The 66,046-nt window shown below is 34.0% G+C and overlaps 3 protein-coding genes across 6 annotated transcripts; 1 reads left to right on the forward strand and 2 right to left on the reverse strand.

The window, feature by feature from the left end:
- The first annotated feature begins 1,612 nt into the window (after nucleotides 1-1,612).
- On the forward strand, nucleotides 1,613-56,532 carry LOC130648961 (WD repeat-containing protein 7-like). 4 transcript variants are annotated; one of them, XM_057455112.1, is made up of 28 exons: nucleotides 1,613-1,836; nucleotides 4,406-4,515; nucleotides 8,532-8,610; nucleotides 18,030-18,125; nucleotides 22,570-22,648; nucleotides 24,339-24,412; nucleotides 25,369-25,485; nucleotides 25,575-25,685; nucleotides 26,047-26,081; nucleotides 26,211-26,307; nucleotides 26,457-26,539; nucleotides 26,656-26,744; nucleotides 34,024-34,086; nucleotides 36,444-36,520; nucleotides 36,630-36,786; nucleotides 36,862-37,082; nucleotides 41,445-41,640; nucleotides 41,724-41,984; nucleotides 42,135-42,613; nucleotides 42,715-42,877; nucleotides 43,000-43,184; nucleotides 43,359-43,521; nucleotides 43,662-43,847; nucleotides 43,970-44,313; nucleotides 44,380-44,589; nucleotides 45,292-45,374; nucleotides 55,924-56,128; nucleotides 56,228-56,532. In XM_057455112.1, the coding sequence occupies exons 1-28, from the start codon at nucleotides 1,666-1,668 to the stop codon at nucleotides 56,399-56,401; spliced, it is 4,308 nt and encodes a 1,435-aa protein (XP_057311095.1). In that variant the 5' UTR covers nucleotides 1,613-1,665; the 3' UTR covers nucleotides 56,402-56,532. The 4 variants fall into 4 exon arrangements, with proteins under 4 accessions (XP_057311095.1, XP_057311096.1, XP_057311097.1 ...); XM_057455113.1 differs by having other exon boundaries at nucleotides 1,686-1,825; XM_057455114.1 differs by lacking the exons at nucleotides 1,613-1,836; nucleotides 4,406-4,515; nucleotides 8,532-8,610; nucleotides 18,030-18,125 and adding an exon at nucleotides 20,242-20,801.
- LOC130648966 (uncharacterized) lies at nucleotides 51,247-52,539 on the reverse strand. Its single transcript, XM_057455122.1, has one exon. The coding sequence runs from the start codon at nucleotides 52,537-52,539 to the stop codon at nucleotides 51,253-51,255; it is 1,287 nt and encodes a 428-aa protein (XP_057311105.1). The 3' UTR covers nucleotides 51,247-51,252.
- Nucleotides 54,210-54,811, reverse strand: LOC130648971 (DNA ligase 1-like). The gene has a single exon (XM_057455132.1). It carries the CDS (start codon nucleotides 54,641-54,643, stop codon nucleotides 54,212-54,214), a length of 432 nt encoding a protein of 143 aa, XP_057311115.1. The 5' UTR covers nucleotides 54,644-54,811; the 3' UTR covers nucleotides 54,210-54,211.
- Nucleotides 56,533-66,046: the final 9,514 nt, after the last annotated feature.

Raw genomic sequence — 66,046 nt, forward strand, 5'->3', positions numbered from 1 at the left:
TGAGCCGCATCCCACCCCTCTTTCGCCGTTAATCCTGGACCTCTTAGAGTATATAACCATGAATAATTTTCTTGATGTTCCGCTTTCACCAAATACCAGACTTACTTACCGCGGTGGACTAAAATCTTATAGAATGTTTTGTAATCAATTTCGGTTTCCGATGTTCCTGCTAGTTGAATTAAGACTCCAATTGTATGTCACCTTTATGTCAGCTCGTGTTGAATACTCTACAATCAAAGTGTACTTCTGTGGTATACAGTACCAAAGCTTGGTTTCTGGCTTCAGAGATAAAAAATTCAGACATGGGTATACTATTTTATGTGTTGAGGGGAATACGGCAAACAGAAAATACCATTACACAACAGAGAGCACCCATCACACCATCCCACTTACAGGAAATGTTAACATATATTTATAAATCCAGATTTACACCTTCTGATAAAGCTATGTGGAAATGCCTAGTTTGTTCGCTTATTTTGGCCTTTTAAGAGTATCAGAGTATGTTTGCCCATCAAAAACAACATTTGATTCAAAAATTCACCTATCTCCATCTGATTTCAGCCTCTATTCATGTAATGGTACCCTTACCATGACAATTAGAAGCTCCAAGACTGACCCCTTTCGGAAAACATTTAAAATTCATTTTGGTTGAATTGGCGGTAGCATGTGCCCAGTGGCAGCGTTCTCCCAGTATCTTGTGTACAGGGGTACCCATACTAGTCCCTGGTTTGTCTTGTGCTTTTTTAAAAATTAGTGTTACAGACAGCCTTGACCTTAATACACATAGTTTTAGAATTGGTGGGGCGTTGGCAGCAACGTCCTGTGGTATACCAGATTCCGCAATTAAGATTATAGGAAGATGGTCCAGTGATTGTTACCGTCGATATATACATCTCCCATACAGAGTTCTTAAGAATTGGTGTTCAAACATGGCTAACCTAAAAGACGTGCCCAAGTTGTGTGATATATGTTTTGTATAAAAATTATAACAATTAACATTGTGTAGTTGTGTTGCTCTTTATGTGTATATTGTTGTTGATTATATGGAAACTTAGTTTTTCTAAAGATACTTAGATTTTGCCTGTGCCAATTTGGGGACAATTTCGGGATGTCGGGCTTCCTAAGTCAGCCAAAAATTTGGACAGATACACGTATGTGGCCTGTTGATTATATCATTACTTGATATTATTACTGTATGCTATTATTTATTTATAATATTATTATTATTTATTTGAAGAATAGAAGAGAATAATGAGATATGAGGAAGTAATGCCGTGGGAGACATTCACAATTGCAGTACAGCCAAGATGTACATGTCATTGTGAGTGTGTCATACCATTAAAGTGCATTATGACGAAGAGAATAATGAGATATGCCGTGGTAGACATTCAAAGTGCCTATGCTGGGGTTAGTACTGTTTTTGCATCTGCACATGTATCTGTCCTGCCTGTTATTGTTTAATCTTATTGCCTGGCATCCCAATCCATGCCCCAAATATACAATTGCGCTCCAATGCGAAGGATGTTGTATAAATTTATTTTATAAGACAATGTTCTCTACATTATGATGTGTGTTTACTGAGGAACCGGGAAAATTAATATATTGAATTCATTATTTTGTCATTACAACTTTATATCCTACTTTAACGTTTCAGTATAATGTACAATGAGCAACTCAACTAGTATTGTTCCACTGGTATTGTGGGGGAAGAAGCCTCCAGCGCATACAATATCTGTAATTACATGTACTTTTGACCAAAAGACAATTGTTACTGGCACTGTGCAAGGACAAATTGGTTTATGGGATTTACGACACAAAAGTGAAGGTGGATTGAAAGTATGAATTTGTTGTAGTTAGGTGTATTTAAGGTTACTGTAAAGGAAACAATTTATTTTTAGGTTTTTTGCAACAAAATCATGACATATAGAAAAAAAAAATTGTTTTTCGAAAGACATATTTTATATTCTATGAAAATATTTGAAGCATATCTTTTTTTTGAAAAAACTCACACCTTAGACAAAATATGTGCAAAATGAATTGAGCTTATTTTTAGTGAAAGTTATGCATGATATGAAACTCCCATATAAAAATATGCATAAATATATTTTTTAGATAGTTTACTTTCGCCATCGATATGTATATATAAATGTTGTCGTATAAAAAATTATAGAAAAAAAATAAAGTTAAGGGAATATGCATATGAGATCTAAAATAGTGAAAATTTTAAGCCAGCTGATGTACATAATTGTCTTAGCAATAACGTAATCATCTGTTTAAAAAATAGCAAACAAAATCATTTAACAAATCGACATATGAAAATCTGTGTATTTAAAAGGTTATGTGCTATGCTATTGGAAATCTGAATATTAAATTGAAATAATGTAAAAATATAGTTATAAAAGTAACCCTTTCCGTTCTTCGAGAAAGCGTGAAAGAAGTAACACTCAAAATTTAGCTTTGCCTACTAAAAAAAGATTATCTGGTATGTGTAAAGGGTCGTGGTTTGATGTTGTTGGTGAAAATACACATTCGATGAAGTCATCAGCAAGTCGGTATAAAATCTATGAATAGGAAGAACATAATTGTAACCCTGACTTCTGTCTTAATAATTCTGAACGCATGCACGCACATTCAGCATAAAGACAAAGTTCGCACTTCTATCATTTTTCTGCACACTCAGTTTACACATTTTCTTGACACCTACCTGAATGAAATCGTGCAAAAACGAGAAGTCTGCGACCACGCGTTCGGAAAAAGCAGCAATTTTAAAACGTACGGTGAAAAGAAAATGGTGTGTGTTTATTTAATTATATTTTCTTTTTGTAAAATCAACATCTCACAAAAATAATGTTATCAAGTATGTCTTCCATTAAGGTGTGAGTAAGGAAAAAGTGATGTTTTAAAATAGCTTCTAATAAAATTACGTGAAAGTTGTAATTGTTGTTTAATATTTTCTGAAAGTTTATAAAGTTGCCTAAAAGATAATATGAAAATCATTGGAAATGAAATAAAATTTGAGACGTTAAAAGACGCCAAAAAAATTACATCTCCTTTACTAATGCATTTCCATTTACAAAACTTTTAGTTTTTCATGATTGATGTTCACTGTTTTGTAATCACAACACATTGATCTAAAAACGATCTGAAAACTATAGTGTAATTATTTTCCGTTTTGAAGATATTTTCCATTAACTTTTTTTATCGAATTACAAACCATAATTCGCTTAAAAATACTTCATAACTCGAGATCTGTTCACAGTTACGAATTAAATTTAAAATCGTTTTTAGATATAACATGTCTTTAAAAGCTGCTCACCCTCCACCTTGTAGCTTTTATAGTTTTGTAAATGAATATGAAAAGGCTAGCAGTACTAACACAAAAAATGAACATGCGAAAAAAAGCTTGAAAGGTTTTTAAAAATATCATCACTTTCGTATAGTTAAATGGTCGCTACAGGTGTTTTTAACAACTTCTGTACAACATATTCACAAGAAAGATGGCAAAGTAAAAATAAACAAAAAAGGAAAAGGAAAAAATGTTACAAAATCTGATTGAATAGAGATTAAAGAAAATGATATGATAACATTAATGTCTGAGTCGTATTCGCTATCGCTGGATAAAACATCCATTATTTTCTTTCGACTTACACTTTTGTTCAATTTGCTTATTATTTTTTATTTTCAATCTTCGCTTGTTAAAACACTTTCTTCTAATTTTTTTCCTCTTTTTTGAAGGGGCAGAAGCTTTATGACGATAAGTAGACATTTTTTAATATTTTATGTAGCTTGATGTTGTTAGTGTTGCTTGCTTGTAAAAAAAACTTTTTCCCAAAAAAGCATTAATGAAAGTGAAAAAAGTGATTTTAATTGATCGGATAAAAACAATCATTAAAAAAAAGCGATACAAGAAATTCAATGGTATCGTTTTTTACAACGTTGGTTGTGATTACGTTATTGTTACAAAATATTCTCATATCACAGTTTATTCCCAAAGTGAGAAACATAAACATTTACACCTATATTTGATCTTTTTAGCACGTTCTGCTGGAAGACAAATGATTAGGATTGTGTTTTTGGAAAAAAAAGTCGCATTTCTATCCTATTTTATAAAAAAATAATTTCACCATTAAAAAGTTCACTTTTAATATTGTTATTTAATATTGATAAATTATAAGGGTTTTTCTGAGAATACTCATCAAGTGAGTTTTTTTCCTTTACAGTATCCTTAAAGCCTCAGACTTTTATATCCTTTAAATTAAAATTATAGCCTTGTTAACATGATCTTTACAAATGTAGCAAAATTTGGTCAGGTGAAAGTTAGTGAAACTTTTCACAAATTATGCATCACAAAGTAAATACACACAAATTTAAATAACACAAATATTAATAAGCATACTTTTTATAGGTAATCCCAAGAAATTTGCTTTTTGCTCATGGCTGTAAAGTGATGTCTGTGGCTTGTGCACTCGATGTTTCCTTGGAAAGGCCAAATGTTATTAGCCTTGCTGAAAATGGGTATGATCCAATTTTTGCTTATGTGTCAGGGTTCGAATTATGATATAAAAAATACTTTGCACATGTTATATTTGTACTAGTTCAGTGTCTCCCGAGTGCAGCCCATGGTAGGCACACAAGGGGAAATTTGCGATTTCAGGAGTTCAGGTTGGCGATTTCCAGCATATTTAAACACTGTAATGGTATGACATATTTGTATGATTTTATAGTTTATTTTCCATTTTTCTTCTCACCAGCAATGGATTTATAACCAAAACAAAGTTCCTGAACCTGCAATCACCACACACAAAGTGCTCGATGATCACATTGTCTGGACATTTTATTTTTGTTTTCAGTTCTTATTGTGCATGCTTACTTTTTTACGGTGGACAAGTTACGAACTTCTTTTCCAGCTCCTCTGTTTCAACAAAAAAAATAACAATAAGAGAAGTAGCAATAAGTTGTGAGGAACTAAATGTCGGGGGAAAAATGAACCAAAAAGTCATCAAATAATTTTCTTTGTTAAAAGGTGAAATATGTGACATTTTCGATGAAATCCTTATTCCCGCCCCAACAAAAAGTCATCAACATGTGTGGCCATTATTTCTGATAATTGTTGACTATGATGCCAGTAAAATATTGCAGGATCACTCCTGCTCACCGAGACATTAAGATTTATGAGCTCTTCTTTTGCACGCAAATACCAACAGCGAGAAGCATCCACCAACCCATAAATGCATTTCTTAAGCTTCCACAAAGAATTTCAATTATCAGCTTCTTTTGGAGGTTTCAGGTAAACGGTTCTTTCAATTTCCTTTCCTTGTAAAAATGAAGATTTGATATCAATAGAATTGCATCTCCAATTATTGTAAGCAATGAGGCTGAGTGTCAAATGCAAACTTTCCTTCGACCAAGTTGGGAAGTCTTTTAAAATGTCATTTTCTCTCTCCTCAAAGCCCTGTGCAACTAATCTGCCTTTCATCTTTTTCTTCCCATTCAGAATTTTCTCAGTCACGACCCATCTCAAAGACAACGCCTTTTGTCCATGGTTTTCAACATTTTCATAAACCTTGTTCTTTTTTCATTTTTCCAATTCGTCAAATTTTAGCATCCAAGATGTCTGAATCTGCAAATTTTACATGTGTAAGAAGTACCTCTTTTGTGTTTATTGGCTGCCAACTTTAAATTTCCTCCCAATCAACACATGAAAATGAATTACTATCTACATCTCGTATATTCTAATAGGATTTTTATTTTCCAGTTGATTTACCACCTCTTGATATAATTTCCATATCTTTAACTGTATCACAGTCCTTGAACTTACACTTTGCAAATGACTTAGCTTTGGGTTTAACAGAACCATCAAACCACTTTTGGTCTTGTGTGTCACTGTTTGTTACATCTAAGGAAAGTCGCCTTATGCTACTGGTTAGATTATTTATGCCATTAATTTCATCTGATGCAACTTGTCTCTCCTTTCTAATGGCATCCCTTCTTTCTGGTTCATCACTTTCGAAGTTTTGCAAATCAATATCAGAATTTTTAGTACTGTCATCACTATCCCCATCACCTACTATTTCTTCATTCACAGGATTATCGGTGTCGGTTAAAGATATTATTGGTTTACTTCTGCAACTTTTTATGGGAGTAGCATCTATCAGAGAAAAACCTGTGTCTCTTTGGACATGACAAGGGTCACACAGACATACGAACTGCCATGTTTTATTAAAACCTGTTTGCCATCTTGTCCTATGACACTACCTGGGCCTTTCCAGGCATTGCTTGTGTTTCTTTTATAAAATACGTTGTCCCCAGTTTCAAATCTATCATCACCTGACGTTCTTGTTTGATGCCTTAATGCTCTTCTAACCTTTTCCGCTGATTCACTTATGAACGCCTTCCGTGCAGCGTTCATAGCATTTAGATTTGTTGCAACAATCTCACTGGAAGTCTTTCCTTCTAAAGCTGGTAACTTCGCATTATCACAGTTCGGAAGATTTGGGTTGAATCCAAAAACAAGTTGGTTCGGACTGTAGCCATTGACATTTTTCAGGGAATTTTTGCCGCTCACATGTCCAAATCGACTGTGACTTTATCTTCCATCATCTTGCTAACATTATAACCAAGAATAGCATTATGTCTTTCCACCAAACCGTTGCTCCAAGGGCTTTCTGCAGCAGTTGTGCATATTCTGATGTTGGCATTTTCACACATCAATACAAAATCCTCATTTGCAAATTCTCCGCCATTATTGACAAGAAATTTTTCAGCAGAACCAAATATGGAAATCCATATTTGAAAGATTCGTTTAATTATTATTTCTTCTTTCCTTTTTGTTTTGATGACGCACGAAGTACTGTAGCGAGTAAAATGGTCAAGTATATGCAAGAACCAAACCTTTGGCGAATCTAACAATTCTTTCAGATCTAATGCTACTGTTTCATTGAATCGTCTTGCCATTGGAAAACCTACAGTTGGGGTTGGCTTTGGCTTTTTGAATTTCAAACAAATTCGGCAGGAATTCTCAAGCTCATCAAGATGATAAAAGATCTCAGCATCATTAATATTTGCATCTATCGGCAACTGTTTTAGTCTTGAACTATTAGGATGACTAAACTGTCGATGAAGTTTGACTTCTTTGAACTTTCCAACTCTTCCTATTGGAATACAGTAATGACCACAAGAACTGAAAGAAACTGGTATATCTGTGTTAGAGATAATTATTTTATCATTGGCAAAGTCTATTCTAGTGTTTGCCTTTTTCATAGCTTCCTTGATTAGCAATAGGGGTAATAGTATCTGCACCACATCTGTGGATAACATCACGCTTCGTCCAGCAATTATCGTAGGTAAAGTGACATTTTAACAGATGTCACTGAATATTGTTGCACTTTTTCTTTCAATCACAAACTTTAACTCTTCATCGTTCAATATGTTCAGATAACATTGCAACCATTCTTTGCCACAAACTGTTTTGGTACACCCAGAGTCAAGTATCGCCATGCTTAAAGTTTCTCCAACAAGATTTGTCAAGCATTCTTCAATAAGGGTTACCTGAACTTCATCTGGTGCTTGTTTTGTTTTGTTTTCCTGTCCCTGACGTGTATCTGAGCATAACTTTGCCCAGTAAAAAACTGATCCACAGATAGCACATCTACTAGGCTCACCCTTTCTATCTAATTGGTTCAATCTTCTATTTCCATCTGCAAATCTTTGGGTATATGTTCTTCTGTTATCTCTAAATCGACTTTGAGTTTTATTTTGTCTGTAGGTAGCTCAAATGTCTTCTGTCTTCTCAATTTAAATATCATCACCACCTTGACCAGTCATAAAATTTGAAGGATCACTAAAAATCTTTTTTAGCTGCTCTTTGGCTTATTATTATAATTTTTAAGAAGTTAGATTTTAGGGTTGTTTGATCTTTATCTTGCAACAGTAGAAGTAAGGTAAATCAGTTTGTAAAAGTTTATTAACAATGTGACTCACATTAACATTGTTGTCAAAAATGTTTTAAATTCTTTAGGCATTTTAAAGTTTGTAAACCTCTCCCCATGAATCTATTAATAGTACTTATATTTTTGTAAATCAGTTGAGTTGAATTTTTATTTTTTGTTAATTAAAGTTGTTATAGGCTTTTATGTTAATTTCCTTTATGTTAAAATTTGTGATCGTTAATTTAGTGTCTTGTTCATTTCCTGGAATAAGGTAGTAATTTTTGAGATATGTACGATGCCTAAAAATACCTATGTATGTTTAATGACGTAGCAAATTGAATAAAACATGCTGGGTTTACTATAAAATGTTACGTTTTAAGATAAATACGTTAGAAAAATCTACAAATTTTGTACATTGTCAATACAGATTTATCTCCACATAAGTACAATTGAGTTGATTTGTTAGGTCCTACTTAAAAATCCAGTTAGCATCGATTAATAGAAAATCTTTGTTTTGAATTTCACCAGATCCACACAGCCTTGTGCAAAAACTAAACTTAAAGGCTCTTCTCTGATTTTATAAGATTTTTTTTTATTACTTAGCGAACTTTGTTTGTGGGATATTGAAGATGGACTGTGTCTACAAATGAATGTCATACCTGGATCTCATACTGCATTATACGTAAGTGTTTAGATTGATTTGCAATGTCATAGTTACCAATTTTACAACAATACAGTGCTGCATAAACAACTATACTAAAGTATACAAATACCAGTCGAAGTGCAGAACGGGTATTACTATGTGGTGTGTATAGAATCTTATACACACAAGGTATAGCATAAGTACAATGAAATTGAATAATTTGTATGTGTACCATTATATCTTCAGGCCTTAGTGCAGACATAAACAATTACACTAGGGTTTTAGTGATTGTTTTAAAAATAATTGTTTCAATTCGTATAATATTTTATTTGAAACCATCTCTATACGATTTTAAAACGAATTTAAAAAAAAATTGCCAAAAATATACTTTCAAAATAGTCTCAAATCGCTTCAAAATATTTTTAAATCGCTTGTTGAATTGAAAATTGTGTTGTATTTGTTTCCAAAATTGTTGATTTCCGCCAGCAAAGGCGGAATCTTTAAAGGTACTGTCCGGTAAAAAAATAAAACTTGATATTAGTTACATCTCGGCACAAAAGTAAAGAAAAAAGTATTTAAATACAACCAAAATTGTCTTCCATATGTTATGTTATGTTGTACGGTAGTGAGACATGGGCAGTGAAGCAGGAAGATCTTGACCGTTTAGAAAGGAATGATATGAGAATGGTTAGGTGGATGTGTAATGCCAGTCTGACAGACAGAAAGAGTTCAGATGAGCTAAGAAGCAGGCTAAGTCTCTGTAGAATTAAAGATGTTATCCAGATAAGAAGATTGAATTGGCTGGGGCACTTGGAAAGAATGGAGGAGGATAATTGGGTAAGAAAGTGTAGAGACTTGATAGTTCCTGGGGCAAAGCCCAGAGGCAGACCGAGAAAGACTTGGCAGGAGGTTATAAGGACAGACTTGATAGAGAGGAAGTTGAGTTTAGATCTAACACAGTCTAGATCAGATTGGAAGAGGGTCATTAATATACCCCGTCCAACCCATGCTAGCATGGAAAACGGACGTTAAGCCGAGAATGATGATGATGATGATGATAAATTTAAACTGAATTTGTTTACTTGACCATGCCATTTTTAATCGCCATCTTTACTGAACTTGAATGCGGGAAAGGACTGGGTAAAAACATTAATATGCGCAATTTATGCAATGACTTATTCTTTGGGCTACCCCCGTGTAGAGACTGGCGCTGAAAGAAAAATAAAGAAAAAAAGTTAATGATATTCCCAACAGAATTCTTTTACGTTTATCAATCATTTTCACAAGCAGAAATGTAAACATAATTGGATTTCAGTTTGAGCCAGAACGACCCAATAACAAACAACAAATTCCCTCTTATAATGACGTTGAACCAGACGCACCAGAATCACTCGCTGCTTCTCGCACACACAGATCGATGTCACTGAGTGGTGCTTATGTGAAAAGTGCAAGAGGATGCCTTCAGCTGTTGAGTGTTTGTGCTGTAACGAGGTGGACACTATAAAATACTTCCAGCTACGGTACCTAATAATTTGACCTCACATTTTTCTACTGGTTGTATTATAAATGAGCGCCTGGGTACAAGGTTTCTATTGTGTTTAAGATAAGAAATGTATAACAGAGCATACTAAACAGAGCGCGAAGATTTCAACGCGGTTGTAATTTTAAAGAACACTTTGTGGACAGCATTAGTCGCTCTCCACGATCGGGAAAGCTGTGGATTTAAAAAAAAAGACGAAGTTTCAAACAAGTATGTCGCTAGCACTCTTGAATTTCTGTTGTCATAGTATTTCCAATCTTATTTGAGGATGATATTTTTAGATCTTATCGATATGCGGCATATCGCCAGTTCTGTTGGTTTGTTCATAACCACTTTGGAAAAGTCGTTCGTCGGGTTATACCATCTTGTGTCGTGTCTAAGATACGTAAAGAATATCCAAGTACGAATGGGGTGTATACTGGCTTCAAAGGAGGTGAAGAAATACCTGAAATTGATTTTTCTCGGAAAAATGAAGTTGAGGACAGGAATATTTGATTGTAAATTAAAAACAACAGTCTTTTTCAGGAGAGACGTGCGATCGCACGCGTACGCCGTGGCACACGCGTAATCGCACGCCTGAAAAATAAATATTGAGTTTTAAAAATCAACCTATAAAATCCCATTTTATAGCCTGTGATGGCAGGCCTCGAAATAATATTTGGAGTCTCGTCAGACAAAATGCCTGCCACATTTCCAGTTTGGTCGGACATGTCCTTAGCTTGTTTAGAACTTTCGTCGGACAAAACGTTGATAGATTTCCGGCTTGGTTGGACACTTTTAGATCTTAGAATTATCGAATAGTCCTGGTCCTTTTCATCCACGAGCAAATCTATTCATAGCCAACCTGACCATCCCAGCTAATTCACCGACTCCTGACTTAGTTAAAAGAACTACGTAGACATGAATCTCTTTTGCCTGGCCCTTCATCGTTGGTAACCAGGTCTTACCAAGAAATCCGGTCATGCGGTTCTTAATTAATGTGGAGGTGAACGCCGACGGAGCACGGATGAATCAAGCCTGCAAAACTGCACTTACAGACGGAACAGGCATTTTATCATGGATTTAATTGTATATAATTTCTTCATTTGACAAAAGAATTGGAAACCATAGCAGGTCCGAATTTACTGGGGTTTATTCTTCATGCCCCAAGTGTTATTTAAACAATTTTAATCCACGTGTGGTTTAATCTTTTTTCTGGGGGCGTTTAATGGGCGTGTATTCGAAGCATTACGGTATGAAAAGTACCGCTATGAATAACCTTGAACCAAGTATTTCTTTTTGTTCGCTAATTGAGGTAGCTTAGGTAATAGAATATGGGTATTGGGAACGAGGTTTATAATTGTCGATAAAGTATAAAGGTACAAAAAACACAATTTATTTAATGCGTTTGTATTTTCTATACTTTCTTCTTTCGCTGGTCGGTTTTTCTGGAGTATGATATATGCACGATATGACAATAACAGTTGATAGTTTTGTATATTACAAAAAATGATTCAGATTCCTCAAGGAATTTAACTTGTAATGTCGCGTCAGATTTTTTCATTTCATCATCGCACGTTGCTGTCTGCATTTGAGCATCAGCCACTCCAACGGATATCTGCAAATCAACAAATAAGAAAAGTGCAATTCAATTCAGGCTACTTTTTTATTATTATATGTTTACTGGACAGTACCTTTAAAATCGCCTGAGGAGATAGATAGAAAGATAGAGAGATAGATAGAGACAGCGCAGCTAGGATGGACGCCTGAAACTTATCCAGGCTGAACCCTAAATCCTCGTTTTGACAGATTTTTTTCTGAGAACGAGGCTACAATGAGTTTTAAGGCAATAAGAATCCTAACAGTGCAACAAATTGTTTTATTATCCAATGAACATTACTTTATTTTAAAATTCATAATCGAAAGTTAAAGCTTGTGTAGTGTAGCATAATGAAGATCGTCTTATAATGCGCCATCTTTGATGTTATTAACGTTTCCCTTTAATAATTTTGTCATTTCCTTCTGTACAATTTTGCAAGCAGTAGACTAAAGCTATATTCAGCAGAAGTAATTAATTATTCATGAATTTAAATTTAAAGAGGAATTGTTGAGGCTGAATATTTTTGGTGAAAGATAATGTATTATAGCTATAAAATCGTGACAAGTGTGTTATAAAAGAAAAAAAAAGAATATGTAGTCTGAAAATAACCTTTCATAACTGATTTTGTAAAAAAAAAAATTGCTGCCACCTTTAAAGATATTTTCCAAGTTGTTTCTCAGAGAAAAAGAGAAAAGAAGTAAATTTTCAGCCTTGCCGTTGTTCCTATTTTGTTTTTATTGTTCATCATGGCGGAAATCTTTACGCCGCAGGTCTTCTTGTTTGGCTTTCGTTTCCCAATCAATTCAAAAAACCCAAAATTAATTTGTTGCAACACTGTTTTAATTCCTTTCAGTTCAATTTGTCTTAGTTCAGTTCAAATCATTTCCAAGTCACTTTGTAACACGTGCTTTTCACACATTCACACTGATTTTTGAAGACATTTAATGGTCAAATTACTAGTCAATAAGTCCTGTGGGAAAATCCACTTAGGCGGGAGAACAATAACAAAGAGAACTGTCACTCAATTTCAAATGACAGCAGCAAGGAGCTGTCAATACAAAAAATTTTCAAAATTACCTGTTGCCTCCATTGTTTGTAGTTTGAAAGACTGGTCAAAATAATGTATAGGTTTATATTTCTGACATCACCACCTCCTTTCCAAGTTATTTGCCCTCAAATGGCTTCATTAAATTAAATATGGACATTAAATTAGTGTTTTGACCTTGCAACGGTAAACTTGTCGATTAACAATAGTGATGCTCTCTAGGAAAATCACTTCTCATTTAAAAGCATATTTTCAAAACAATAGAAGTGCGTATTTTATATTTTCAAAAATATGAATTTTCGATTTTTAAAAATACGAATTTTGTATTTTAAAAATGCGGAATTCATGTTTTTAAAAATAACAAATAATAATTTTAAATAATTTCGATATGTTTTGTTCGAAGCACAGTGTTATTTTTTAGCTTTGTAATATCCCCTTTTCTTGATTGTAAAACACAATCGATGTTACCGTTTATACAAGCATGTTGCAGTTTTGTAGAACGAAAAGCTAATAAATCAATCAATACACCCATGCATGTCACATACAATGCCTCTATATATTGCCTCGTTTTCGTGCATGTGTGTATTGATTGATTTATTTAAAAAAAGAAGTATTCAGTGATAACTTTCTCTATATTTTGTAAATAAAATCTTGGGTCTAGGGAACTCAGGACTCTTTTGATTCTCGTCAAAAATACTTAAATTGGTGTACTTTCAATCTGTCAACCAAAGGCCTTCAAGAATTAAAGGTGAATCAATTTGAAGAACTGGATTCCTCTGAACACAAAACCTTTTAAAATCATTTCAGCCCTTGCAATTTAGCAAAAAGCACCTTGGCAAAAAATTAGAGACAAAAATCAAAATTTCCTCTCAGCAAATACGAGGCTTTTTTTTCAGGCTGAGCTATTCCTATTTTTTCATGTTGGACGCAAGTAGGACCTTTGAAACTTAAGAACTCCGAACACAAGAACCTAGCATGTGTGTTGAAATATTTAACAAAGACAATATTTCTTTTCTGATTTGATGTGTAGATTTGTTATGCTGAGATTTTCCTTTGAATTTACCTCAGCCGTTTAATTGCCAAGTTAAATTGTGAGGGTTTTTATTCAGTTTTTAAAATTAATCAATGAGTATTTGTTGCAATCAAAAGTCAAACTTTGTACATAATCTACTTTTGAACTCCTAATTTGTTCAATCTGCCTATCGAGTATATACCATTGATTTTAAACGTCAGAATGTTTTTGGGTTATATGTGATCAATCCACAGTTGTGAATTACTATTCAGAGACAGATTTTATCAATATTCTGTCAAAAAAGCCTTGTGTAACAGGTCCATCTCGTGGCATTGTAACTTATGTAAAATTTAACATTTATGACTTATATTTCTTTGTGTAATTGCAAAACCACAGTAGTCCAGGAAGATGTACCAGACGTACATCTTCCTGGACTTTTTTTCACTACTCGATAGTACAATTTGGTTTTTATATAAACACCACCTTTAATCTTCAGATATTGCTTTTTAAACAACTTTTTCTTGCTGCCTCACGCACAATTACAACCTTCATTAAAAAAATTTAACCTAGCTCCTGTCCTTTTTGTACTATGTGACCTTATTATGCATGATTTAAGGCTGCGCTCTAATCAATGACTTTCATCCATTTATAAAATGACTTTTGTAGCCAAAACCAATATGCCTTCACCGTAATATTAAAAAAGATTCTTTCCAAACTTTTTAAAAAAAGAAAGTAAATTCAACACGGATCCCTGTACAAGTGATTGTTTTTGGTAAAAAATATTGAACAGGATATAGTCACATAGCTGAGCAATTAAAAAGAAAAATTTAATACATTAGCAACAGGTGTGCATGATTTTTTTGTTTCGAATTGAAAAAAGAATTTTTTTTAATTTAGTTCTGTGGGTACTATTGTGGTCTTTAACGACCATATGAAACATTACTTCATGTTACGGCCGTTTCCTTCATTTTGAAGCAGAAAAAGCTATGTGCAGGGTAGTAGGACGCCTATCAATGCTTTTCACGGCTTTTTATTAGGGGTTTACAAATTTGTGTACTTAGTATTAGCTTCCAGAAATCATTGAAATTTAAGATGGCGGACAGGAAGAAGAGTTATAATTTAGCTGAAGCTGTAGACTTTATTTTGAACTCTGACGATGAATACATGGATGAACTAATATAAGAAGAAGAGTCTGAAGAAGAAATAGAACCCTGCTTTAGAGTTTCAGTTGTTGATTTTGTTGATGAAGAGGAGATTGAAGCAACAAATGGCTCACCGGTGAGTAGGTAGTACCCTAAAAAATGTATAAAATTCCCATGCTCTAAGGAATGCGATTTTGGTGATGTACTTTTGTTTTTATGAAGTTATAAGATCCTTTTCATTCTCTTCAGGTGGAAGAGGCTGAAGTGGAATTGCCCTGCTGCGAGTCTGCCACTGTTGTCAACCACAACAGATTCTGAAAGCGAAAATCAATCTGCTTCAGAAACAGGCACTTCTGATCTTTCAGATGATGAGCCTGGAGATGTACAGGGTGCACCAAGGCAGGGTGATGTGAACCCAGTAGGGGCTAGCAGAGTGCGCAAAGGACGCAGTGCTGGTCGTAGATGGGGCATTGGTCGTGGACGCGGTGCTGGTTGTGGAGGTGCTGCTAATCGTGGACGAAGTAGAGCAGAGAACCAAAATGGAATTGATCAAGTTGATTTGAGACCAGAAATTGAGTACACAAACCCTAATGCTGATGAACTATTTCTCGAATCAGTTGGTCCGACACGCGAAACTCATTTTGCTTCAACTCCTTTAGAATTTTTTCAATTGCTTTTCCCTGAGGTGCTTCTGCAAACAATAGTTGACCAATCAAATCTGTATTATCATCAATCTAGAGATCAGAATAAACCTGTAAGTAATGATGTTTCCATGCCTGAAATGAAAGCATTCTTGGGAAAAGTTCTTGCAATGGGAATTGTTGATTTGCTGAAGTTTCACGATTACTGGTCCTGCAACGATCCTATAATCACAGTGCCTTGGTTTGCAGGCATTATGCCAAGGGATAGGTTTTTCTTTATCCTCAAATATTTGCACCTGTAGACAGAACAAAAGAACCAGCCCGAGACGACCCAGCATTCAAGCTTTACAAAGTCGGCTGTTTGTCGGAGATAGCAAACAACAATTTTTTGAAGTAATATAAACCTGGGCAGTGTTTATCTGTTGATGAACAAATGATTAAAACCAGGTTCAGAATAAGCTTTATTTAATACATGTCCAAAAAACCAAAGAAATTTGGTATCAAATTGTGGGTGCTGTGTGAGGCAGTAACCGGGTATTGTTTGAAATTTCAAATATATAAAGGGAAAGCAGAAGGCGGTCAAGAGAAGGGTCTTGCGCACAGGGTGGTTTTTGACCTTATGGATCCTTTTCTTGACCTAAATCACCATTTATACTTTGATAACTTTTACTCAACCGTGAAGCTTTTTCAGGATCTTGAGGCAAGAAACACATATGCCTGCAGAACGATCGGACGAGATCGCGGGCGCTTTCCGCCAGAATTTCAACAAGCTAACCTGGAATGAGGTGTATCAGCCTATCTATGATCGGTAAATTTGATCGCTGTCCACTGGAAAGACAAACTAAATGTATATTGTCTTTCTACCATTCACGTAACATGTGAATCAGTTGTACAAAGGAGAGCAGGAGATGGCATCACCAAGCCGGAGATAGTAATTCAGTATAATAATTACATGAATGGCGTTGACCGGTGCGACCAATATTTAGCGAGCTATACGTTTTGCCGCAAAACCATCAAATGGTGGAAGAAAATTTTCATCAGGGTGTTTGAGCTGTCAGTAATCAATGCCATGATTCTCTACACCTTAACTATCCTGAGAAAGAAGCCAAATACCAGTCACATAAAAAGTTTCGCCTTGAGCTCGTTCATCATCTTGTGCAGCCGCTGCTTGACGTAAAAGCAGAATGTGACGTTTACAGAATGCCCGGGAGATGTCCAACTGCCAATGCAGCAAGGCTGCTAGGCAAACATTTTCCAGAAAGCAAACACCCTTAAAGAAAGTGTTGTGTAGTGTGTGGTTATAAGAAGAAAAGAAATGGAAAAATTTCTTATACAAAAACATCTAAATTTCAAAATATATATAGTTTTATGGAGGTATTTAGAGTATTTATATGAGTTTTTTACATTTAAAAAAATTGATGTACCAAAAACTGGAAAACGTTAAAATTTAATTCTGTACCCAAACGATTAACAAGTATGTGAAATTTATGGATCTTTAACCTGCCATACTAAGTATGATAGAAATACTCTTCAACCTCACAAGTTGTTATATGTAAAAAACCTAAAAAATGCAAGGATCCATCGATATCCATCGATAAAAAAGTAGCTGATATACAAATTGAAAAAAACAATAGAAAAGAACTGTCAAAGTAATTTAAAGCATTTTGTAGAACACTGCTTTAATGCATCCCATTACAGTGAGAGTCAGCTGGTGCTCCCCCTCAGTAACTTTTGATAAACTATTCCAAATTGACTCACTTGGTGCACTTACAGTACGTCATGAAAGAAACACAATAGGAGCAACAAATTTTAGCTTATTTCAGCACTTTTTCTGTGGCGTCAGTAGAAGCTTGAAGTTTCTCCAAAATACCAATAATAGTTAAAATAAAGATATTTAACATCTTTTCTGTTTTTACATAGTTAACATGAGAAAATGCCAAAAATTGCCCAAAAATCAGATTTTTCTCTCATTTACAGGTAAAGTTCATAAAAAAGGGGAAATCAAATTAATCATGTGTCCATAATTTACTGAATGATTCCCCTTTATGAAATGAAGTTGTTTTGTAAGTTTCAACTTGGAAGTATAATAATCCTAACAAATGTTATTATAGTTTTCAGATTATAAGGATTTCATAAAAATGTTTAGAAGTAGTTTTAGTAATAGCCAATATCTACAGCTCTGAGAGGTATGGGCCTTAAAAATGTGGCATGCAGGTGTCTCGTATTAAATCTCAGAAAGTATTATAACCATGCAGCTGAGCAAAAAGGAGTTATTACAAAAAAAAACAGATGTGGGGGGAGGGACCTGGACAGAATTGGGTCTAAATAATTGTGGTGAATTTTAAAGTCTATGTTCACAAGTTATGCCGTGTGTACTGTTACATCTGCTTTATATTGTCACAGCCACTTTAATTTTTAGCTAATTTTAAGTGTCGAAAGATCTGTGTTATTTCATCTGTCCATGTTTTGTTTTAAATATTATTTATTATTTATTTGCAGTCAATTCAGATATCTCGTGGAAGTTTGAAAGAATGGAGACTTGCTTTACATGGGTTATATTCAGATGTTCATATTCTTGATTCACTTTCATTGCAAGTAGGTGTTTTGTTCTGGTAAAAAAAGCAGTCTGTTAAGAAAATTTGAAGTGTAAAAAGCTACAGAAGACCTACAATTTCTACTTCAACAGAGTTGTGGTAGTTTTCAATTCATCTTCACCTTCTGTAAATAAAAGGCAAAATCTTGTGGGGATTATTCTGCAATCTTTTATAAAAGCACACTTCATATATGCTTTGTTAATAAAGAATACAATTAAAAAAAAACTTACCAAAATATGTGATTGATTTTTTTAATATATATTTACAGATCTGCCTTTAAATCGATATTCCTAGATATCACAGGTACGCTACGCTAAGACGTAAAGCACACAAAAACATAGCATACAATTATCAAAAAAGAAACAAATCACTATTATAAAAAAAAAGTAGAGTTTGAGGCCTACTTGCACTTAATATGGGAACAATTGGCTCCTCTCAGGATATGTACTACATCTTGAAAACCATATTAATTTTAGATAAGCAAAGGATTCACTTCCATTGGCGCGTTGTTGGGAAGTTAATAGTTTAATTTTGCTTGCGATTTTACAAGCAACGAGATTTTAAAACTTGACGTTTGGTAAAGCATCTGACAAATGGTATCACAAACTTTTCATTGTGCTAATCTTTTCTTTCTCTACAAAGTAGTTATAAGTTTTGCTAGGCTGGATCTTCTGAAGCTTAAATATAAAGTAATCCAAGGGGTTATTCCCGATTTTAGAAAACCTCAAAAAACTCACTATCTGAACATGGAAACCGATTTACTAGATAAAAAACAAACAGGAACTTCAGTCCATTCTGAATCTATTCAGATAGTAGATTAACAGATCAAGTAAATCAAAGACGCACTAGGTTCAAAGGCATTATTATACCTGCGTCTTTCAACCTTTTCAGAATATTCTCCCTGTTTTAATTTCAGTAAGAATGGCATGGTAAATAACATAAATTAATTAATTAGTTCTCTCCATCACTTAGGCTCCTTTTCGCATTTTCGTGACATCTGTTTCAGCGCACACAGAACAGCTAATCAAATCTCAGAATGATGTTCTTTTCAAACCGTTTCGTTCCAGTGGTCAATGGAAATTCAGCTTAATTTTCTTTCTGGTCTGTCACGCATGCACCCGGTTGTAATTGCAAAACCACAGTAGTCCAGGAAGATGTACCAGACGTACATCTTCCTGGACTTTTTTTCACTACTCGATAGTACAATTTGGTTTTTATATGAACACCACCTTTAACCTTCAGATATTGCTTTTTAAACAACTTTTTCTTGCTGCCTCACGCACAATTACAACCTTCATTAAAAAAATTTAACCTAGCTCCTGTCCTTTTTGTACTATGTGACCTTATTATGCATGATTTAAGGCTGCGCTCTAATCAATGACTTTCATCCATTTATAAAATGACTTTTGTAGCCAAAACCAATATGCCTTCACCGTAATATTAAAAAAGGTTCTTTCCAAACTTTTTAAAAAAAGAAAGTAAATTCAACACGGATCCCTGTACAAGTGATTGTTTTTGGTAAAAAATATTGAACAGGATATAGTCACATAGCTGAGCAATTAAAAAGAAAAATTTAATATATTAGCAACAGGTGTGCATGATTTTTTTGTTTCGAATTGAAAAAAGAATTTTTTTTAATTTAGTTCTGTGGGTACTATTGTGGTCTTTAACGACCATATGAAACATTACTTCATGTTACGGCCGTTTCCTTCATTTTGAAGCGGAAAAAGCTATGTGCAGGGTAGTAGGACGCCTATCAATGCTTTTCACGGCTTTTTATTAGGGGTTTACAAATTTGTGTACTTAGTATTAGCTTCCAGAAATCATTGAAATTTAAGATGGCGGACAGGAAGAAGAGTTATAATTTAGCTGAAGCTGTAGACTTTATTTTGAACTCTGACGATGAATACATGGATGAACTAATATAAGAAGAAGAGTCTGAAGAAGAAATAGAACCCTGCTTTAGAGTTTCAGTTGTTGATTTTGTTGATGAAGAGGAGATTGAAGCAACAAATGGCTCACCGGTGAGTAGGTAGTACCCTAAAAAATGTATAAAATTCCCATGCTCTAAGGAATGCGATTTTGGTGATGTACTTTTGTTTTTATGAAGTTATAAGATCCTTTTCATTCTCTTCAGGTGGAAGAGGCTGAAGTGGAATTGCCCTGCTGCGAGTCTGCTACCATAGTTCCTCTCCGCCGGAATACGCCATCACCACTGTTGTCAACCACAACAGATTCTGAAAGCGAAAATCAATCTGCTTCAGAAACAGGTACTTCTGATCTTTCAGATGATGAGCCTGGAGATGTACAGGGTGCACCAAGGCAGGGTGATGTGAACCCAGTAGGGGCTAGCAGAGTGCGCAAAGGACGCAGTGCTGGTCGTAGATGGGGCATTGGTCGTGGACGCGGTGCTGGTTGTGGAGGTGGTGCTAATCGTGGACGAAGTAGAGCAGAGAACCAAAATGGAATTGATCAAGTTGATTTGAGACCAGAAATTGAGTACACAAACCCTAATGCTGATGAACTATTTCTCGAATCAGTTGGTCCGACACGCGAAACTCATTTTGCTTCAACTCCTTTAGAATTTTTTCAATTGCTTTTCCCTGAGGAGCTTCTGCAAACAATAGTTGACCAATCAAATCTGTATTATCATCAATCTAGAGATCAGAATAAACCTGTAAGTAATGATGTTTCCATGCCTGAAATGAAAGCATTCTTGGGAAAAGTTCTTGCAATGGGAGTTGTTGATTTGCTGAAGTTCCACGATTACTGGTCCTGCAACGATCCTATAATCACAGTGCCTTGGTTTGCAGGCATTATGCCAAGGGATAGGTTTTTCTTTATCCTCAAATATTTGCAGCTAAAAATGGGAAAATATCGAAGATGGTGAAAAATAAAATCTTCTGAAATATAAATTGTTTCAAAAATTCATTGAATTAAACGTTTAGTTTTAACATTTTAAAATCCTATTTTCCTTTACGTAAACATATCGGTTTTATATATGTGAATAGGTTAAATTTATTTAAAAGTTAAATTTACTATTACAATGGAAACTAAATCCTTATCTCCTTTTTCTTCCTCTGAAGTAGATTCATTTTCAGCACTCCATATCCAGAAATACAGCTTAAAAAGTTAAATTTACTATTACAATGGAAACTAAATCCTTATCTTCTTTTTCTTTCTCTGAAGTAGATTCATTTTCAGCACTCCATAACCAAATCAAGTTATTCTCGGTGTCAAAAATGTACATCAACATCAGTATTAAATGAACAATATTTCTAGAAAAGGTTATAAAAAATCGTTGGTTAAGCTATTCTTAAGGCTATTTTCCACTTCAGAAAAATTTTCCGCAGAACAGGCAGGAACAGAAAAGCTTCTAAGCATGCTATAATGTTTGCATCATGTGAGTGGAATTTTGTTTTTAACTTTTTATTTGTGTTTTGTGTGGAAACAACAGGTAGAAAATTATTTAGCCAATCAGAATATTTGATTTTGTGAGAATTGCGAAAAGTGTGATCACTTTCTGTGTTAAAATGTGCACAACAATATCAAGTGGAAATTACCAGCAGACAATTTTGGATTCTGTTCTGTTCCTGAAACAGCCTTTACGAAAAAAAGAACAAGAAAGGTATTTTCCAGTAATTTTTTTTATATTATCGTCCAAAATAAAAATAATGATGATACATACATCTCCATATCAACATATTTTACTATGATACACACTTTGAAGTCTAAATAAATTAAATAGACGTTTATTGCAATCAAATAACCATAGAATCATTCAGAGATAAACGACTAAAATGTATCCAAAATTTGGCGACGGTCCCTAATAAGTCAACATCATTTCGATCTTACAGTCCTTATTCTTAAGAAATAATTAAAGAAATTTAAAACATTAAGTGAATAATGCAGCCATTTGGACAGCTACAGCAGGATCACTGCCACATTAAATATTTTATTAATGTATTTAAAAGCATTTGACTTTCCATAATTAAATTTTATTTCTTTGATTTACAAAGTTCTGGTTAATAGCTAACAAGTTCCAGTAACAGCAGCTTAAGATGTAAGGACATAAGTCACAACCTTTGAAACCTTAATTTGAATCATTCATCTCTGTCACATCCTGGGCATGGCTAAAAACATTGCCGTAGAATGTTCTTCCTAGAATCTGTTCTTTTTTCAAATAAATCTCTGTAAATCTCTGAATATAAACTATGTCGTTCTAAGTTGAAAAACAATCATTAGCACAATGGCAAAAGATATTTAACAATGACGCGTGATTTATAAACCAGTCTTCCCTTGCCCAATTCTTTGCTTTCTTTTAAACCAAATCCGTTTTTAACAAATTTTTAATGGTTTTTAATTTTTTGTTTTCTTACTCTTTTTTATACTCACTTTCCTTTTCTTGTATGCTTTAGCACTAATAGTAACATCCTTAACTCTAGATACTTTATACGTTAAAATCAAGACTTGATCCTAACTGGATATCATCAATTTGTACGCTTCGACCTGTCAGAAAACAAGGTAAAAATTATTTTTTAGTCAAACCTCCTATAGAGTACTTGCTATACATGCTATATACTGGACAACTGAAAACAACGGATCTTTTCTAGGAAATAATAGAACTACAGTTAAAACATATTTTATTACGAATATATGAAGATTTTCCTTTAAATTAACCTAAATTTGCCATTAGTCTAAATCAAGGCAATTTTTTTTCACGAAAATGCAAGGTAATTACACAATTAAAGTAAAGTGAAATTTTTGACTTTTATGACCTTTTGTTATGATTTATCGATTTACAAAGAGTTCTCTCAAATAACTTTAACATGTTTAGTTTTAACTTACTTGTCTCGGAATAAATCTTCACCTATTACCCCGTGACACAGTTACTTATGATGTAGTGTTAAAAACCTATAGCGGACATCTACAGGGATTTTTCTTTAGGTGTCTGGTATGGACAAGTTAGAGAACAATTGACCCTCAAATGTGATTAAGTACCAATAATTGCGCATTTTAGACAAAATGAGTAAAAACGGTTCAGAAATACAGATTTTCGAACTTTTCTGAGGATTGGATTATTAGTTTTTTTCTGCTGTTTATATAAATACAGGTAGATCCATTAAAATTTTGCAATTTGGTCCTAGGTTGTCCTAGTTACCCACACGGTGAAAAGTGACTGATATCACCACCTTGTTAACAAGTTATTTGGCTTTAAAGTTATAAGTGCATTGTAATGGCTTTATTAATTCGGTATTAAGATATTGATGTTAAATTACTTTTATTTACATTGCAATGTTTAATGTGTATAATTAACTTGAGGCATGCATTTTTCTGCAACATCACAGGAAAACGAACGCATACACTTTGCCTGTGAAAGGCAGACAATGAATTAAATTTGCAAATTACTTTAATTTTTATAAAAATCTTGGAAATATACTAATGCTGAAGATCTGCAGGAAATGCCTTGTTTAGTAGGTTACAAGAGGCTGAAACCCTGTGTGAATTTAAGTTTTTAACAACAAGAATATCACAAACACTTCGATCAAATAAAAAAACAAATGTCTCTTTCTAAACAACTCTAAACAATAAAGAAATAGAGCAACAATTAAAACTAGCCAAAAGCATGCTTCACCTGGGGAAACATAAAAAACAAATAAATAGGACGCAGAAAATTTATCCGTAACCACAACTCTACGTTTGCGTTATGTTACAAACTGTCTGATGATTCTCGGCGTAGCTAGACCTACTATAAATATTGTTTCAAAATTCATGTGAAAAATTTAAAGCAAATTATAAGAAAAGGCTTCTTCTGATCTTTCTTCTTTGAGAGTGGGATCCATGGCTGTATTGCGTAACTATTTATAAAATGAAAACAGTTTTTTTTGCTGGGGATGTTAAACCAAAATTTGCATTTCTTTATTGGATCGAAAACAACAACACACAATCCTTCGTAAATGGACAAGTGTCAAAATATCTATTATCTTTCACCTGATTTCACAAACTTTCAGAAAATTTTTACTTCAATATTACAACTTTCACAAAATAAGGATAGAAACTGTTAAGACATTACACTTTTTTCCCTTAATAAAATGTTGTATGTTACAACTTTAGCAAGTTGGAAAGTTTGTGTTTGAATCCTTAAGAATATTTTAATTTCCATTGAAAATAAATTTATAGGAATATTTACTTTATGACATCCTTTCTTATACAGAGGAGATGCTTATTGGCATAACAGTGTCCAGCTGTTTGAAAGTGTGGACTTTAAAACCAATTTTTGAGAGTAAAGTGAGTAGTCTTTTACTGGCCTTTCACTTATTATTGCGTATTCTTTTTTTTGTGTACTAAATGCTGTTTGCAATGCAGAGTTGAAAGTATTATTATCGTATTATTCTACTATGCATTAGGCATAACGTTATTTTTTTCCAGAGCAACATAGAACATACATACATCTTTAAGGTGTGAGTATAGGGAAAAAATTAATTTTTTTTCAAAAAAATTTTTAAATGATTAGATAGAGAAAAGTCTAGTCTTTCTAATGGTACAAAAATGTTTTTTTTAAATGTATTAAAGTTACATTTTTTTAAACAAATTTAAAAATTACTTTTTGATATGTGATAAAGATCGATTATTTGTTCCCACATAATCATCTTGGGTATCAATTTTTGCTACTCAGATATGTGAGTGAACACATGTAGCATAAATTTTTTTTTCAAAACACCTGTTATCTAATACTCGTTACTATAGTGACCAATTTTTTATGCAGAAGTAAAAGATTTCTGTAAAAAACTTTAAAGCTCTTTTTCACAGAATGTTTTTAAGAGAGTACTCCTACGTTTTAAACCTCTTTAACAAAACTATAGAAGCTCTGAGGTGAAGAGCACGCTTAGTGTGGAGATGAATGTTTGATACAAAAACGATTTTTTTTTATTTCATGAGTTATAATGATTTGTCCAACGATTGTAGGTTAATTGTGGAAAAAAATGTAATAATAAATAATTGGTGAATTAAAAGCATTTTAAAATGTCACAACTTTCGTATACTCACGCCTTAATTAAACACCTACAGCCCTTATTTTGAGAGCTGTTTAGCAAAAAAACAAGGATTAAAAAGCTATAACAGAGGGAGAGAGATGAGTTTATAAGACTTCTGACCTTTTGGAAAGGGTGTTTATTGGATGTAAGTACTTTGAGAAAGAGGATTTGACGAATGTTCTTATTAAGATAAAATGCGAATTAATTTAGAATGAGACAATATATGAGGAAGAATCAAAAACGCTAGACTGCATGAAGGCAAAAGTAATGTGTACAAACCCGTTTACACAAAGAACTGTACTTATTATTAGCACTCAGGCCTGGCAGGTATAATCATGTAAATTAAAAGATGCTATATAACACATAACACAGATGTAACTGTACAAATTAAATGTGTTAAAACGGTATACTTTTAGATATTTGATGCCAGTGACTTCAGTTTTCTTGCTGCATTGCCTGCACCACAAAAAATCCCGCTTACTAATGGTGATTTTGTGGCAACCAATAGAGTTCTTATATGGAACAAAGTAATCTTTTAGATTTTTTATGTTTTTTGTATTATACCAGAAATACACAGATGTTTCTTTCTGATGTTTTTGTGCAGCAATTCTAGCTTCACTCAACACAAATAGCTCCATGTTGAAATGTTTTTGCAACATGCTACATGAATTCGTATAGCAATGGCATTCTTTTATTTTTTGTGTGATTTGTAAGAATTAGTTTATTTGTGCATGATGGTGTGGTTCAGATTTTCATTTTGCATCAAGCTAATTAACATGACTTCCACTACACATTTACAAACCAGTTTTTAATGCTAACTTGACTATCGTGGCAAATTTCCCCATATGCATTTAACCTTTCGCATTTTTTTGTATTTTTTTTTAATAGATGGGAAAAGCTTTCTTATACCGATTACCTTCAAGGTATATTTTTTGTTTCAGTTTTTGTTTTGTTTTTTCTGTTAAAAGAATTACGCCTTCCATTTCTTTAGTTGAGCTATAAAATATTTTTTTTTACTACCAAACTAATATCACAAAAAAACCCACCTGCAGGTACCTTCTTGGTGCAGAACAAAGTGACTCTATATTAGCAGCTAGTTCATCAAGAACACCAGTGCCACTCTGTAGCTTCAGTACGTGTGTAGAAGGGGTAAGAGATAATCATTTTGTTTTTCCTCAGATTTTCGGCCAGTTAACAGTTCTTACATTTGTATAAAGATATATTCTTATACCTAATGCTATTAAATGTTTCTGATGTACCCTTTTCCATATGTAAAAAATGTTGCAATTCTTTTTTAGGATACATTTGATTATCCTATGGCATTTTCATATGGAAGGCGTGGTCCTTATTATAAGTTGCTGCTTCAAGGAGCATGTGCAGGGTAACAATTTAACATCTTTGTCGAATAGTTGTCAAATGGTTAACGGTTCTTATTTATTTGCATGCAGATAAATTTCACCTAGTTGTATTTATAAAAATTACAGACGTATTTTGCAGGATTTCAGTGTGGAAGGTACCTGACAGTGAAGCAGCAGATCAAGTCTTGTCAGCTTCATCTGGAAGTGATAAAAGACACAATCCCTCAGGTTCGTTGATTTGTTGTTGTTTGTGTGGTATGTTCTTAAAGTTATTGTTTATTGTCTCAGAGAAAGGACAATATTTTAAGTGTTTTCTACTTTTGATAACTCCTGGAAGTGGAATATATTACTGGAAAGTTGCAAAAATGTAGAAAACTTGGAAAATAATTCTGTCCCTTATTAGTCTGTTTCCTTAAGTTTATGGAACCTTTTTTTGAATGCAAAATTACTTGCTTTGATAATGCGAAAAGGAAAAAAAGGAAAAAGTTCACAAAAAACATTAAACTGTTACATCCAACCCAAAAAATCACTGAAAATATTCTCTCAACATATTTAATCAGGTCGATGGCCAAAAAAAGGTTATCATTTAATTTCCAAAACATACAAAGTTTATATATCACAATTTATTATTTAGTTTATCGCATACGGTTGCCCTGCTAAATAACAAAAATTACAAATTTTAATTATTTTAGTCTATTGCATAATGCCCTCTATCAAAAAATTAATGTGATATGTAAAAGGTAACGGCATGGGAGGAGTAAACCCTTGTCCATTTTATTTACCCATAAAAATGTCAAGTGTTATTTAGTCCCCAAAATATACAATATTGCATGCATTCGTCCTGATAAAAGTTTATGCTAAACAAAAATCAATTTGTAAGTCACACAATCTGGTAGCTAAAGCTATAAGAATCTAGTTTTAGAAAGTTCTAGTTTTAGAAAATTTCAAAAAAATGTTTTCCTTCACCATGCTTTATGCCTGGCAACAATTGTTTTCGAATTGTCCTTTAAGTTTCTGTATATGTTTCAGGTCAGGAAAGGACTCAGGAGGAACAGAAATTTTGTATATATTTATATATTTACTAGTTTTTGAATGGCTATCATGCATAACTATTTGTGATAAATAAGTATGTATGTATGTACTTCTCATTAAATCCATATAAAGAAATATCAAAGTATATATAGTGTCGCAAAAATAAAGAACACAGTCATTTAAATTTTGCATTTTAGTATTAATAACAGAAAAATGAAAATTTGAAAATTACAATTATTTTAGTATGATCCATACCGTCTTCTACTAAACATTTTTATCCAAAATGTCAAAAAAAGTCAGGCAGTAAGTGCAAATAAAATCAGTTTCTTTAGCATATTTTATATTGTCTATTCCCTAAAATCTAAAACAGAATGTATATTGTATACCATCTACTCCAACAAAAGTTTACACAAAATGCAGAAATTGAACAGTTAAAGACAAAATAAGAATTTAGTTATTTCGGTATGATTCATACTGTCCTTTACAAATAAGAGCGGTGAGCAAGGAGTAAATTTAATTTCAGGTAAAATAGATTGAAAAGTTATCTAGGTATTTGTATTTGAAAAATCTTGATTGGTTTTTAAAGGGAACAAGAGGTACGAAATGACATTGGACTTTACTATAGAGCCTTAAAAATTGGTTAACAAGTCTTTAAATGTTTTAAAAAGCTAGCCAACAATTGTATCATTTATCATTTCTTAAACATGTTCAAGAAATGATAAACCTACAATACTAATCACAAATTGTTTATAATTTTTGGTTCTGGCAGAAAACCAATGTTTTTCAAAGATGAAGAAAGAACTGAACATGCTGCTGTTCTTACGAAAATATTTTTGTCACAGGTCACACATTTACATAAATAAAAAATATTTACTAGGTGTAGTGTTGCTCTCCTTTCTAAGAAAATAGTTTAAAGGTTCTTAAAATTGTTCTTATTCTCTTTGGAATTAACTTGACAGAGCAAGATTAGGTCTTTATCAACTATTTTGATAACGACAGTGTTAAACTTGTAAGGTTATGTTGTCTGGGTTATCCTTAAAAATAAAACAAAGCCATTTATTAGCTGTAGGGCTGTCTTCATATATACAAAACTTTCTTAACTTTCTTGTACCATCCAAGTTATTGTGGTAAATCATCGAGTATTAAACATAAGGCAGTGCATTGAAACAACATGTGACTTAAGCAAATCGTTTATTCATCTACAATCCTCTTAGCTTTTAAAGGAATTATTAGCTTCTTTCTCTTTAAATGTATTTTACAAAGTATAAATAGCTATGTACCTAGCTAAATCTCCATTTTATATTGAGCTAGCTATCTATACTGGAGCTAAAGCTAAAAGCCTTCAAGTACTGTTATTTTTCTATCTATAGCTACCTTAGTAGTCTTACTTAGACTAAGAGGAGGGAGTACAATATGCAATACCAAAGGACAAATTTTTCTAGAATTAAATTTCATGTGTTTTTTTTTAGTTGTTTTTCCACATTTACATCAAGACATACAACATTTCAAAATTTTTTTGATTTTTGTGAATTTAACCTCACTTTCTAGAAACTGTTCTTTCTTAACATTTAGTGTTAACTAATTTTACTTTTAAGTTTACGTGGGTTTGTGGTGCAACATTTATGTGTAAAGACAACATACAACATGCCAAATGAACTGATTTTTTGTTAATTTGGGTCTAAATTTACAGTCTGTATACATTATTACCAAGATAATGGTCTTTGTTTTTTAAATATTGAAGGGAACCCAAGGTATAAAATGATGCTGGACTTATATTATAGAGCTTAAAAGTTGGTAACAAGTCTTTTTAAATTTTAACAAAGCTCTTTTCGTTCTCAATATATTCACATGTTTAAACTATGTATAGGTATTTTGCTATACAAACATAGATCTATATATTTTGCTATACAAACATAGATCCTCTATATAAAATACTGCTTGAATTTTTATTTTCAGGGATAAATTTTACATTTTACCCATTATGAAATTCAATAATGAGAAATGATTTGCAAATTAACAACCTTGTTTACTTTTTGTCCACGCTTATAAAGAAAAAAATCCCTTGGATCGAGGTTGCTCACAGTCTGCATTACTTTATATTTGTGTCCGTTTAAACGAAAACGTTTAAAAATATAAGCAGGTGCAACAAAAAAAATTAAAATAAAATTAAAATGCAAAAAGTCCAACAAAATCAAAGGCGTTTACCACCCGTTACATATAAAACGAAATCTGCGAAAATTTATACTTGCTTTGCCATGCCAGAAGTACGCCATGGAAAAAGTATATCAGATATTAAAAAATGCAACATATATTGCCAAGTCATACAAAAAAGGTTATTACAAAATTTCCACACTGTACAGTTTGTAACACGTCATACCAAAATCAGATATTCAGTCTATTGCATACCCTTCAAAAGTTTTACACAATATATAAGAAATCAATATTTATCAACTTAAATCATTTCCGTATATTGTAAATCTACAGAGCCAAAGCCAAATTAACAAAAATCAATTATTTTGTCTTTGCAAATAAGATCTTACACAAAATGTAATCAATTTAAGTATGGAAAAACCAGTTATTTCGGTCACATATCCATCTCTCCCATAAAAGTTTATAGAACATCAGGGCTATTAGGGTGTAACATTTAATCATACAAAAGATCACAAAATATAAAAAAAGTAAACAGTCGAATTATTTCTACCTGGTACTCAAAAATTTTAAATCTCATAATTTGCAATACATAAATTGTAAGTCAACATAAATTAGATATTTCTGTCTATTGCATACCATCCTCTTCTGCAAAATATAAAAAAATCCACCTAATCATGGAGGCAAATAATTACGGATTATAATCATCCGTTACCATTTTTGTCACACTTTTGTGACTTTGTTCCTTCCACTGTGTTTAGCTTGAAGCGCTGTTCAGAATAACACATAGAACCTGTATATTTTTGTCTTTGGTCTCACCGTGCGCACACATACAAACAAGGCATATTAATATATAGATAACTAGTTGTTTGACTTGTGGAAAAATGCACATAGAGACACTGAAGTGTAAAAAACCTAAATCATGTTTTTTCATCAAAGAGATCCAAAGTCTGGAATAAAATTTATTTTCCAATAAAATAGAAAGCAATTGAATTTACTATGGTATACATCTTATAATAATCAAATTAACACGTTGGCTATGGAAGCTTTAGAGTTGTCTTTTCCCAGGACAACGGGACTTTCACACAATGGACACCCCTGCCAAACTTTTTTCTTATTTTATAGGCTTCAAAAAAGATATTTTTAATCATAGTATTGTGTGCCCAAGAATGACAAATATATTTGTCAATCGTCTTGTGTAATGATTTGGTATGTCTCAGGACGGAAGATGAATATATTACCAATTTTTGTTAATCAGACTCACAGGATTCTCTAGATAATGATGGTGAATCTGAAGGTTCCTCATCAGAGTCATATTCAGAAATTGAAGTAGCACCTGAAAATGATTTTTCAGGTAGAAAAATCACTATTTTAAAGAAAGGTGCAACCAAAACCACAACAACAAGGGGTAGAAAAATTACCTGTGGCAGGGAAAATGTTACTTGAGGTTCACGTGGTAGAGTAAAAACACACGGTGGAAGAGGAGTCCAAAGTCTTAGTAGAAGTTCTAGAGCACGAGGAAGAGGTCCAAGAACTCATGGAGGAACTGCTCGATATAATGCACAATCACTTGATCAAACTGACAACAGTAATGCGAATACTACTAGTACACCTTTAGTGTCAGATAGCACATGTGCAAATGGAGAACACAATACTGAAAATGTTTTGCCAAATGACAAGGAAACAGATAACTGGTCAATAACCCAAGTCCCCAAAATTTTAAGTTCAATGAAGAATCCGGCATCAAAACCAATGTTCCTGCAAATGCAAGTCCGGCTTTCCTCTTTAAACTATTATTGACTGAGAAATTACTTCAGGACTTAGTTACAGAAACAAATAAGTATGCAGATAAAACAATAAACAAATCTCGTCCATTATGTCGTCGATCCAATTACACAGGGTGGAAGATGGATGAAACCATGGATGAAATAAAGAAATTTATTGGAATAACTTTTGCCATGGGACTTATTCCATTTCCATCCTATAAGAAGTACTGGAGTACATTTCTTCCGACGTGTTATGAGCAGAGAACACTTTGAAAGTATCATGCGTTTTTTACACTTTGGTGATCAACCAAAATTTGAGAATGATTGATTAGTTAAAGTCAGATTAGTTCTTGATCATTTCAACAAATTGATGTCGGAAATCATTACTCCTGACAAAAAGTCTCCCAATGAATCCATGATATTATGGCATGGGCAACTGATATTTAGTATATATCAAAATATATCAAAAGTAAACGCCATAAGTTTGGTATCAAATTTTACGAATTGTGTACTTCTGATGGCTTGGTTCCTAACATAGAAATCTATGGAGGTCAAGGGTTCAAGGACAAACATTACTTAGGCCAAACTGGAGCAATAGTGTAGAAATTGATGAAGCCATACCTTAACAAAGGATACTATTTGTTTACGGATAATTTCTACAATTCTGTTTCACTAACAGAGTATTTGTCAAAGCGAAAAACCTTACATATCTGGAACCCTGAGGAAAGATAGAAAACGTAACCTAATATCTGTTATTTCAAAAAAGATGAAGATAGGGGATATGGTCTGGCACTCAATGAATGACATCACAGTCTTTCAATGGAAGGATAAAAGAGAAGTGTTAACTATCCCAGATGGGCATTGAGCTGAAATGGTAAGTGTTACTAACAGAAGATGAGGGGAAAAAATGAAGCCCAATATTGTGAAAGATTATAATCAGGGCTTGTCGGGAGTTGACAGAAGCGACTAAATGTTATCGAATAATTCTGCCCTGTGCAAAACATTGAGATGGTATAAGAAAGTTGGAGTGCGTATGTTTGAGATATTCCTATTAAATTCATTTTATCTGTTATTTTATTTGTTATCCAGATAAGAAGATTGAATTGGCTGGGGCACTTGGAAAGAATGGAGGAGGATAATTGGGTAAGAAAGTGTAGAGACTTGATAGTTCCTGGGGCAAAGCCCAGAGGCAGACCGAGAAAGACTTGGCAAGAGGTTATAAGGACAGACTTGATAGAAAGGAAGTTGAGTTTAGATCTAACACAGTCTAGATCAGATTGGAAGAGGGTCATTAATATACCCCGTCCAACCCATGCTAGCATGGAAAACGGACGTTAAGCCGAGAATGATGATGATGATGATCTCCATCAAACATACGCACCACAAAGAAAGGCAATGGCAATAACTGATTTCAGAGAAATAATTGTGACTAATCTTAATGGTGTGCTAAAACCTTCTGTTTACTTACGATCAGTTTGGAATTTTCACTATTTAGAACCCCTACCTCCAACGGAAAAGAAAGCACATCCATCTAGGAAATGTCAGCATTGCAAGAAAAAGGGAATCCGAAAAAAATCCTGTTACGCATGCGGTACTGTAAAGACAAATCAACTCTTTGCTTTGATCCCTGTTTTAGGCTTTACCACAGTGACATAAAAATCAGAGGTCCTGAAACCTAGGAAACTGATAGCAAATATTTCTTGATGTAATATTGATATTATTTTATTTAGAGAGAAGATAAATCTATATAGTATTACACTTACTAGCTTATGTTTTTATATACATATCCTTATTTTTATGGAAAAATATAGTAAAATTATTAAAACTTTGTATCTCTATGTTTATCTCTAATAAACCAAAAGTGATTTATAAATGCAAAATTTGAAAGTTTGGAGATTATATTCAATTCAGGTTTAGGTTTCAAATTAAAAATATAACTTCAATAGAAATCATCATTGTATTATACACAAATATATTTGTCATCCATATTTTTCTAATAGCGCACTTGATGTATATATACGTCTTTCGTAGCGAACATGTTAAACAGTGAATAATGTAGACCCATAAAGGGATAAAAAGACACATTAACTGGTGCCTTTGTGATAGATTGTACGCCTCCAGTGCGGAAGGTCATGGGTTCAATCCTTAGTAAAGTCTTGTCAGAAAATATAAAAGTGTAAATCAATCCCTTCTGCTTTACGTTCAGAGAGAAAATAAGATTGATATCTTAGGTGGTTTGTTTGCCTACACACCTTTCATTGAGATAAAAGCTTTGGATACACTAGGACCCCCTAATCAGGACCCTCATTGATAACAGTACATTAGGAACTGAAGATGCTATCATGGGTAAATAATAGTAATAAAAAATTGCTTTTATGAACCAATATTTACTATCTTTTGAACTTTTAATAAGTATCTATTTTAACTAAGGAATTTAACCCTCGTGTTGCTTTTAAAGCATTAAATATAAAAAAGCATGTATTAAATTTAAGTTTGGCCATTTTAAGTTCCCCCTCCCCCCTCCAATTTGATATCTTTATTTTTTGTGCTTGTTTATTTAGAAGTGACATTTTCAGATGAAGGAGTTCGAAAAACGATTCTTCTTGATACACCAGCTATAAGAAGTACTCCTTTTTTAAACTTGTTTGTTCTAATGGTGAAGTTCATAAAATCACTAGTTCATTCCATCCAAAGAGCAACTCTATTTCGTTGTCTCTTAAAATTTTGCAAAACTTTGCGAACATATTTGTATATTCTGGATAGTGATAAATTATAAAGAGTTTTTAAAATAAAGTGTTAAAAGGGGAAGTTTGGTCAAAAATTATATTTTTATAATCAATAGTCATAAAAGAAAAAAAACGGATACCATAATTCTTTTCAAGTGAAACCCTCTTTTTTCTGAAATAATCTGTGTAAGCACGCGTAAACACACCTCAGTATATTGACCCCCTTACATTTTTACGAAGGCTGGGTCGAGTTTAAATTATGACGTTTTATAGTTCAAAAAGCTAAGTTCGGTGTTGGGTATTAGGTGTAATCACATGAGAAGCATTTTGTGTATAGATTTTTGTTATTTTAATATGCCAAATTGTGCTACCATTGGCTGTATAAATCGAAGTAACGATAAGAAAAAGCAAAAAAAGTAAAGGGGAGCGAGGAAAATAAGGAGGTAGAGAAGAAAAAGCTGACGACAAAAGATGAAGATAATAATGAAAAAAAAATCGGGTAGTCTCTTATCAGATTTCCAGTGCGAAAAAAATAAAAAGCTTTGAAAAAAATGGCTACATAATATAAAGAGAAGTGGTACCTTGCCAAAAGACTCTGGATTATATATATGTTCTTGACATTTTGAACCAGAGTGCTTCGAAAGATTTGTTAGCTATATTTGATAGTTATGTTTTTAGCTATATTTCACCAAACAGCCAAACATTTGTCGTTCTCGTATTTAGAAAAATTCAACACAATTTCATTTATTATAGCCATTTCCAAAACAAAACCATGTTAAAAAAGTTATTATATTTTCTTCCCATGTTCATATTTTCTTTCCCCAGCGCTGAATGTTTTTTTTCACATGTAAATTTTTTTACTCACATATGCTTTCGTAAGACGGGGGTAATAAAAATTTTGGTCTTGTCTTCTACCGAGTGTATTCATCATTCTCTTACAGCCATTAATAAGCCATGTTCATATTTTCTTTCCCCAGCGCTGAATGTTTTTTTTTCACGTGTAAATTTTTTTACTTACATATGCTTTCGTAAGACGGGGGTAATAAAAATTTTGGTCTTGTCTTCTACCGAGTGTATTGCATCGACAATTAAATTATTGGTGGCAGAAGTGCAGTGGTGAATACTGGTTTACAAAGACAAGCCATTCCAAAAATTTCGGCTTCGGTTATACATTGTTTTTCTAAAAAAAAAAACTTTAAAGTAACCCCGTCTCAAGTTTTGATTTTTGAGCACACTTTCATATTCGATTTGTAAAGCTGAATAGAATAAAACAACCATATTTGTGTTTTTTTTGTGATGTTGTTTTGACAGTAGCAAATAATACTGAATAAAATATATGCGAAGGAGAGCTGAATGATTTGGAGATAAAACTCATGTTAGGCAAAATACTTTGATGAGAGAAGTTTTCAGTCAGTTGTCATGCTCATGGGCATATTTCTTTTTCAACGTGAAGACTAATATCTAAAGGGAATATGTAGAGTTTTGTTATGGTTTTAAACACGAAAAACAAAAATTATGCTTGGCTAATTTTTTTTTTACTTTATCATCGAAATGATTGGCAGGAGTTTGATTTGTATCCCTGCAACACAAACTTTTGCTGGATGGCTCCATCACTCTACAGTGACCACCGCATTGACACCAGGTATTGTTGCCGATCTTAGAAAATTCTTCTTCTGCTTCTTCACCACTCTCGGAACTACATGTTTGTAATTTATTCAGTTCTTCCAAAGAAAATTCTGGTTCAAAATTTAAGGGACTAAGAGTGGATAAATCAGGTATGTCATCTTTTTAGAGCTTGGATCGCTGCAAATTGATTGTTTACAAATTGACACTATTTTCAAAGAAGTAATTTGTTACAGATTTGAAAAGAAATATAGCTAGAAAAAAGTAGATTCTTTTAGCAAACTGTGTAGCTTGTTTTTGACTCTGTCACGCGATGCAATGTTTTGAACTATGAAACGTCATACTTAGAACCCAGCTTTTTTTTCCTGATGCTCTTTTTTAAAAAACGGAGAATTTTTTTAAGAAGTTTGTGTCAACATTAGAGACATTCCATATAAGTATAAATACGTGGAATTATACAATAAATATAAAAAATTTTTTTAGGCCGAACTTCTCCTTTAAAACCACCTTGCAGTTTTAAAGGTGAAGTTCGGTCTAATATAATTTAGTTTAGATAACAACATGGTGCCTATGTTTTTACTCCCTGACTTTTAAAAATGTTTAACCACCTAGTATTGTGATTATTTTGATAGCTATTCCAGTGGCAGCCAAATCCAGTTTAAAGGCATTATGGGAAGCTACATCACCAGTTGGCCTGATCGATGGTTTAGTAAGTTGTTTGAATCTCACAAGGATGCATGCAAATGGTACCACAAGTGCTGTGTTTAACAATCCTAGGCCTAAGATTAGTGGATGTTAAATATCAAAACTTTTTTTAGGAAGGCGAAGGGACAGTTGATATAAGAAGTAGTCTATACTTACCTTCCCAAGGAAAAATGGTTTGTGGAAGATCAAATGGAACTATTGTGATTGTTGATGCTATCAGAGTTTCCATATCGCAACTGTTACAATCTTGTGATGCCGACCCGTCACCAGGTAATTTGAAATTAAACCATCAATAACAATGCAGCAGTGATATGTGTTAATTGCTTAATTAATGTCTTTGTCTAGACATGTCCATATATCAAGTCTTCCATGGTCACACCGGTTCTGTGACATGTTTACTCTATCCACATGACGAAAATCCACGGTACAATGAAATTTACCTTATTTCCGGTGGTTCAGATTTCACTGTTCGTGCTTGGGATTTAGCTTCTGGTACTCTTTTGCACACATTCCATTGTCATGGTGGCGAAGTATTGAGACTGATGGTAACACCTCCAGAATGCAATGTGAGGCTTGTACCTAATTCCTTGTTACCTAAATGGACTAAATTTTACCAGAATTGTGCTTTTTAGGGAATGCTTTAATTAGCACTGTCACAATTTACAGAAATAACCTGTCACGAATCTTTGTCAATTTTGTTGCTCCCCAAATTAAATTCTTGAAAATTTCAATGTTCCAAAACCTTGCTTTTAGCAAAATTTTGGCACATTTAGGGTCATTTTGTTTGTGTAAATTCACCAATTTTTTGACTTCACCCGAACTTTGTGTATATAATCCTAATATCAGAAATATATTTTTTTGCTGACATTGTGCCATCTGTTGAAGTGAAGACTTAGTCGTCAGTCACTTCCTACCCAGGTCTGAGAATGAATGTTCCTCTGATGAATCTGATGTACTTTGATGTAAAGTGAAATGGCATCAACTATTTGATGAATAGCCATGAAATTGTGCTTTTAAAAACAAGCCATCAATTTTGTGCTTTTAAAAACAATGCTTTATAAAAATATTAGACTTTAATATTGTTATAAAAAAGTGTGTAGAATAAAAACATTAAAGGGATCCCGAGGTACTTTTACAAGTTGGACTCACCTGATAGATTTGCATAGGAAATTCTAAATGACATATTAATTTTCGCTTCAATCAAACAAAAATTTAAATGTGCATGATTTATATTTCAAAAGACTTTTATTTTAGACACAGGTTGTGCATGATTTTTTATCAATGGCCTTTCATTTCTGATGGAAATTGTGAAATTTACTGTACTTTCAACATGCCGTACATATGGGAAAAAAGTTAGAAAAAGGGCAAGGGAGGGGATTGAATCAATCCCTTACTTCCCCAAAGCACTAATTGGGTAAAGAAGGGTTGCAGCTTTTGTAAATCAAGATGACGTATTTTTAAAACATATATCGTCAGTAATTATTTGCTGTGGTAAAGTCTCACATAAGAAGTCCCTAGGACTTATGTGATCACAAGTTGAGAAAAAAAGCTGAAGATATTCCAACGATAAAAAGCAATTGTTTTTTATATATATAAGTTTTATGATGAGTTAATAGCAGTCACATAAAATTTGGAGACACTGAACTTGTCATGGTGGGCGGCGACTTTAATGGTCATGTTGGGAAGTGATCTGAAGGGTATAGAGGTGTGCATGGAGGCTATGGATTTGGGAGCAGAAATAAGGAAGGAGAGAGATTGCTTGAGTTTGGAATGGCAACGGACATGGTGGTTTACAACACATCATTCAGTAAGAGACAGAGTAGGCTGATAACATATGAGTCAGGTGGTTGTAAGACACAGATAGATTATTTCCTGATTAGAAAGTCAGACAAGAAAGTGGTGAAGGACTTGAAAGTTATATCAGGGGAAGAGTGTGTTTCCCAGCATAGGTTGCTGGTTTGTGATATTATCTTGAAGAGTGTTAAAGAAGCCAAGGGAAAGTCTGGAAGCAGAAGGAAGAGATTGTAGCAAGACAATTTAGTGCAAAAGTTCAGCTGTTAGCCCACAATGGTCAATGTGATAGTGACAATGTTGAAAGTACTTAGACTACTTTGAAGAATTGTCTTCTAGAAGCTTCTGATAATACCTGTGGGTGGACAAAAGGACCAGCTAGACATAGACAAACCTGGTGGTGGAATAATGAGGTTGACCAGTGTATAAAGGAAAAGAGGAAATTTTGGAAAGAGTGGAAGTCAGGTGGTAGTAAAAATATTTACTTAGAAGCTAAGCGTCGCGCTCGTACAGCAGTGTATAAGGCAAAATCAGAAGCAGAGAGAAACAGATTTGCAGATGTGTTAAGAAGGGAAAACCAGCGCAATGAGGTATTCAAGATAGCAAAGCAAATGAAGAAGACTAATCAAGATGTTGTAGGTGAGAAGTGTATACGTAATGATGAAAGTGTTTTGGCTAGCACAGAGGAGGAGAAAAGGGTAGCTTGGAAGAATCATTATCAGAGGTTGCTTAACACTGAGTTTGATTGGGATGAGGATAATTTTTCTGATGATGATGTTGTAGAAGGGCCAGCTATGCAGATCAAGACAAAATGGGTAGTGGAGGCTATTAGGAAATTGAAGGTTGGCAAGGCTGCAGGAGTATCAGGTATTGTTGCAGAGATGGTAAAAGCATCTGGATATATTGGAGTTGAGCTTATTACAAGTCTTGCTAACCAGATTATAAAGGATAGTGCTATTCCGAGTAAGTGGCAGTCGAGTGTAATAGTAAATTGTTTCAAGGGCAAGGGTGATGCATTAGAAAGGGGTAACTATAGAGGTTTGAAGTTGGTTGATCAAGTAATGAAAGTTATTGAAAGAGTGATTGATAAGTTACTTAGAGAAAGAATTGATTTGGTTTTGTTCCAGGGCGTGACACTACAGATGCAATATTTTTACTCAGACAGCTTCAGGAAAAGTATTTAGAAAAGAGAAAGAATCTCTATTTTGCCTTTGTAGATTTAGAGAAAGCTTTTGATAAAGTGCCACGTAAAGTTATTTGGTGGGCTGTGAGAAAATTAGGTGTGGATGAGTGGCTAGTTACGATGGTACAGTCTATGTACAGCAATGCTAGAAGTCGTGTCAGGATTAACGATTCACTTAGTGATGAATTTAGTATAAATGTTGGTGTACATCATGGTTCTGTACTTAGTCCTTTGTTGTTTATTCTAGTCTTAGAAGCGCTGTCCATGGAGTTCAGAACAGGTTGTCCATGGGAGTTATTGTATGCAGATGATTTGGTTCTCATAGCAGAGTCGATGGAAGAATTAGTTGAAAAGTTTGAGAAGTGGAAGAAAGGACTAGAAGAGAAAGGGCTAAAGGTAAACACAACAAAGTCTAAAGTCATGATTAGTAGCATTGCAGCCAAGTGTGACCTTGTAGTTTTTTGTCAGACTTGCAAGCATTGGGTACATAAGAAGTGCAGTAGTATTAGTGGAAGGTTAAGAGCTGACATTCAGTTTGTATGCAAGCGTTGCAAAGGTGAGATTATAGAGAATGAAGTATTTCCAGCTTTAATGATGTACAACAGTGGCTCGTTAGAGATAGTTGAGAACTTCTGTTACTTAGGTGATATGTTGGCCAGTGAAAGGGGGTGTTGGAAGAAGTGTAACTTGCAGGATAGGTTCTGCTTGGAAAAAGTTCAGAGAGTTACTTCCTTTGTTGACTAGCAGAGTCCTGTCAATTGAGGTAAAAGGTAGGTTGTATGAGGCCTGTGTAAGAAGTGTTATGTTGTACGGTAGTGAGACATGGGCAGTGAAGCAGGAAGATCTTGACTGTTTAGAAAGGAATGATATGAGAATGGTTAGGTGGATGTGTAAGCCAGTCTGAGAGACAGAAAGAGTTCAGATGAGCTAAGAAGCAGGCTAAGTCTCCGTAGAATTAAAGATGTTATCCAGATAAGAAGATTAAATTGGCTGGGGCACTTGGAAAGAATGGAGGAGGATAATTGGGTAAGAAATGCCCAGAGGCAGACCGAGAAAGACTTGGCAGGAGGTTATAAGGACAGACTTGATACAGAGGAAGTTGAGTTTAGATCTAACACAGTCTAGATCAGATTGGAAGAGGGTCATTAATATACCCCGTCCAACCCAAGCTAGCATGGAAAACAGACGTTAAGCCGAGAATGATGATGATAATGATGTATTGCTTAGACAACTAGTATATCATGTTGAATTATTTTCAAAAAAACAACAAAAATCATTGATACAAAGATCGATTTGAAAATTACGTAGAATTTTTTAAAATTTGTTGTGAAGGCATATTAATTGTTTTTGGCTATGAAAGTCATTAATTCTAGAGACTGAAAGTCATTAATTTGAATAGTATATAAATGTTACATAACAGGGTCAGGTGCCATAAAAAGGAATAGAGCTGGTTTGGAATTTTTAACGAACAAGAAGATTAAAGCCGCCGTCAAGGTGGCAAGAAAGACAAATATCTGGGGTTACAGGAACTTTTACCAAAAAGTAGATATTTCATTGGAATTTCTCATGCAAGTCTTTCAGGTGAGTCTAACTTGTAATAGTACCTCGGGATCCCTTTATGTGTGCAAATTACGTAAATTCGGTATTCACTCAAATAAATTATCGCAAAATGTATTGAAAATTCGCAAAATTAAATTCTGACAAAATTTTTAAAAAAATTAAAATTGCGATTTAAGAAATTGCAGAAGTAAATTCTCACAAAAATATATTCCATTATGGTAGCTTTTAAAATTGCAAAAAGAATTGTCTGTTTCTTCAGCCTTTAGTGCAAGGTAACAGCATTTTTGTCATTCTTATGTCCATTATAATAATCACCAGCATTATGTGTCTATGCAATTACTGTTTGTACTGGCAACGTAATGGCAATCAAGGTTTATATAAAGATTTTTTTTAGACACGTTTTATGTCGTGTATTTGTTCTGTTGGTCAAGACCACTCTGTTGCGGTTGTTGGATTAAGGGAACGCAAAGTTGTTCTCTTAGCAAGTCGCCATACGTTTCCTGTGGAAACAATACGATGGAGAGTAAAAGATGATTTTATGGTTGTTGGATGTTCTGATGGATCTGTGTATGTTTGGCAAATGGAAACAGGTTTGACTGGCCTTGTCAGTTCGTCTGTATGTCTCATTATTGTAGGAGCTTGTTACGCCATGTAGTATGTTCTAATTTTGTAGGTCATCTTGATAGATGTGTGGCTGGTGCTGTAGCTTTAGAAATTCTTGAATTTTGTAACGAAGAAACTTCTGCCCCATCCCAAGCGGTTCGCGAACATCAACGCAAGTTTAGACTACATCATCATTTAACAGACATGGCACATCAGCTGCCGATTGATATTAAAACTCCACTAGTAATGAAAAGAATGAGAAGTAGAATGGCTGCACTACATCACCACGTTACTAGTAGTCATAAACTGCAAAACCATGCAAAACAACAAAGTAAGTTTAATTTCTTTAAAAAAATGTGTTGTAAATAAATATTCTCAGGAAGTAATCTTTTAAGCTTAGTAAAGATGTATGCTATTGAATAATATGTAATATGAAAGATATTTAAAGTTTGTCATGTGTGAAGTATTTTTATTTTCACAGAAGGGGAACATCAGAAGCCGGTACCTCCTCTTCCGCCAGTGCGCGTGTGTGCCTTAAGAACAAGTACGAATGACCCTGACATCTATGTCATACTTTTGGATCCAGAAGCACTGATTAAACAGCTACTGTCTGAAGAAGCTAATTATTTTGCTCAGAAAGACTCCCCAGCGAATCCCAAACATTACCCAAATGTCTTGCAAAACCAGATTACAGAAGAAAGAAAATCTCTTTCTGGAGATTTAGGTTGTAGGTCCTACGAAATTGCTCAACTACTGTTGTCTTGCATTCATGGCTGGGGACTGGATCCAAATTTAGATAATCTGTGCATTTCTAAATTGGGTATGTTGAAACCAGTTAAGCCGTTATCTTTTGGATTGTTAACAAGAGGGAGACTTACCCTTATGTTGCCAGGTTGGTATATATTTGGTCAGGAAGATCTCATTGCAGGTGTGTTAGAGGCTGGAGGAAACCTAGCACAGGTTCGTAAATGTTTTAGAATTTTGCATTATATTGTCATTATGAGTAGATAAATTAAAATGTGTTTTTTTGGTACAATTTTACAAAAAAATTGTTTTTTAAGGCAAATGTGGATGACATAGAAACTGATGAAGAGAAGGTTTACTACAATGCTCATTGGCAACTCTCTTCTTCTATCACAACACAACATCTTGTCAGCATTGTTGCTGTAACTAACACTTTGATGAGTATGAACTATGTCAGCTTCACTGCTGAATCTTTGCAAGGTAAAAACGTTTCACCACAGCATTATTACTTATTATAATAATGTTTTTTTAGTTTTTTTGTGGGAATGTAATAAGGCATCACATAAAATGATTGAAAAGGTTTTATTTCCTTCTACACACAGCTAGTGATCTCCATCCACCAGAATTATTACGTAGTGGCAGCATGATTCGAAGTGAAATCAAAGCAGGCTGGAGTTTGCTGGCTGCTCTACATTGTTGCACGCTTCCTGATGCAATGAAGGGGTTAAAATACAGACCACCACTGTTGCACATACTTGCAAGAAGGTGGCAAGATAGATGCTTAGAGGTAATGCTTTTATGCAACCTAACTTTGTAAGTTAAATTTTTTCATTTCTTTCTAAAACAGTGCTACATAAGTTTAATGATGCAATCCCCTGTTACTTAACTGTGCGTTGAAACTTTGGCTCTTTTAAGTTATCTAGTTAAGTTAACAGTGTTTTAATTTGCATTTTTCTTTTAGATACGTGAGGCCGCACAAGCTATACTTCTTGCTGAGTTAAGAAGAATTGGTCAAAATGGTCGCAAACAATTGATTGAAGCTTGGTCTCCTCATCTACCACAGGATTTCGATTCTGCAGATTTTGGATTTGAGGATTTAGAGCAGTACATGAACAATGAAGATGGTACACACCTAACTTTTTTTGTGCAATGTGTTTTTATGTTTGTTTGTAAAAAATACCCAATTATTGACATGATTTCAGTCTGCATGCAAATGGAAGCCAATGTGCTGGATATAGTGAAGATTGTTCTTTTATTTTTGTAGAAAAAACAGTTTTTGTTAGTGCAGAAGAAGACCGACCTGATATTGCCATGGTTATGATGACGACAAGAAAAATGGTGTCCAGTGACATTAAATTACGTCATGCTACTGCTATTATTATGTTAGGTGTTATTGGGGCAGAGTTTCAAAAAGAAGTGGATCCAGTGAACCGAGATTCAAAAGTGTCAGGTTCGTCACAACATCTGCTTCGAATTTATATGTCTAGTAGGTTTCTTTAAAGCAAGTAGATTACCTATTTATTTTGTGTTGCTATGAGGTTATATTATATGCTGAATTATTTTGGTATTTAGAGGGATGTATGGATGTTACTGTTGTGAGAAATACAGCTAAGGCGCTTACTACATTATTGCTACAACGACAATCATCAAAAACGCCAGCATATAGTGCCATCAGAAGAGCAGCAATCGATTTGATTGGCCGGGGTTTTGCATTATGGGAGCCACATATTGATGTTTCACACGTTTTGCTTGGTTTATTTGAGTTGTGTGCAGACATAGAGTCTCGCTTACAAAACGAAAAGAGTCGTGGCTTTTCTGTAACAGCTGCAAAAGATCTTCACCGATCAGCCAAACATTCATTATCACTGATTGCAACAGCACGACCATCTGCATGCATCACAACATTAGCTAAAGAGGTTAAAAATTGTTGTTGTTGTCTTCAGTATAGTAAACTGACTTTTACATTTTTCATTTTACAATAGGTTGCACGACATGTCGCAACGTCATCAATGTCATTCACGCAACCATCACCAGCTGCAATCGCTGTCTATTCACATGTTCGGCATCAACCACCAGTGTCTGGAGAGTCGCAAGTATCACATGCGCTACATAACGCATGCAGTGAGATACTTCGTGTCATGGAACTTATGATTGAAAAAAACCAACAACAAGTCATTGAGTTTATTGTAGAGGTTTGTTGTTCCTGTTTTTCAAAAATGTTTTTTCACAAACACATGCTTCACTAATGTTAACCTACCATCATGTTGTTTTCTCAAACCCTTTTTGAAATAAATCTTTAAACTAAAAAATTAGCATGCAGCGAATCGTATAATTAGGAGCAGTTATGCAACGGAATCTCCAAACTGTCACAGGGCATGATACTTTGTCTTCTAGTAACATGCGGTTTATTCAACATATTTGTTACTTTCCTTTCCGTAAGTTTGAATGTCCTAGAGCAAAAAATGTTTTTTTTAAGTAAAAAGCTAAAGAATGAGTGGAGATATCGAAAGTGTTGAAAACTTAGTAGACACCCCGGTCAAACAGGTATTGCAAGGGACTTCTAATTTGTATCCCCAATTCTTGTTTTTGCAAATTAGACCTTTTCTTATTTATCAGATGGATAAACAAATGATTCCTTTTTCCCTTAGCCATTTTATACTTTCCTTTCATAAAGAAGAAAAAGGGTGTTTGGGAAATTTTGGGAGATTTTAAGTCACACCTCTTTTAAGCAGACAAAAATCCTTAATTCATTAGAGGGCACTTGTTCAGTTATTTTAGCAACCACTTTGATTTCTGTTCTAGTTTTCTGTATTTGCATATTTATTTTAATAAATAAATTAAATTTTATAAATAAGTGAAGGCTCTCAATAATTTTTGTTCTGCGTAATGTTTAGGTAGTTGATATTATTGTGCACATGTTGGACTTTAAAGTTATGAAAGATCGAGGATTGACAGAAGTTTTCCCTTCCATTTTCAAGTGAGTCAAGTATTTTTAGGTATTATTATACTACATTAGAAGACGTAGGGGTGGGTTTGCACCTTTCAAAAGAACGAAGGCATGAAAATAATAATGTGGAACTTAAAATACTAGAGGGTTATATGGATATATTCCAGCTCGGTATCTCTAAAAATAATCCTGCATATATTTTTCGACATAAATTTGTGCAAATTAAAACTCTTATTTATCGATTTTTTGCTTTACTACAGCATCTTTGCGTTTAGCCTTATCTAAAATTTAAGCTTAATTGCAAAGTCTCATTTATACCTGTGCTAATCTGTTCTCGGAGTGCATGCTATGCTTTTTGTTCCTCACCAAATAGTGAATGAGATGGCTCCAGGGAAAACCGACTTAGTCATAAGAACAATGGATAATGCACCTAATTTTAGAGATTTTGATGACGTCAGCAATTACCTTTACGATAGCAAAAAGAACAAAAACTTGTTTAACAGTTTCTTTTCTTATGTAGAATTAAAGTAAATTATATGATCATGTGCTTTAAACAAATGATATGATTTAGACCAGATTATTTAGCCTGAAAGTTAAAAGGAACTGTAATAGCTTCACTAATCCAATTTTAATAAAGTTGACCTAATGTTATAACGTCAGAGCCAACTACTCAATGATGGAAAAATCCACGGATTCCGTCCTTTTTTATACCGTTTTGGTTGTCTCAATTCTTCCAGTACCATTTTGTGTGACAGATAGACATTATACGGTTATTATATTATAGATATAAGATATAATGCATGTTGTAACAGTCAGACAGAAAGAGCTTATTAGTGTATTAGATTAACCTAATGTTAAAGAATGTTTTTCGCAAAATCTATTTAAAATGTAATATTTTTATATCTATAAATTATGTCTAAAGTCATGATTAGTAGCATTGCAGCCAAGTGTGACCTTGTAGTTGGAAAGTGGCCTTGTGGATTTTGTAGGAAAGGGGTTGGTAGTAACTCAATTTTCTGTCAGACTTGCAAGCATTGGGTACATAATAAGTGCAGTAGTATTGGTGGAAGGTTTAGAGCTGACATTCAGTTTTGTATCCAAGCGTTGCAAAGGCGAGATTATAGAGAATGAAGTATTTCCAGCTTCAATGATGTACAACAGTGGCTCGTTAGAGATAGTTGAGAACTTCTGTTACTTGGGTGATATGTTGGGCAGTGAAGGGGGTGTTGAAAGAAGTGTTACTTACAGGATAGGTTCTGCTTGGAAAAAGTTCAGAGAGTTACTTCCTTTGTTGACTAGCAGAGTCTTGTCAATTGAGTTAAAAAGTAGGTTGTATGAGGCCTGTGTAAGAAGTGTTATGTTGTACGGTAGTGAGACATGGGCAGTGAAGCAGGAAGATCTTGATCGTTTAGAAAGGAATGATATGAGAATGGTTAGGTGGATGTGTAACGCCAGTCTGAGAGACGAAAAGAGTTTAGATGAGCTAAGAAGCAGGCTAAGTACCTAAGGATGTACCTAAGGATGTACCTAAAGATGTTGTCCAGATAAGAAGATTAAATTAGATGGGGCACTTGGAAAGAATGGAGGAGGATAATTGGGTAAGAAAGTGTAGAGACTTGATAGTTCCTGAGGCAAAGCCCAGAGGCAGACTGAGAAAGACTTGGCAGGAGGTTATAAGGACATACAGAGGAAGTTGAGTTTAGATCTAACACAATCTAGATCAGATTGGAAGAGGGTCATTAATATACCCCATCCAACCCATAGCATGGAAAGCGGACGTTCAGCCGAGAATGATGAATGATGTTTACCCCTTTTTTCCAATAGCATCAATGGAAAATGATCATATTCACTTTGCCCGTTAGACACACACACACACTTAGAAATATCCACTTCTTGCAGGTGCCAAACAGTTATGTGGATATACTTTGGCAACGTCATCAATGATCCATTCTTATAAATAATCAGAGATTTGTGGGGCTGTTCTCTGCATCGTGTAGGGCTTTTGAAACATTGATCAACATATTGGTTAGAATGAACCGCTTTTCTCAATCAGTTAAGGACATATAAGGATTTAAAGTATTTGTAATGGCGTGATTAGCTCATTCAGATTCAAAAATATTTCTACAAATTCAGAAACCTGTTGCCTCTTATGTAAAGAGCTTGTCAAGAGAATGCATAGGATCATGTGCTTTCGACAAACAAGTGGTGGTTACAGAAATATTTTCTAATGTTAACATTTAATGTCTATATTGCATTCACATAATTACATAACGTCTATAAGTTTACAATTTACACATAACTTTTCAGGGACTTCAAAGGAAAATGAACATATTCGTCTTGCACATTAAAGAGTTACCATATTATGTATTTTATTAGGCCCGTGGGAAAAAACACTCAGGCTAGAAAACAATTTTGATGATGTCATCAATTGCCCCAGCGATACACATGAGAAAGATTTTTTTTAGAAATTTCTTCACCTCCTCCTCCTCTTCACCTAGGAAAAGGTAAACACGAAGGCATAAAACAATAAAAAGTTTAAAATAACTTACCGAAACAAGTTTGCTGCTGTAATTTTGTAACTCTCAAAATATCTGAGAACTCCAAAGTTAAAGAGTCGACCAAAGGAAATAAATATGAAGCATATCTGACCCAATTCTCCTTAGCAATATGCCCAGTGGCTTCTCTAATAAGATCAGTTTTAAAAATATCGAATTTAACCTATCCTCTTGCTTATTAATATACCTCTATGGCTTCTCTGCTAGACAACAGCTTTAACTTAGCTAACAATTAGCATTATTTTGATGGGAATATTACATCTTTATTACACTCTTTTAAGATCAATAATATTTTTTATATCATCAAAAAGTATGTGTACATAAGATAAGAGAAACAATAAGCAATCGGTAGGTATTCACTTTTTTTCTACTGATTTAAGTGCAAGTTTTACTTATAGAATGTCCTTTTCAAGGATAAAAAATCTTTGGTACCTCGTAGCCAAATAGGGTTAGTTTCATTTACCTATTTTCTAAAATGAAGCTGTATAGAAAAGGCATATTTCTAAGCTTAAAGTAAGGCAATCACCTTGTTATTTTTTATAAACTTTTGAACGGTGGGTAGGCAGGCGGGATTTCTCTTTAACTTGTTACAACTTTAATGGTTAATCCAATTTTGAGAAGGGTGCTGTAAGTTTTAAAACTTGAAAATTGTGCGCTATATTGACTCAACAACGTGCAGTAACTGTTGCGGTGGAATAAATTGACTTGATAATTTTCGTTTCGTATGCTTCTTCTACTTAAATTCTTCTTTGTTACAACTTCAATTCTATACTCCGTTAAATTTTATTCTGTTTACAAGCAAATTCAGCTCCTATTTATACTGCTTCGAAATTGCTGAATCGTCAAGAAATTTTGCTTATCTCATATCAACAAGTCATGATGACTTAGCATTATTTAGCATAAATACAATATATCATAACAAAAGAAAGAACTATGTTCGATTGTTCGAGAAAATTATTGCGTGAAAAGTCACACGTCTTGTTAAATATTCGTGAATCTAGAACGTTCACGACATTCCCACCAAAGAGTGAATGTCCTAATCATCCGTTAAATACTGTCCGAAAATTCAGCCTGTATTGCTACTTTTCTTGGCGTACGTTTAAATGTATTGATTTCTTCTAGATTCTTATTGTTCGTTTCATTAGATTTCTCGACTGTTTCGTTTTTCGTTTCTGTCTCTTCGTTGTTGCATTCGAGGGGGTACAGTAAGTTTAAAGGTCGAGTGATAATGTTTTTATTCGGTAATAATATTCTTGCGGCTCTGATGTTTCCGTCACTATTCGGAATCAGCTCTGTGATCTTTGCAATCTTCCATGATCCTCTTGGTAAATCTTCTTTGATCTGTACTACACTTCCAACGTTTGGTTGGTCGTATGATTTGATTCGTCGAGCCTTCAGGTTGATCTGTGATCTTTCTCGTAAATTCAACAGATAGTCGTTTCTCCATGTTTTCCAGAAGGATTCAAGAATGTTCTGTCCTTTCTTCCATGTATTCAAAAGTATATCTTTCGATGTAATATTTTCTTGGTAGTCAGGATCTACGATCTCCTCTTCTGTTCCTAACTGAGGAGTTCCTGTTTTCGTGTTGGGCGATAAGAAGTGTGCAGGTGTAATTGTTGTCCCATCGTTTAATTCTTCTCCGATTTATACTAACAGTCTCGAATTGAGTACAGCTTCGGTTTCAGTTAGAAATGTTTGTAATTGTATCATAGTTAAACATTTCTTTCCTATTGACTTTCTCAATGCCATTTTACAGCTTCCGACCAATCGCTCGTAAAATCCTCCCATCCACGGTGATAATTCTACAATAAAATTCCACTTGATTCTTTGTTCAGCGACGTAGGATTGTACTGTTGGATCTTGAATAACCTTCTCCCATACGATATCTGTGGTTCACTTGGCTAGTTTGAATTGAGAGGAGTTGTCTAGAATGATCTCTTTAGGTGTTCCACGTCTGGCGATGAATCTTCTAAGCGCTTGTATAAATTCTTCTGCAGAAAGATCGTCCACCATTTCCAAATGGATGGCCCTCACAGCGACGCACGTGAATAAACATACCCATACTTTCTTCTTCTCTTTAGCGTGATACTGCTTGATAAAAAGTGGTCCAAAATAATCTAATCCGGTATTTTCGAAAGGTAATGATCGGGTTACTTTATTTTTCGGCCATGGTGTCATCGGTGGCATTTTGAAAGGTCCTCCTTGGTACTTGCGGCAAACTTTACATCTTCTTAGGATAAACTTGACTTCGGCACGGCCTTTTGATATCCAAAATCTATTTCTCAGGTGAGCAAGTGTATGATTGACTCCTGCATGAAATAGCTTGATGGGGTATGACTTAATCAGGGGATAAACGAATGCTTCTCTTCTCGGTAACAGTATTGGGGTTATTGTCTCTTCTGGTAACATAGTATGCTTGAATCTTCCATAACATCTAACAATACCATCTTGATCGGTTTTTGGATTCAGTTGATTTTGTATTGCCTTCTTGTTCAATGAAATTCCTCCATTCTTGTTTTCTAGAAAATGTTTCCTTTGTACGTACTTAATCCAAATCAGTTGATCTGCTTCAATTTCTTCGGCATTTATTGTTTCTTCTGGTACTTTAATTTTCTTCAGTTTCTTTATGAAGCGATGAACGTATGCGGTAACTCTTAGAAGTTTTGATAGAGATGAATACCTGGTTTCGTCTATTCCAAAGGGTGATGTGACTTCAGATGTGTCTTGAGTGATTACAGATGTTTCATATAGTATACTCGGTCCCTTGATTTCAGATTGGATATCTTGTATGACTTCTTGATCGATTGTCGGCATATTCCATGTAGGCCATGCATCACTATTTTCCTTGAGCCAATTTGGTTCGTTCCACCATAGTTGACTTCCTTTGAGCTCATTACTGGTCACTCCTCTACTTAGCATGTCTGCTGGATTGTCTGTGGTGTTGACGTATCTAAATTCCAGTTCTTTGGTGTTGATGATTTCTGTGATTCTGTTCTGCACGAAGACGGATAATGGCTTCTTGCTCTTTATCCAATGAAGACAACATTGTGAATCGGTCCATAGAATCTTTTTGCTGTTTGTGATTCCAAGTTCCTTCGATACAAAATTTAAACTTCTAACGCCAATAAGCACTGCCAAAAGCTCCAGTCGTGGTATTGACATGTTATTGCGTGATGCGACTCTTGACTTCGAGAATACCAAATTTACTTGAGTCTTCTAACCATCTGTTGTTTTCAGGTATATTGCTGTCGCGTAGGCATCCTTTGACGCATCACAGAAGCACATCAGTTGTTTATCTTTACTTCCAATTCATCTTTGGATTTTGATCTCGGACAATTCTTTTAGATCGGACTTTATACGGTTCCATTCGTCGATGTCGTTTTCTCTAACTCATCATCCCAATTTTTATCTTGATCCCAAAGTTTCTGTAGGAAAAGTCGCATCTTTATTGTTGATGGTGAAAGATATCCGAGCGGGTCAAACAGTGACGCAATCGTTGTAAGGACTTGTCGTTTTGTTGTTGCTGGTGATAGGTTCTTGAATTTTTCAGTCGTTATCATCAATTGATCATTCTCTGTATTCCACTGAAGTCCAAGCACTTTGATCATTGTTCCTTCTAGTCGATCATTTTCGGGAAAAGCGTTGTTAACTGTTGTTGAGTTTGACTTCCAATCTCTGATGTTCATTCCAATTGCTTTGAAACTTTCTTTAGAGTTTTCATATAAATTGATTGCATCTTCATTGCTGTTAGTTCCAGTCATAAGATTGTCTACATACATGTCTTTGCTGATGTTTGATACTTCTGATACTTCTTCTTCTGTTACTTCTGCATCTGATGTTTCTTCCAAGTGATGTTTTATCGTTGCTCCAAGTAGAAAAGGGCTTGAGATGATACCAAAGGGAACTCTTGAAAATCTGAAGGTTTGTAGGTTGTCCGGTGAAGGTGGAGTGTTGATGTCTTTTAACCAAACGAATCTCGTTACGTCTCTCTCTTTAGGTTGTAAAGAAACTTGTAAAAACGCTTTCTCTATGTCTGCAACTAATCCAATCTTCTTTGTACGGAATCGTATCAGCAATCCACAAAGGTCTTCTAGGATGACAGGCCCGCGATGTAGACATTCGTTTAAGCTTAAGTTTGATTTCTTTGTCTTTGCTGAAGCATCATAAACGATTCGAACTTTCGTTGTATTCTTCTCAGGTGTGATGACTGCATGATGCGGTATGTAGTGTATCCTCTCTCCTCTTTCACTATTGTCCTCTAGTGTCTCGATCATTCCTTTTTGCAACTGGTCTTTAATGATGGCGTCGTATTTTCGTAGTACCTCGGGGTTCTCTGATAATCTCTTATATAACGATTTCAATCTTCCAATACATAGTTCATAATTTTCTGGTAGTGCAATGTTTTCCTTTCTCCATGGCCACGCCACTTCGTATCTTTCTCCGTCTCTCTTTACAGTGTTTTTAAAATGATTCATAACTTCTTCATCGTCGGAATTCTTATTTTCAAGTGAGTTTATTCCAATAGTTTCCAATTTCCAAAGGTCTGCAATGTCAGGTAATACTGCTAACGAATCATCTACATTTGTTGTTTGATGTGTTGTAGGAAGAATGTTACCTTGTGAATAAGACATAATAAACATCGAATTTTCTTTGCTGTTCGTATCTACTTTTAGGGTCCTTCCTGAAACAATCCATCCAAATTTGGATTTGACAACATAAAGTCCTTCTTAAATCTTCACTTTTTCAGCAGATATGATGTCGTGATAATAATCTCCTCCGATCAGTAGTCCAATCGACGCTGATTCAACTCGTTTTGGTAGAGTGTCTGCAAGTTTGAACTTCCTTTGAATTTCAAATTGGTGCTTCAACGGTATTGGTACTCTGTGAATGTTTCCACTGATTGTTGGTACTACGTTTGCTTTGATTTTGAATGAATTTCCTTCCTTTGACTTCAGTAATAATGTTACAATTGGAGCATCAATATTTCTTGGTTTGCTTGACCTGAATGTGAATACAGAAATGTTGCTTCTTCCTTCTTTTCGGAGTCCGAGGTTGCTTGCTAATTCTTCTGATATATACGTCCGATTACTTGCGGTGTCCAGCATGATCCTCACTGGTTGTCTTTTTGTTTCATCCAGGTCAACTGCTTCCACCAATGCTGTTTGCATGACGACTTGTTCTTCTGATGACAACAGCGATGATTCTTCTTGTGAATTTTTGTGCTTGTAGTTTGTGTTGGCTGTTAAGGAGCTGTCGTTGGTTAAATTCTCAAACAAACTGGGGCATAAACTTCTGTGATGGTTTCGTCTCTGCTTGCAATGATAGCAGGGTTTTTCATTTCTGCAATTCTTCATTGAGTGATTAGATTTCAGACAAATGTAACATTTTTCTTTGAGCTTCTCTTTGCGTTCCGGTAACGATTTTACGGTACGGCATTGGTCACTCCGATGTGGTTTTTGACAAAAGATGCATTTCTTCATGGGCACTTTCTCATTTGATATCAATGCTTCATTAGTAGTTACTGGTCTTGGGTTGTAGTGACTTTGTTGGTAAGTCTTAGCTGTCGCTTGGTCTGGTGAGTTCAGCTTGAGTTGATTTTCTGCAGCTTCTTGGGCAGTAATGAATCCTTTCAAACACTTTCTCAGGAGTTCCACAGTCCATTTTTGATCTCCATCCTTTCGCTCTTCTAGTCTGGCCAGTACAAATTTTGGTAGCTTCGTCCGGATCATCAATATTATCTGCCTTTGATTGGTATCTTCACCCAAAGCGTTCAGTGCTCTTAAATGTTGCTCGATGGTGTCGTAAGTTGTGCGAAGGGATGATACTTTATTAGTAGCAGCAGGCATGTCCATCAGGTGAGTGTAGTGTGAGTCTATCATTAACTGTTCGTTGCCAAATCTCTCTTTCAGTATATTTACAGCTACTTCGTAGTTTGCATTCGTGAGTTCAAGTCCAGCTATTGACTTCAAAGCTTCATTCTCTAGCTCTGCTCGTAGATAATTGAATTTGTCTATTGGCTGCAGTGATGGGTTTTTGTGAATTGTGGCTTCAAATGTGTCCCAAAACTCTTGCCATCTTAAGATTTGTCCTCCAAATTTCTTTAACTCCAGTTTGGGTAAGCGAATTGTACCTGTGCGATGATTGGTGTCATTCTTGGTAGATGTTGCTTGCAATGATTTCAAATTCTCTGCTGATTTTTGATGATTCTGATTCAATTTCTGTTCTTTTGAGTTCTGCTTTTATCTTTTCTGTATGTACCTTTGACTCGGTTTCTATCTTCATTCTTTCCAGGTTGACTTTTTCTAGTTGTATTCACTCTTCCATTTGCAGCTTTAATTTTGTTTTCTCGATATCAGCGTTGATTTCCATTTGCTTTTCTTTTTCTTTAAGTTCCATTTCCATTCGTCTCTCCATTTCTTTCTCGTATTCTCTTTGTTTGATTTCCATTTCTTGCTTTTCTTTGTGGCTTAATAGTAATGCATCTAGTTCTGCTATCTTGTCTTCAGCGTCTGATTGCGTTTCCTCGTATTCTTCAGTCGTAAATTCGGTTTCTTGATTCTCTATCTCCTTTAGTTGTTCATTCAATTTTTCCATCGATCTCTCAAGTTTCACTTTCAATATCGTCGCTTGATCATAAAATGTTTGTTCATTTTTCTCAGCTTCTAAGGATTCTTTAGTTTCTTTAATGTTCTCTTTAATCCTATTGTTTATTCCGTCGATCTTTGGTTTCGTAACTCGTACCATTGTGTTTGCTGTTATCTGATCTTCTTGCTTGATCTTTCCAGATGTTTCTTTTATGATTTGTTTACAATTTTTCTCTCTTTGCTGTAAACAAAATGTCTCTTGTGATGAATGAATTAAATTCTCCTCAATGTTCAAAGATCACTTGTTTACTTGTCTCTTTAAGGTAAAATTCTCTTCAAATTCTTCTTTGCTTGGTCTTCTCTGAATCTTCTTTTATTTCTTCTTTCAAGCCAATATATAAAACCACCCTCTGCTACCAAATGTTGCGGTGGAATAAATTGACTTGATAATTTTCGTTTCGTATGCTTCTTCTACTTAAATTCTTCTTTGTTACAACTTCAATTCTATACTCCGTTAAATTTTATTCTGTTTACAAGCAAATTCAGCTCCTATTTATACTGCTTCGAAATTGCTGAATTGTCAAGAAATTTTGCTTATCTCATATGAACAAGTCATGATGACTTAGCATTATCTAGCATAAATACAATATATCATAACAAAAGAAAGAACTATGTTTGATTGTTCGAGAAAATTATTGCGTGAAAAGTCACACGTCTTGTTAAATATTCGTGAATCTAGAACATTCACGACAGTAACTAGCACTTAAACTTTTTTAATGATGTCATTTATTCTTTTCTTCTAAAATGGGTGAGTTGATCCAGCTTTAGAAAATTGATCCCATTTTACTCCCCGGTAGTCCCTGGGTTATTTTTGCTTGTTTCCATGTCATTAGGCCCCTAACTTAAAAGTGCAATTTGGTGACTTCTCTGAGCCTATTTAATGTATTCACGTCAGCCTAATTCATTATTATTGTGCTGTACTATCAAAAAAATACAAATAAAATACCTTATTTCTTCTAAGAAGGGCTGCATTAATCAGCGCCTCTATTAAACGCACCCCTCCCATGTAATGGAGTGTAACAACAAACCTGAAATAGTTCTATTGGACTTCTATGTCAGAATACCGTAAATCCACGAATACCGTTTGAAGAAAATCCACGAAAAATGACAATGATGAAGTTCCAGAAGTGCAAATCTAGTGTTTTTGGCAATAAAAAAATGCTGCTGTTGAAACAAACGTTCTCAAACTTTTTAAGGGCTTTTCTTCTAATAAAGCCTTGTCATTTCAAGAATATTTTTTAATGGGTGCGTTTTAGAGGAAATACGGTGTAATATTCCGGTCACTTCAAAGGAAAAAGAACACATCCACTCTGCCTGGTACAGTTACATAGAACTGGAGTATTGATATATGAAATAAAAGAACTTGCTTTTCATTTGTAGATTTAGCATGGTAGCTTATTGTAACAACACTCGCCGTTTGGCTGTTGGCTCACGGCTAGGACATATAGCTCTGTACGAATTGAGATCATCTCGTTGCCAACTAATACCTGCTCATGACAGTCCTATTACAGCACTAGCGTTCTCACCAGAGGGAAAAGTGCTTGCTTCGTTTTCATTTAAAGATAAAAGGATTAGTTTTTACCAGGTGAGTACAGTAAGTGATAAAGTAAAATGTGAGTACAGTACGATTTATTTTTTTTGTCATGTTAAAAACATCCAGATGATGTGTTTGATGTATTTTTAGACTAGTTCCAGTCTTCTTGGTATGCTTAGTTCTACTGTAAAATGCATCCAATCATATTCAACACTGTTACCTGACACACAACAAGCCATGAAAACTGTTCGTATATTATGGACGACCAAGAAAAATGTGGTTTTGCTGCTAGGAGATGGTAGCCAACATAAGTTTTCCATATAAATGCTGCAAGTAAAAATGCAACTGACACTGAAATCAAAAAAAATCTGTCATCTCTTCTCTGGTGTAATATATAAATGAAGTCTTGGATGAGCCAATGAGGTTATAAAAAGATATCTATAAAAATTACAAGATATTAAGTTTAGTTTATTCTTATCATATTTTTCACATAAGTCCTAAAGAACACACATAGTGCTAAATTGTTAAAAAAATATTTTGTTTGCATCCTTTTAGAGGCGGATTTAGGAGTGGTGTACTGGTGCATTTGCACCAGCAAAATTTTTACTTAAAGGGGCACTCCAGTGAAAAAAAAATATTTGATAAAAATGTTATTTTAATAAGACAATACATAAATATGACAAAATAAACCTTTTACAATTGTTAAAAATTAATCCTGTCTGTAAACATTTACAATTACAAATAAATTTGCGAGGTCGCGTAAAGTCGGGAGGACTAGGTCCGAATAAATAAGCATACGTCACATCGTGCAGAAAGTCTGTGAGCTCCAGCAGCACACCTTCTAAAAGTTTGTTTACTTATTGTTTACATTGTTCGTTGATAAGACGTCCTGTGATAATGACGAAGATTATAACTTAGAAAACTTAGAATCAGATAATTCTCTTCATGAGAAAGACTTACAAAGCTACAGTCATAATACGACTTCGAACCTCTTGTGTCTCACAAGGGAGAAAGTAATAATGATGCAAAGTGACGAGGTGTCTTTTACTGACTCAAAGCAATTTTTTTTAAAAAAATATATTTAATTGCTTTTTTTTACATTCTTTTCGTCAAAAAACTTTATCATTTGCTTCAGTAAAAAATCTTTCTTACTTCATAATGGGCTGTTCATATGGAGGTGGGCTGGCTCGGTTGACCGGGCTGGCTCGGCTGAGCGGGATCTCGCTGCTATTAAGAAACATGAAAAAATAAAAATGTGTTCATATGATAACTGAGCCAGCCCCGCCTTGCCAAGATCTCGCTTGTTTGTACCGAGATCTCGGTCAGGCGGGATCTCGCTGTTCTTAAGAAACACATAGAAAAATAAAAATGTGCTCATATGGCAGGCCCGCCTAGGCGAGATGAAATTAACAATAGATTTAAAAAAATTCTCATCAATTATTTAAAGTTCGAAATATATTCTTTTGTCTTCATTGTTTATGAATCTTTTGTGAAATGTAAACAACTTTTCCATCCCGGCTAACCGAGATGTAAAAAACTTCATATGAACACGAGATGAAAATCACCCTGGCTAGCCGAGCCAGCCCACCTAACCAAGCCAGACCGCCTCCATATGAACAGCCCCAGTTCAGCAATATATTTCCTCCGCACACGCTTTTTTGCACACAAATACAAACAAATTTTATATAGCGTTGAAATATTCTCCGTGATGGAGGACCATTGAAATGCGTGATCGAAAGATCGAATAAGGTTCGTGTTGTGATAAGTTAGTAAAACGGGGGTATTAATATTGTATAAATAAAAATCATTCTCATGATTATGGTAGGTCAAAAATGCTTTGCAGAAACTACTGATTTATATGTGGTTATCAGCATTACATGCAGCCTTAAACAGTAACAAAGATTGATGAAAATGGGCATATTTACCCCCTGAAAATATTCGGTAGGTCCTCCCATCAAAAAAGCTTCTTTTTTGAAAAACAAAGAATAGAAACTTGAGCGCTACAAAGATGCATGTGTAACTAGAAAACTGTTTTGTCGGTGTTTGTATTGGAAATTGGTATAATGTTCTTTTATTTAATATAAAAATGCACAAAACGTTATTTGTTTGTGCTCTGAGGGTATAAGTACAAATAATGAAATGAGAAGAAATGAGAAACAACATTAGATGGAACTTTATTTCCTGGAGATCTCTTTTAAAAGAAATATCTGTAAAGTGATACGAACAAATATAAAATCTTTGATCGCTTGGTAGATCACCTGCACGACGTATTTTGTTGAGCCAATTTTGCCTAAGTTCTTTCTTTTGCACAGACGGGATTCTGTGAAAACTGACTTCTTTACACTTCTCTGATCAATTGGTACATCGAAACGCAGAGCAACTAACCATTTTTTTAAAGATTTGAACGTAAATTACATACAATGAGCGATTTAAATGTAAGCTATAGGTCTTAACATGAACGTTCTCTGCGCTCGCTTAAGCTTTCTGCACAATGTGATGTCATTATTTATAATCAGGTCCAGTCCTAAATGAAATCGCGCCTGTCTGTTTTTTATGAGAAAAAAATTGAATATGCGAAGGCTAGTACAACAATTTCAAATAAGGAAAACAAGTGAGGTAAGTTTTTTTTTGATTTCTTGTGATTTTCTGAGTACGTATTAAAGAAAAAAGAAAAAGGTGATTTCTACTAGAGTCCCCGTTTAACAAAATTGAAGTGTATCCCTGCAAGCGTTTTGCTGTAAAAGGGGCTGGACCTTATCATATTTTACCGGAATTTAAGTGTGTGGCGTGTTCTCCCTTCACGCCCTGGATCAGTCTTGGGGGTTGGTTGTAACAGGGGCAGTGAAATCCCTGTGTTCCTTTGCCTATCAGTTTATTGCACAGGTGCATCGGTCTTTATTTGGTACAAAAATTATGCGGTGTTTATAACCTGACCTGCTAAAGGTATCAGTACCAGCTTCATTTTTTGCATCACTTTAACTGCTACAAAACGCGCAAGTCTCTGGCCAAGATATTTTCTGGTACAATTCTGGTGGTGCAAAATTCTAATTAACTGGATAAACGATTTGGGGCAAATATTCAGACATATATATGGCAGGACCTGTTGATTTTAATATGAAATATTGTGACTTCAGTAAAGATGGTTGTCTTGAAGCTTCGTAAACATAGCAAACTTTTAACCTAATTTTTGGTTCACAATTCTACAAAATCTTGTATATTTTTATTTTAAATAATTTGTAAATTTTTTGGCTTAATATTTTTATATTTGAATTTTGTGGAGTAAATGGCTACTAATAGCTAGGTAGCTACCGTAACTTTTTTATAGTTTTATAGTCAGGTATTTTCAGGGGTTTTTCCATCATAACTAGCTAGCCACTTTTCAGAAATATTCTAAATTTTCTTTATCAAGAAGTTGTCTTAAATATTTTTTTGGTGGTAAACTTGTTCATCATTGTCATAGTCCTCTTGTATAATGTTAATAGAAGGCTAGCATGCATCTTTTGCGTTAAATATGTTATATGTTACAACAGGTTACATTGTGAAGCTTCTTTAAAAATTAATTGTAACAATTCTTATACCCTTGCTGACCCGTTCGAACAAGCTCCTTTTTGAAGCATTGAATTTTCTCATCTTTACTGCCGCCAATCACTAAATTTGAACTGCAGGAATCAATGATAAGTTGTTTAGACAATTGTTCCAAGATTGAATTACCCAATCAACAATTTTTTGTCTTAGAGGTGCCTTCATATTGAAAAAGAAAGAAAAATATCCATATTTAGAGATAGAATTGGAAGAATTGACCAATAAAAATGAAATGAATTTGAATAAAAAAAGTTCTTGGTCACTTTTTTGTTTTTCTAATAATAATAAGCTTATTTCGTATTCCAAATTATAAATGTGGCGCTTATCAGACGGCAGTGCTAAAAAGAGGGCGGCACCAATAGATATATGGTATGGTGGTCTCAAAATAATCCAACTTTTTGCAATAACTTAAAAGAATTTGTATTGCCACCTGTTGCATATACCTTGGCTTTTTTATCAGGGCTCAGATCATATCTAGAATTTTATCTACTGTTTCAGCTAGAATTTATTTATATTTTATTTTTCCAATGTCACTGTATCATTTATTTAATATTTGGGTCTTTCAGGAATATGTGGGTCTTTCATGAAATCCTACAAATAGTTCATGTTGTGAAAACAACATAAACTATTTGCAGGAGAAATAACAAGCCTTTTTGTTTTAGAATATGCAAGCCCAACAACAAAATTTTTTAGATCATACTGAACAAAAAATAAGAAGGGGCTACTTTTAGTAAAGAATGTGTTTTCAGGGGAAACTTATTTAGGCTTTTGGAAAATCTGCAAAAACATTGTTGGGAATTTCCAGTGCTTTTCATACATGGTTCTTAAACTAGATTTAAATAACTATTAAGCATTGCCTATTGAGTAGTGTACTTTCTTAGTTCCTTCACTTGATTTATATGACTTTAGTAGGATGTGATTTGTATGATTTGTATATTGTTATTGTATATTGTTTCCTTGTATTTCTTAGAAGTTGATAAAAAGCGATGTTTGACAGAAACCATTACTATTTCTGTTAGTTCATGCAAGCAATTATCAAAAAACAACCTTACTAATTTTGCATCATATGGTTATGATGGTCCTATAATATGCCGTCGTAACTTGCGTAATGGTACCTATTGTTCATGTTGTAAAGAAAGAAAAAAAGATAAAAGATCTGAAGTAAAAGTAACAACTTTTTTTTTCTCAGATAGTCAAGTCCAGAAGTTGATTTTAAAGTGATTTTAACTGCTAGAGCGCGTTTTTTAAATTGACAATTCAAAAATATTTTTTAAAAAGAAATTGATGAGATTATTTGCAAAGATTTTTTTATTTTATTTGTCCAACAGGATGAAGGAAACAAATGGGGACTAAATATCAAAATTTGCTGTATTTACCAATTTGCGAATGTTTATATCAAATATCGTTGGAAGTTTTAAGATTTTTAATTTCCTATGAAGAAATGTATATAAATACATATGAAATTTATTTTCATCAGGTAAAGATTAGATCGCCTTTTTAGATTTTTGCTTTCACAAACAACATGCAAATGAATAGAGACCTACTCAATTTGATGTCATTGCTAATTTAATGATAGGCTTTGTTCTAAAATGTGATATTTCAACCTCGTTCCCAGTGCTTGTTGTCTTTGGAGATCTCTTTTAAAAGAAATATCTGTAAAGTGATACGAACAAATATAAAATCTTTGATTGCTTGGTAGATCACCTGCACGACGTATTTTGTTGAGCCAATTTTGCCTAAGTTCTTTCTTTTGCACAGACGGGATTCTGTGAAAACTGACTTCTTTACACTTCTCTGATCAATTGGTACATCGAAACGCAGAGCAACTAACCATTTTTTTAAAGATTTGAACGTAAATTACATACAATAAGCGATTTAAATGTAAGCTATAGGTCTTAACATGAACGTTCTCTGCGCTCGCTTAAGCTTTCTGCACAATGTGATGTCATTATTTATAATCAGGTCCAGTCCTAAATGAAATCGCGCCTGTCTGTTTTTTATGAGAAAAAAATTGAATATGCGAAGGCTAGTACAACAATTTCAAATAAGGAAAACAAGTGAGGTAAGTTTTTTTTTGATTTCTTGTGATTTTCTGAGTACGTATTAAAGAAAAAAGAAAAAGGTGATTTCTACTAGAGTCCCCGTTTAACAAAATTGAAGTGTATCCCTGCAAGCGTTTTGCTGTAAAAGGGGCTGGACCTTATCATATTTTACCGGAATTTAAGTGTGTGGCGTGTTCTCCCTTCACGCCCTGGATCAGTCTTGGGGGTTGGTTGTAACAGGGGCAGTGAAATCCCTGTGTTCCTTTGCCTATCAGTTTATTGCACAGGTGCATCGGTCTTTATTTGGTACAAAAATTATGCGGTGTTTATAACCTGACCTGCTAAAGGTATCAGTACCAGCTTCATTTTTTGCATCACTTTAACTGCTACAAAACGCGCAAGTCTCTGGCCAAGATATTTTCTGGTACAATTCTGGTGGTGCAAAATTCTAATTAACTGGATAAACGATTTGGGGCCAATATTCAGACATATATATGGCAGGACCTGTTGATTTTAATATGAAATATTGTGACTTCAGTAAAGATGGTTGTCTTGAAGCTTCGTAAACATAGCAAACTTTTAACCTAATTTTTGGTTCACAATTCTACAAAATCTTGTATATTTTTATTTTAAATAATTTGTAAATTTTTTGGCTTAATATTTTTATATTTGAATTTTGTGGAGTAAATGGCTACTAATAGCTAGGTAGCTACCGTAACTTTTTTATAGTTTTATAGTCAGGTATTTTCAGGGGTTTTTCCATCATAACTAGCTAGCCACTTTTCAGAAATATTCTAAATTTTCTTTATCAAGAAGTTGTCTTAAATATTTTTTTGGTGGTAAACTTGTTCATCATTGTCATAGTCCTCTTGTATAATGTTAATAGAAGGCTAGCATGCATCTTTTGCGTTAAATATGTTATATGTTACAACAGGTTACATTGTGAAGCTTCTTTAAAAATTAATTGTAACAATTCTTATACCCTTGCTGACCCGTTCGAACAAGCTCCTTTTTGAAGCATTGAATTTTCTCATCTTTACTGCCGCCAATCACTAAATTTGAACTGCAGGAATCAATGATAAGTTGTTTAGACAATTGTTCCAAGATTGAATTACCCAATCAACAATTTTTTGTCTTAGAGGTGCCTTCATATTGAAAAAGAAAGAAAAATATCCATATTTAGAGATAGAATTGGAAGAATTGACCAATAAAAATGAAATGAATTTGAATAAAAAAAGTTCTTGGTCACTTTTTTGTTTTTCTAATAATAATAAGCTTATTTCGTATTCCAAATTATAAATGTGGCGCTTATCAGACGGCAGTGCTAAAAAGAGGGCGGCACCAATAGATATATGGTATGGTGGTCTCAAAATAATCCAACTTTTTGCAATAACTTAAAAGAATTTGTATTGCCACCTGTTGCATATACCTTGGCTTTTTTATCAGGGCTCAGATCATATCTAGAATTTTATCTACTGTTTCAGCTAGAATTTATTTATATTTTATTTTTCCAATGTCACTGTATCATTTATTTAATATTTGGGTCTTTCAGGAATATGTGGGTCTTTCATGAAATCCTACAAATAGTTCATGTTGTGAAAACAACATAAACTATTTGCAGGAGAAATAACAAGCCTTTTTGTTTTAGAATATGCAAGCCCAACAACAAAATTTTTTAGATCATACTGAACAAAAAATAAGAAGGGGCTACTTTTAGTAAAGAATGTGTTTTCAGGGGAAACTTATTTAGGCTTTTGGAAAATCTGCAAAAACATTGTTGGGAATTTCCAGTGCTTTTCATACATGGTTCTTAAACTAGATTTAAATAACTATTAAGCATTGCCTATTGAGTAGTGTACTTTCTTAGTTCCTTCACTTGATTTATATGACTTTAGTAGGATGTGATTTGTATGATTTGTATATTGTTATTGTATATTGTTTCCTTGTATTTCTTAGAAGTTGATAAAAAGCGATGTTTGACAGAAACCATTACTATTTCTGTTAGTTCATGCAAGCAATTATCAAAAAACAACCTTACTAATTTTGCATCATATGGTTATGATGGTCCTATAATATGCCGTCGTAACTTGCGTAATGGTACCTATTGTTCATGTTGTAAAGAAAGAAAAAAAGATAAAAGATCTGAAGTAAAAGTAACAACTTTTTTTTTCTCAGATAGTCAAGTCCAGAAGTTGATTTTAAAGTGATTTTAACTGCTAGAGCGCGTTTTTTAAATTGACAATTCAAAAATATTTTTTAAAAAGAAATTGATGAGATTATTTGCAAAGATTTTTTTATTTTATTTGTCCAACAGGATGAAGGAAACAAATGGGGACTAAATATCAAAATTTGCTGTATTTACCAATTTGCGAATGTTTATATCAAATATCGTTGGAAGTTTTAAAATTTTTAATTTCCTATGAAGAAATGTATATAAATACATATGAAATTTATTTTCATCAGGTAAAGATTAGATCGCCTTTTTAGATTTTTGCTTTCACAAACAACATGCAAATGAATAGAGACCTACTCAATTTGATGTCATTGCTAATTTAATGATAGGCTTTGTTCTAAAATGTGATATTTCAACCTCGTTCCCAGTGCTTGTTGTCTTTGGAGATCTCTTTTAAAAGAAATATCTGTAAAGTGATACGAACAAATATAAAATCTTTGATTGCTTGGTAGATCACCTGCACGACGTATTTTGTTGAGCCAATTTTGCCTAAGTTCTTTCTTTTGCACAGACGGGATTCTGTGAAAACTGACTTCTTTACACTTCTCTGATCAATTGGTACATCGAAACGCAGAGCAACTAACCATTTTTTTAAAGATTTGAACGTAAATTACATACAATAAGCGATTTAAATGTAAGCTATAGGTCTTAACATGAACGTTCTCTGCGCTCGCTTAAGCTTTCTGCACAATGTGATGTCATTATTTATAATCAGGTCCAGTCCTAAATGAAATCGCGCCTGTCTGTTTTTTATGAGAAAAAAATTGAATATGCGAAGGCTAGTACAACAATTTCAAATAAGGAAAACAAGTGAGGTAAGTTTTTTTTTGATTTCTTGTGATTTTCTGAGTACGTATTAAAGAAAAAAGAAAAAGGTGATTTCTACTAGAGTCCCCGTTTAACAAAATTGAAGTGTATCCCTGCAAGCGTTTTGCTGTAAAAGGGGCTGGACCTTATCATATTTTACCGGAATTTAAGTGTGTGGCGTGTTCTCCCTTCACGCCCTGGATCAGTCTTGGGGGTTGGTTGTAACAGGGGCAGTGAAATCCCTGTGTTCCTTTGCCTATCAGTTTATTGCACAGGTGCATCGGTCTTTATTTGGTACAAAAATTATGCGGTGTTTATAACCTGACCTGCTAAAGGTATCAGTACCAGCTTCATTTTTTGCATCACTTTAACTGCTACAAAACGTGCAAGTCTCTGGCCAAGATATTTTCTGGTACAATTCTGGTGGTGCAAAATTCTAATTAACTGGATAAACGATTTGGGGCCAATATTCAGACATATATATGGCAGGACCTGTTGATTTTAATATGAAATATTGTGACTTCAGTAAAGATGGTTGTCTTGAAGCTTCGTAAACATAGCAAACTTTTAACCTAATTTTTGGTTCACAATTCTACAAAATCTTGTATATTTTTATTTTAAATAATTTGTAAATTTTTTGGCTTAATATTTTTATATTTGAATTTTGTGGAGTAAATGGCTACTAATAGCTAGGTAGCTACCGTAACTTTTTTATAGTTTTATAGTCAGGTATTTTCAGGGGTTTTTCCATCATAACTAGCTAGCCACTTTTCAGAAATATTCTAAATTTTCTTTATCAAGAAGTTGTCTTAAATATTTTTTTGGTGGTAAACTTGTTCATCATTGTCATAGTCCTCTTGTATAATGTTAATAGAAGGCTAGCATGCATCTTTTGCGTTAAATATGTTATATGTTACAACAGGTTACATTGTGAAGCTTCTTTAAAAATTAATTGTAACAATTCTTATACCCTTGCTGACCCGTTCGAACAAGCTCCTTTTTGAAGCATTGAATTTTCTCATCTTTACTGCCGCCAATCACTAAATTTGAACTGCAGGAATCAATGATAAGTTGTTTAGACAATTGTTCCAAGATTGAATTACCCAATCAACAATTTTTTGTCTTAGAGGTGCCTTCATATTGAAAAAGAAAGAAAAATATCCATATTTAGAGATAGAATTGGAAGAATTGACCAATAAAAATGAAATGAATTTGAATAAAAAAAGTTCTTGGTCACTTTTTTGTTTTTCTAATAATAATAAGCTTATTTCGTATTCCAAATTATAAATGTGGCGCTTATCAGAC

The sequence above is a fragment of the Hydractinia symbiolongicarpus genome, chromosome 7 (assembly GCF_029227915.1).
Source record: "Hydractinia symbiolongicarpus strain clone_291-10 chromosome 7, HSymV2.1, whole genome shotgun sequence".
Classification (NCBI taxonomy): Eukaryota; Metazoa; Cnidaria; class Hydrozoa; order Anthoathecata; family Hydractiniidae; genus Hydractinia; species Hydractinia symbiolongicarpus.

Bases quoted from the DNA above. Each gene is read 5' to 3' on its own strand.
- LOC130648961 (XM_057455112.1), top strand. From the start codon at position 1,666: ATGAGCAACTCAACTAGTATTGTTCCACTGGTATTGTGGGGGAAGAAG. The intron at 25,686-26,046 runs GTAATCTTTTAG...TTTTTTTAATAG, and splicing joins GAGTTCTTATATGGAACAAA to ATGGGAAAAGCTTTCTTATA. The intron at 41,641-41,723 runs GTTTGACTGGCC...CTAATTTTGTAG, and splicing joins TGTTTGGCAAATGGAAACAG to GTCATCTTGATAGATGTGTG.
- LOC130648966 (XM_057455122.1), bottom strand. From the start codon at position 52,539: ATGTTTATTATGTCTTATTCACAAGGTAACATTCTTCCTACAACACAT.
- LOC130648971 (XM_057455132.1), bottom strand. From the start codon at position 54,643: ATGGTACGAGTTACGAAACCAAAGATCGACGGAATAAACAATAGGATT.